Source organism: Alligator mississippiensis, chromosome 10 (genome assembly GCF_030867095.1).
Source record: "Alligator mississippiensis isolate rAllMis1 chromosome 10, rAllMis1, whole genome shotgun sequence".
NCBI classification, from domain to species: Eukaryota; Metazoa; Chordata; order Crocodylia; family Alligatoridae; genus Alligator; species Alligator mississippiensis.
The window spans coordinates 10,204,090-10,276,178 of NC_081833.1; positions in this window are offsets into that span (position 1 = coordinate 10,204,090).

A 72,089-nucleotide genomic window follows, 5' to 3' on the forward strand; every position below is an offset into this window, starting at 1 on the left:
TGGAGGGGGGAGGGGGCAAATCTTAGACCAGGTTCTGCCATTTTCAAAGCAGTCTATGTGTGCTAAACATCTGTTCTGTTACGGTTCTGATCATTTATACCAATAAAAGTGTAATGTCTATACATGTGTCAGCAAGCCAGCTAAATTGCCCCCAGCTAGCCCTACTTACCTGAGTAGGCCTGGCTGCTAGCAACATGACCACTTCCAGTTACTCACATGGGCATGGTTGCTGCTTATATGATCTTTCAGTGCCCCATGGGCTTTTTTAATGGGATGGAGGACTGGGCAGCTGATCTCTTGTTTGCAGTTTCCTTTTCCCTACGTCTTGCTTGTTGGCTCTCTGACTTCATCCTTGTTTCCGTTTCCTGCCTCCTGATTCATTGTTCCAGACCTCAGCCTAGACCCTTTTGCTCCAGAATGAATTTCTGGTTCCTGAACCCTTTGCTGAAGACACCTATCTTCTGACAGCCAACTCCTGGCATTCTGCTTTAGGTTGATGAGTGCCCATTTCCTGGCACTGTACAGCTGCAGCTGGGTGCCCTGGTTAACAACTGCAGGTTGAATCCTTGCCTCCTGTTCTTGCCTGCCTCCCTGACGCTCCCCTTCCCCCCCCCCCCGGGCTGGTGGTTCTCTACCTAGGGTGACTGCTTATTTCTTGGTCTCTTATGGACGCTGACCTCCTGACCTGCCTGCTCCTGATCCCCTAACTCTAGTCAGGGCCCTTATTCCCAATCTTATCTGTCCCTGATCTTTTGTGTTGCAACCCTCTAGGGGGAAGCTCTGACCAGTGCTTATGTCCTGGTCATACCCCTGGCAGCAGGTACATAAAAAAACCTTTTAGGGGGTGAGTGAGATTTACAAAAGTGATTTAAGTGAGGTGGGTGTCTAACTCTAACAGAAAAAGCAGTAAACAGCTGGATCTGAAGGTCAAAGGGTGAGCATCTGACCCAAAGATCCATTTCCTAACTATCGTCTCTAAGACTTTTCTCTATCATCTCTAAGCATTTTCCCTTTCTTAATAAATTTAGTTATGAACATCTGAGTTCTCTCTAAATGGCTGTAACTAATAGTTCTAACTAGTAACTGCTACTGCAGTGAGCTCTTCACCTCTTTATAACGCTACACAGAAACTAATTAAATATTCATAACTCTCATGATCAGGATATTATTATGATGCTAGATGAAAGGATAAATATCCATTTTATATCTAAATAGATAAATACACTTGAATGATATTTGAGTATGGCTCTAAACTTCCCCAAAAGCTGGAGGATTCATGAATCCAGGGTTTGACTTAAGCCTAATTCTAAATTTGATTGTGATTGTTACTTCTTGAACAGTGAGAAAAACAATTGCTTGCTCTATGTTCCTAAAACACCTATAAAAGCACTGTAGAGTTGGTCAGTAATGTAGTACCTACAATATTTTATTACTTAATCAGTTTTTCCTTAGAAACAGGAAGGGTCTTTAGCCATGGGTGAACTCCAGCCAACAGCCTCTATTGAAATGTCAGAGCTCCTGAAATGCTGGAGTCCTTGTAGAGATAGATTATCTGACAAATTGTAGGGTTTAACAAATGACTTTCAGTTAGAATCATGCTGAATTACTGGGACTTTCATGTAGCTGTCAAAGCAAAATATCTTCTGGTTGTTGGTGTACACACAACAAGCAAAAAATGTCAGGTGAAGAATAAAGGGGAGATGTCTCAAAACTACTTAAGTGATTTAGGAACACAGATTCCATTAACAGTCAAAGGGACTTTTGCTCCTATTTTTCTGGGGCATTTTCCCACCTAATTCCATCCAAGGTAATACAAAGATGGGTCTAAATTCAGGGAAGTTCTTGTGCAAATGCTTAATTTGAAGACAAAAGCTGGTTAAAGCACTTTTGACAGGACATCTTTCCATCACAAAATGCCATCCTGGCACAGGAGATGAGCAGATGTGTCATGGGAATCTGTGAGTTACAACAAAAACTTTTAAAGGGAAAAGGAGACATTTCATGCTGATGCTATAACATTGATTTACTTCAACTTTCATATTTAAATATGTCATTAGATTTTAATTCAATAAGTATTTTATACAGACACACACACACACACACACATATATATACATACATATATATATATATATATATAATACTAATACTTATTGAATATATATATGTAGATAGTATATCAGTCAAAACAAAATATTTTGATGGCTCAATTTAAAAAAACAAATTTTAATGTTGGCTTATGCATTTTTTTTTCATTCTGATTCAGAACAATTCCAGCCAGTCCTGCTTAAGAGCCTGATGTGTAAATGCTTTCTATATAAGGCCATATTGTCAATTATTATATTTATCAACAATGTAACTTCATTGAAACCAACAGTTACCGAAGTCCATAAGGCTGCAGTCTGAATCAATCTGGCCCTCTGGGCCTAATAGTTAAATGGTACTAAAGCATCCCTTTTGCTGTCAGTGAAATTAGAGAAAGCTGTAGCTACTTGGGCATTTTTCCAGTATTTAAGAAACTAAGGCAAAATGATAGAATGAGCAGAAATATTAACTGAGATACTACCTTTCACTCTGGCAATCAATTATTAAAGGCATGTAAAAATGGTTTTAATTAAAACATCTCACTCCATTTCTCTCATGGTCTGAAGCCATTCATAATAAACAATTCAAGAAGTCTTCAGGCTATCAATGAAATCCTAATTGCTTCATTTAGCCTTTCAGACTTTATTACACCAGTTTTACTATGGTTCTTCTCCCAGTTCTCACTAAAAAGACTGACCAGGAAGACTGAGATGGCTAAAGTATATAGCAAATGATTGTTTTTTCTCACAAAGTGCTGAAAAGAAAAAAAACATAAATGGCAACCCACAAGGCTTTGAATGATAGAGCAGATCCTCATCTGATGTTAAATGGCACATATTTCTATTGCCAGTAAAACTATGCTGATTTAGACTACCTGAGATCTGCCTAATTATTAGTTCAGGTGAGATGCAGTCACACACTTTGAAAACATCTTACAAAAAACAAAAAGGGTTTTCTTCCCAATATCTGAAGATCTAAGGAGAAACCTAAATGTCTCATTAAATTTATGGTGTGAACTACTCTTACACAGGTAATATATTTTTATTCTGATCTGCTGAATATTTAACAGTGTGGGGTTTTTTGTTCACAAAGTGCATGCTATCTTTTTCTCTTTTGGATAAGGGTCAATATCTGCTTGGCTCAGGTATGACCACAATAGCATGACAAGGTTATTTGGGTAAATATGATATCTCTTATTAGACCAAAAAATATTGGATTCACCCAAAGAACCTCGTCTGCCTATGTCCTCAGACCAACACAGCTACAACCTGCACCCCTGACCACTATAGCATAATATTCATAGATTTCATAGACATCAGGGGTGGAAGGGAACTCATGAGATTATTGGGTCCACCCCCTGCCCAAAAGGCAGTAAATCAGCTGAGGTCAGATGACCCCAGCAAAATAGAGCAGCCAGGCAGTTCTTGAAGATATCCAAAGTAGGTGCTTGCACCACTTCTGGGGTGAATCTATTCCAGAATCTGGAAACTCGGACGATAAGGAAATTTTTCCTTATGTCCAGCCTAAAATGGTCTTTCAGCAGTCTGTGACCATTAGACCTTGTCTTCCCATGAGGTGCCCTGGTGAACAGACTCCCTTCCCTGACAGATTATGATCTCTCAGGGCCTCGACAACCAACCTCCTGAGCTCAAGAAAGTCAGCTTTCCTAAAGTTGAGGATTTCTGCATTGCTGACTGATTTGCCAGCTTTGTGATAGAGAAAGTGATCAACTAATGATCACTGTCACCAAGCTTCCCTTCAATCCTCAGGTCACTCACTAGATCTTTCCCTTTGGCCAGAACCAGAGCCAGCAGTGCCTTACCTCTTGTCAGCCCTTAGACTTCTTGAGTCAAATAGAGCTCATCAATGCAAGTGAGAAAGCTTCACGACCAATCAGATTTGGCTGAATGCTCTTCCCATGAGATGTCAGGGTGGTTAAAGCCCCCCATGATGTCCATGAACCGAGAGTTTGCAGCCTCTGCCAGTTCCCAAGAGAATTCATGGTCAAGCTTATCCTCCTGGTTAGGAGGTCTCTAATAGACTCCTTACACCCTCACCCTTCCTTGAAACACAATCGCTCTTGTACAAAGTATAGCCATCTATACCTGTAGTCTGGGTCATACTCGTATTATATTTTAAGTTAATATTGGTTACCCAAAACTGTTGGCTTCAGGGGCCAAACTATCACTATCCTTGGGTGCAATATTGGTTGGCATAGGCTTGCCATAACCTTGGTGCAAATGTCCCTATTCCTCTAAGGTACATAAACTGAATTTGCAAAGTTTGTACTTTTATGGCTCTGAAATTTGTAAGCCAGGCGTTTCAAACTTGAACTACATCCAGATGGCAGGGCTCCTCACATACTGGATCCAGCCAGGTAATGCGGGCAGCTGCCATGGGTACTGTGACAGTGGTGGCAGCAGGTCTTGAAGTGGCAGGTCCAGTGGTGGCAGTGTATACGGATGTAGTGAAGAGTCTGGCAATACCAGTGGGTCAAGACATAGGGAGAGGCCCAAGGTCGGGGTCCACTGGTTGCAGGACGAATTCAGGATTGCTTGCAGCAGCGAGCCAAGCTTATCTCCAAAATACATAGCCAGTAGGGCTGGCCAAGGGGCCCCAACTTCTGGTGGCCTGCCTGTAGCCCAGTGGGCCAGATGGAGAGGCTCCATTGGCCATGTTTGACACCCCTTCCTTAAGCCAAGGCTGCTCATTATTACAAATTGAGCAGTGGTTTTGAGAAATGAACAAACTACTACTATATGTTACAGGCTATGGTGATATGTTATAAAGAACAGCTCATTCCACAAGTCTCAAAGTCTCTTACAAACTGGCATACAAACAACAGTTTATATTTAGAAGTCGTGCAATCCACTGAATTCATACACCTGTTGGAATCTGTAACACAGCAGCTGCGTACAACACTCAGCAACATTACAGAGCATCTAAGGTCAGGAAGGACACTGCATCTAGGTTGAAATTACAGGAACATCCATAGAAACAAATTTAATTAACTGAGCTGAAACTGAGCTAGGACTCTAGGGCTAATGCTTTCTCCTCTTACCTAAAGTGCCGTTGTTTGTTTAATATCCACCATCACTCAGCACTTTGGCCTCTCACCTATTCCAAAATACACTTCAAACATGCAGTGCTTCTTAATTTCATGAAAAAGTGTCCTTCAGAAAGGAAAGCATCACTTGTTAGTCAAACCTTGCTCAGCTGGTGTCTTGTGAGTGCAAACACATTTAAAGTCATCAATCTCCAAAGAATTAAAAAAAACAAAACTTTCAATATGGGCTTTCAAACCTTCCTATAGAATTTATGAGAAAATTGCCCCTTTTATAAAATTCTATATATGATTTAAAACTACACAATATCCAATGGATCTCGTTATTAAATTCTATATATCTTTAGAGTAATCCCTACAGAACGCTACTGAGTTTCCACATAACCCTACAGATTAAATTACTACCAAATTTTTAGCATTAAAGCATAAGGATAGACTGGAACCCAGGCCACTAGAGAAAATCATAACTATCTTACTATAAAGTGAATAGAAACATCTTTTCTGTCTTGATTCATCAACTCATACATCTGTGGCAGTTAGAAGTTATTTCCAGATACAGAGAACATCAAAGTTTTCTGGCAGAGGCTTAGGTATCCATTATTCCTAATTTTATGTACTGGTCAATTTCTCAGAAGAGATGCAGGTATTACACATTCAATTTCTTTTTGAACCTATATTAAGATTCATTCATTTTAAAATCCAACCATGACTGGCTTTACTTTCAGCAGGTTAATAACTTTAAATTAAAAAACTTTCATAACCACAGCAATGAAAATTGAGAGAGACGCAGTATTCATTCTCTTCTACAGATATGTAGCTTCTTAGGTTGTCATCAGGTTACATAAGAAGTACTGTTAGTAGCTGGCTCAAAAATAACATTGCAATTGTCAATATTTAAAATGAAAAAATTAAGTGAGAGAGAGAAGAATTATGAGCTCCCTGCTCAACATGGGAGCCGGAAGATTTTGATTTATCACTTATTTCCTGTAGTGTACATTGGATACTTGTAAGAGCTGAGGTATCTAAAAAGCAAATGGAAATAAACTGCATTCATCACAAAGCAAGTGTTATATTTATTATTATTTTCACAGCTACTTTCAATAACAGGCAATGCACATCTTACGGGCAATGTTTCACAAATCATAAATACTAGCGCTAGGCAACAGCATTAAAGAAAATTGCAGCAGATGTCCAAGAAGTAACACACTGCTGGATTTATAAATGACATAACTGTATTTAATAAAATGTAGCCTGAAAAGTAAATTAACTTCTCTAACATCTGCATAGCACTGATGTTAGGGGAAATGCAGGGGAAGCCATGCTTGCAACATGACTGGATAGTTTAATTAGTCACTGATGAACTGAAGGGGCAGGGGGGAAATAGACAAATCTACAACTGTGCATATAATACGGCTGTAGGGAAATCAGATCTGATCCAAACCAAATGAGGATAACCTGTTCCCACCGGTACTTTGTGACCAATGACCAATCCCAGCTCAACCGACTAAGCATACATCCACTTTTACTGCTTTTTAGTGGTCTGGGAGTTGTTCCTCCTCACTAGCAACACCCCAACAGTAATCAAGCCTGTGTGCACTTCCCTAACCCCCGTATGCTCCCTACCAACCCTGGGACAGCCCAGCAACAAACTCAGACCTTCACTCATAAACCAGCACCCCACACACAAACGTCACAAAAAAATCTCACTCTGTTTAGTGCACAAAGCAAGACATTTATTTTCACTATGGCAGTTCTATAATCTTTTTAAAGGATTATGGAAAATATTAATGCATGGGAAAACATCACAATGACTCCTTGAATTTTATGTAGCAAAAGCCTTAAATTTCTTGCCTTAAAATCTTACATTACGTTAGAGTCTAGACCCACAATAGCCATAGTATCTAATCTTTACTGTTTAAATCTTTAACTGTTAATCTTTACAACTCCTGTACAGGTAGGTGAAGTACTATTATTTCCATTTTACAGATAAGGAACTGAGTCGCAGGGGAAATGAGTTGCCTAATGTCATAGAATAAGTTTGCATTAGAGCAAGAACTCTCTCTCCTTGGTCACCGGTGGTTATCATCCAAATTACTGAAACAGAATCCTTCGTTTCTGTAGGGCCGTACTGTTAGCTGTTCACCATAAATACATTTGGGTTTCCAGTACTAAGGCTGGAATTTCTGCATTTCCTGGCTCTTTGTAATTTCTGCATTTCTGTCTTTTTGTAACGTTAATTTCTGCAATATGACATCAAAAGTTGCATTAGCACTTTTTTGTTCTTTTGCCATTTATACACACAAACTTCCTATTTATCATTTATAAAGTTTATTCTTTTCCATGTAGATACTGAAAAACACATCAGCCATAGGTATAGGCAGCTCTACTGAGTTACGACTAGATGAATTTTCTAAATAGACAAAACTAGAATTCACATAATATTACTTATAACGATCACGATAGTAAATAAATAAGCAATGCAATTTGCTAGCTTCCTCTCTATGCAGTATATGAAGCTATAACTGTTTTGCTAAACTAGCTGTGTCCTTTTAGCAAGCTTTCCAATACCAATTACAGTGCTGATTGCATTTCTTCTGAATAGATTTCCCTGTCACGTTTCCTTGATTATATGTAAATATTTCCTTTATTAGATACGTTTCAAGCTCTGTTTAAAGTGTAATACAGTTGGATACAGTTTTAAAATATTCAAGGAAAAAAAATGGCTACAGGGAATCTACTCAGCTATCAAAGATTTATACGTTTTAATCTGCAAGGAAAGAAAAGCATCCATTCTAGATAACGTCATTTAACAACATAGTATTAAGACAGTTTGTCTTTATACTGTGGAAAGTGCACCAGCTTTGCTTGGTCCCTAGCATAAAGATTACTTCATACAGGGTGCGTCTACATGAGACGATTACTGTGAATTAACCTAATAACACAATGCAGTAGCAGGGTGGTTAAAAAACATGCTAATAGCCTACTGCATGGTGTTATTAGGCTAATGCACAGTAAGCATGTGCCCGCCTCTGTTCTATCAGGCGTTCTCTTGCAGTCCTGGCCCGGACTATTGATCTTTTCTGTCCCAGGCCTGGGGGCGGACCCCAAAGGCTACCCTGGCTGACGTCCAGGGGTCCCCTGGTCCCCTTAACTCTCCTGCCACGACTTTGAATGGAACCTCAGTGGAGGGGTTTCCCCTTGAGGCAGCCTTCAGGGCCGTTACGCTACGTGGTGGACACTCATGGGGCTCCGACCTCCCCTATACCCCGGCCACTCACCACCTTCAATCACAGGTCTTCTGGTCCTCTAGCGCCCCTGGTTCTTCTCAAACTCTACCCTGGCCTCCCGTGGCTCTCTGGCCATGGGCCCCCAGTGACCCTGGGTCTTGGCTCAGGCGTGAAGGCAACGAGGCCCTTTTGTCCTAGCCTTGTCTATCCCTTGTCCCAGCTCCCTATTTCACCCACACCATGACTCACCGTGCAATCCCCACCACTGTGACTGCTAGAGAGATGGGACCAGCGGGCCTGGAGTCCCCACAGGAATATACAGTACTTCTTGGTCTAAGGGCCCTGTGTTATCCCAGTGCCCCTGTACCCCAAACCTGGTGGCTGGCCCCACTCGGGGCTGCTCCCTACGTTAGCTTCCCCGCCTATTTCTCTATCAGCTTCTCCACTGGCTTGCTGGTCAGCTCTTCTGTTGGCTAGCCAGTCGACTTCCCTGCCAACTTCTCTATAAGCTTCTCAGCTGGCTTGCTGGTTGGCTCTCCTGCTGGCTAGCCAGTTGGCTTCCCTGCCGGCTCCTCTGCTGGTTTGCCAATTGGCTCCCCTGTCGGCTTCTCTGCTGGTTCGCCCGTTGGTCCCGCTGCCGGCTTCCCTGACGGTGCCTCTGTCGGAGCCTTTGCCAGCTCTTCTGCCAGCTTCTCCACTGATGCCGGCTCTGCTGCTGGTTTCTCTGATGAAGCCTTCGCCAGCTCCTCTGCCGACTTCTTCACTGGTGCCGGCTCTGCTGCCGGCTTCACTCCTGGAGCCTTCGCCGGCTCCTCTGCCAGCTTCTTCACCGGTGCTGGCTCTGCTGCCGGCTTCTCTGCCAGTGCCGGCTCCGCCTCCTCCTTCTTGGACTGACAGATGCTGCGGCTGTGCCCTTCGGGCCACGGGCTTCCCTGTGGAGCCTCTGTTCCCCCGCCCTTCTCCTGCGCCCTCAGGGCAGCCTTTTGTCTCCACCGGGTGGCGTCTCCAGCTGACATCACCCGGCCCCAGCTGAATATGAGTGCAGCTGACGAATCGCGTGGGTGGTTTTGTCGCGCGCATTTTCCCACGCCTTTTGGCCCCTGCAGGAGGTAAGTGGGGACTTTCTTTTGCTTTGGTCTGGGGTCCTCCTGTAACCCCAGCTCCCCTGGGACAAAGCATTATGAAAAAAGCTATGTGCTGGCACTACTGCACAGTAACTCTAGTTACTGCGCACTTAGTACTTTATTAGCCAAGTACTAAACTAAATGCACAGTACCCAAGGTGCATTTTATGAACGTATAGACTTGCCCACAGTTGCCTGGAATCTTGGAGCCTGCCCTAACAACCTATTCAGGGTTTCACAGAGTTTTCAAGCATTTGACAACATTTAGCTGCAATGCTATTTTGATCTCAATCAGCATCAATTTTCCAATGGTACTGTAAATTAAGGCATTTAAGTACTGAGACTTCCAGATGTAAAATTACAACACATGAATGAGTATACTGCTAATACAACTCTTATATTTTTCCATTGTTCATTGCAAAAGTCCAAACTGTTTTTCAAAAAGCTGTAAAACGCTGACTTATTTGTCTCAATGTATTTTGTCTAATTTGTAGTGTTAGGTTGTATGCTTTCTGAGTTTGGGAAGTCCCCACAGAAACATTAGGATAGTATTAAAGAGTACTGGGTCAACAGTGAGCAGCTCAAACTTAACACAGTTTTGCCTTGGGCATAAAAGAATAAAAGTAAGAATTCTCTTTTATTTCACCGGTGTGAAAAACTAAATAATAGATAATATAGAGAGTGAAAACCTTTTCCATTTCAGGCAAGGATGGAAGGTATTGCACAGGCATAAAAAGGAATAGACTTACAGGTGCCAAATGTTTGGAGGGAAAATTGCAGAGAGCAGGCAGAATTTGGAACCAGCTCTATTTATTTATTATTTACTGGTACTTCGGTGCTTGGAACTGTACTTTCACAAATGATGCTGTCACACTACAAACAATGAATGACTAAAGCGACCAAGTCACTAGAGCAGCAAGCGGGGCGACTGTATCCTGCACCAAATATGCACCCACTTGTGGAATCACAGATTTTTGGACACCGGGAAGGTTCACAGCCTTTCCATTTTGTGTTCCAGTGGAGACTGAAATGCCACAGCATCTTGTGTATTTCTGGGTTTCACATGCTAGGTTAAGGGTCAGATTCTGTTATCCAGAGCTGTGTGTAATTATTTATAACAGTTCAAAATCAGTGGTCTAAACTGATGGTATTTTATATCTACTTTTTTCTACTCAGTTTGTCCTGGTGCAACTTGCGGAGGAAGATGTCAAAGATATTTGCATAATCCAGATAAAGATAGGAAAAGGCATCTGAAGTTTGAAAAGTATCCTTAATACGTATTGAATTTGAACCTGAATCCTGCCTAACCCTTTTTATTACCTTGTTACTTGATGATTCAAGTATTCCACTGAGATGTTGTTTTGATGCTTAGAAAGTATCTCATAACACTAATGTTCCAGTTCTGTGGTTGTTCTGAAGTCAATGGCAATTTAATTAAAGACTGCAGAATTTAGCCTGTATAACTATTAGAATAATAAAAGAAACAGAGGACGGAGGATAGTTGGCTTTTTTTACACTGATAAGACCAACCATTAGCACTCATGTGTGCGCGTGCATACACACACACACACACACACACACACACACACATGTTCTTGCTACACAGCTGATATACTTACAAATAAAAGGAGACTGCTAAGAGATCAGAGTATGAAATCTGCAATTTAGCACCATTCAAAAATTTTGGAAGACAATGGTGGTTATTTGTCAAATCAACTTAGCTGAATTGTCCTGTGATCTGTAGATTGTTTATGGGTAGTTTATTAACATTATTAACCAAAACCTGTTTAATTTTATTGGATACAGAAATCAAATTGTTTCCCAATGAAAGTTCAAATTTCCCTTTCTGCTTAAAATTGCTGCCATTAAACTCACTCAAGAGCAGAAAGAAAACACAACTAGGCCCAAACATAGCTATGGTAGAATTTTTTCTCCTTCATTCCTGTGAAAATGTATAGGCTTTCATGTTCCCTCACCTCTACTAGTAAATAAGAAATAATTTTATTTTATCTTGATTTTGTTCTGTCTTGTCAACTGTGATGAAAAGCTCCTATAGTATTGCCATTTTGGTTGTTTCTTTATTAGCTAAATAAGAAAATTAGGGAAACATTAATTTTCCTTTTTGCACCACTTTTCTCTATGGCCTACAAGAAAAAATGTGCAGTAAGAGGTTTACTTAAACTTCAGTAGCTTTATAAAAAAATTAGAGCTTGTTCTCTAAAGAATATGCATCAACGCTTTGAACTGAACACAAGGCCTCAAAGCCCAATATATGTATATGCAAATACACTGAATTAACAAAATTCAGTGCATTTGGCCACCTTAGGGGCAAAAAAGCTGACTTTAATAAAAATACTCATCACTACCCAACTTTAGAGAAATCTGGAAAAAAAGTACCAAACCAACAAATAATATGGATATTATTTCGAAGAATTAAGATTACTTTTAGCACATCCTTTAAAACAGAATGGGGCTGCTATCAAACAAAAGAAATATGATTAACCTCTTAGGCTTTGGCATTCAAGTGTTTGGATTTCTGGTTTCCAGGCTTCCATGTTAAAGAAGTCAGTGTTCTTGATCTACACAATTATCAAAGTGGTCCTCCTCCACTTTCAATCAGAGATAAGTGATCTTCTGGATAAAGTAAGTAGAAGCATGCCAAACATTTATTTGAAGTCTAAATTGAACCCAGCTCTCAATTTCTAGCAATTGTTTTAACTTGGGACAAGAAGTAATATATGTAGCGGTCTGAATGAAACCAGGAGATTTAGCATCACTTCACTGTCTAATTCTGAGACTAAAGATATCTGAAATGGCAAAACACATCCGAGAGCTCCTAAAATTTTCATTTTCACTCCCATCAGTGTTGTTTCCTGTGAAACAGCTTAACCAAGAGCAACTGAAGTCAAGCAGAATCTCTCACAATATAAGAACTAGGGGCTACAAAATGAAACTAGTAGGTTGTAAGTTTAAAAGTAACAAAAGGTGGGGGGGTTTTCACATAGCATGTAATTAAAGTGTGGCCCTTATTGCCACTAAATGTTGTGGAAGCTGACAGTTCAGCCAGATTCAAAAAAGGGATTGGACAAAATCTTGGAGTAAAGGGGCGTCAGGAGCTATTGAGCACAGATGTTAGGAACTACAACTTCCTCTAACTTAAATGCTGGAAAAAAAACCCTGGTCATACTCAGTTCATTCTCCCTTTCAGCATCCACCTCCTACCAGTGTTGTGTGACACAGGATACTGGGCAGGATGGACTTATGGTTTGATCCAGTAGATGGCAATTCTTATGTTCTTGTATTTCTTCAACATGCCTTGAATGAAAGTTTTATCAAACCAGATACATTGCCACAAAAAGGTTCAATTTCAACAAATGGGAATTTTACATCAAAAAAATTCCTGCCAGCTAATACAAAACAACTCCACTGAATATTTCCCTCTATAACCAATCTCCAAAATATGCTATTCAGCTTATGACAGGAAGTGAAGGTAGCTTACTGAAGGAACAAAGATTAGGGCACTGACACTAGCACCCCAAATCTTGAAAAGTGACATAGAAGTTAAGGGTAAAAAGTAGTCGGGGCTTTTCAGTGCTGTGAAAGCACTTCACATATTGTGTCCCACACAGGCTGCGGTTATGGGAATTTCTGGGTGGGATCTCCCCTCCCCTTTCTCTAATTTCAGAAATTTAACAGCATAGAAAATAGAGCTGGAAGGGACCATATATGGTCATCAAATCCAGCCCCCTGCTCAAGGTGGTATCATCCCTAACTAAACCATTCCACCCAAGTTTCTGTCCAACCTGCTTTGGAAAGTTTCCGAGGATGGAGAGTCCACAGCTTTTCCAGGTAGCTTGTTCCAATGCCTGACCACCCTCATACTCACAAAGTTCCTCCTAATATCCTGCTTAAATTTCCCTTGCTGCAACTTGAGGCCTTTGCTCCTAGTCCTGTCCCCTACAGCCACAGAGAAAAGTCCATCTCCATCCTCTCTATAATCATCTTCAGGTATTTGAAGACTGTCATCACATCCCCCCTCAGTCTTCTCTTCTCCAGACTAAATAACTTTAGATCTTCCAGACTTTCTTTATAAGTCTTGTCCCCCAGGTCTCATCTCCCAGGCATAGCAAACAATTTATGCAATGGCCACCATTTGCCCAATATACTAGAGCTTGAAACACTTCTGTCTTTTTAGCTCTGGACTGGTTGCCCAGGAGGAACGTGTCTGAAAATGCTGTCTCACCAACCTTAGCAAATTAGAATTTATAGCGATTAAATGTTGTCGCAGGGCACTAAGGTGCCTGCTACTTTAAGGGCAGAAACTGCCTAGAGAGAGGACCCTAGCAGTCAGGCAGGAACCCCACAGGTGCAACTTACTGTGGTAGCAAGCTAAAGAGGCAATTAGCCTGCACCTGCAGCCAGTCAGCTGACCAGAAGAGACAGGGCCCTGGGCACATATAAACCCCAGGGCTGGGACTAGCGGGTTAGTTCTCTGTCAGCAGCCAAGGGGAGAGGAGCTTTCATAGAGGAAGCTAACTGGAGAGGCCTGACTGCCTGTTCTGCTTCTGGTAGGATTAAGGGGCACCAGGAGCTCACCAGGTACCCTGGCCTACAAGGCACTTAGTGCTGGGGGCAAGTTTGACCCTTTTAAAAGGACAGAGCACACCCTGAACTGCTTGTATTATGTTATAGCCCAGAGGCTCATATTTTGATTACTGTTTATAAACTGGTGGATTGGGCTGAAGCTATTGGGGGAGGAGGAGGCCTCATTGGGGGGGTCCACTACAGTGCGGGGACCCCAGCACCAGGAGATGCGGTGACAAAGGGGGTGAGCAAACCCCGATGCCAGGGGGCGCAGTGACAAAGGGGCTGCGGGGAGCCCAGCACCAGTGTGGACATAGAAACAGGGCTGCGGAGAGCCCAGCGCCAGTGTGGGTGCAAAGACAGGGCTGCGGAGAGCCCAGCTGATGACAGGAGGCCGAGCTATAGCAAGGTCCCAGAGGAGCAACATTTAAATACCGTCTGCAAGGCTTGAGGGCATCGTAAAGGTGTGGTTTTGAAGCTGTGCATCTAGCCCATAAGGCTGAGGGTGTCCTGTAAGGCATCCATTTTGAGAAGGACCCAAAAAGGGGTCCAAGAACCCGCAGGGTTCAGCAGGGTCCATCAGGACTGTGTCCAAACACAAACTCAAGGGCAGCCTCCCTATATTATAATTACCACCAAGACATGGCAGACAAGGAAAAGGGTGCCTGTTGGGCAAGGTTGGCACAGTTATGGAGCCCTAGGGGCATCACGGCCATCTCTGGGGACCCCATCCCATGACAAATGTCTTTTCAGAACTACTGTAATTCCTAAATGTGCTTTTCCACAGATGTCTTTGTACTAAAAACCCACCTATTCTACCTAACAGTGCCAGATGCACCTAAATACTGTAGGATTTGAGCATAATTAAACTCTCAAGCCCCAGAACACTGCACCTCTTGCTGCTCCCCCTCCTGTTTCTTGCCTCCAGCTGCTGCTAGTTTTGCTGGTGCAAGAGATGTAGATGCTGATGGCACCAGAGCATGTTGGAAGAAAACTAAACTCCTTGCACAGAACAGTATCTTGAGGCTATAAGTAACAGTACAGAATTTCTAGCTGGAAAATACAAAAAAGGTTAACTCTCAGTGAAACTAAGGGAAGTGACCCTTGTTTCTCTATCAGAGTGTCACTCCCCAGAAAGTGAATATCAGATTGGAGATACTTGCAGAGTTAGATAATCTAAGATACCAGCCAATCCTCAGGCAAGCGCTGACAATACTGAAAGGTTACAGTGTCTCAAATGGGATAGGCTATCACAACATTTCTCTGCTCCAGGCTACAAGCTTGCAACTCTGAGTTTCATCTATCACTGTGATGTAATGATATGACTTTTCAATTTAAAGACCAATAAATGAAACCCTTATGGAATGTCAAAACATTATAAAACATTGTAAAACCAACCAGTCGCCTGTTATGTCCAACTGCTTCATCATTCTAGGCATTGACAACACTTGGCATACTTTTATTTTTAATTACAAATAAATGAATCAGTGCTTCGGAGGAAGTGGTTCTCAACCTTTTTAGGCTCAAGGCATGCCTTGGCAAATGCCAGCTCTTAGTTTTCACTCTTTTTTGGCTACCAAAAAATAACCGAGCAATTCTTGTATTGCAAAGAATGCAGAAAGACCACAACAGGTCGGAAGGTTTTTAATACTGTGAAGTCCTATTTGAAATCTCTGTGAATCATGTTTGTACATCTAACCATGCTAATTTTCTGTGGTACCCCCTGCCTCCCCTGAAGGGATCTCAAGGCACACCAAAGTGCTGTGGCACCCTGACGGAGAATCCCTGCTCTAGGGGAAACCGTCTTAAATTGTGGAATCTGAATGGATTTGCTTCTCTCTCTTCTAAGTTTCCTGATTTCTCCTTGAGCATGTCTGAGGGACCACTAGACTAAGTGGACTGCTCAATGTCAGACACTAAAGTGTGATGCAGCATTAGCTTCACTTGAGATAAAATGTGTTTGTAAGTAGCAGGAATTCATGTTTGTGCAGCACATGGAAGAATGCAGTCCTTCATGATACAGATACTTACTGAAACCACTTACAAATGTCATGCCAGAGTTACAAGTCTATTAAATAATCATTTCCAGAATTTGAGAGGGGGAGGGAGGTAAGAGGGCCTACTTAACCAAAAAACTAAGCCTACTATTATTTTCATGTCTGTTACCAACTCTCCTGATACTGATTAGTGTTTCCAGGGGCAGCAAGGAGATGTTAGGATTGTCTCATTTGTGCAAGGGGCAATCCATTCTCCTTTGTCTCCCTGAAATAATTTCTAAATTCCAGCTGCCACATACACTCACCACAGTTAATACATGTTGTACTCTTATATCCACCCCTTTTATACCAGATCTTTTGAGATAGGATGCCTGAGAGTACTGTAGAGACATGTACACTAGCTAATCTGCAAGCTTGAGCATGTACCTGGTGCAGAGCCATGCTTGACAGCAGCTAGGGGACTAGATGGTAAACCAATGGCACTGTAAGTAAATGTGAAGGAATGGAGTGTGTGGGAAGAGGAGTTAAATGCCCCACTTTACACTGGGGATGAGCACATGAGCTCAGTGTTTTTATGGATGGGAGAAACTTGTATGGGTGTTACATGATGTCTGAGGTTGTCTTTGGTGCCCTGGTGCCTGTTTGTTACTATTTTAATAGATCATCAATTCCTCAAGAAATGTACACTTAAGTATTGCATTATTTAATTTTATGCCTTTTTAAAATAAAGCTTATACAATTAAAACAGATTCATTTTATTAAAGATTCATTGCCTCACAGTCTATAATGTATTTATCCTCATGGCCTTCCATGGAGCTAGGGAAGTTCTATTATTTCCAGTTTACAGTTGAGGAACTGGGGAACTAAAGGTGCTTTTACATGTGTTCTCTGGGGCGCGTGGTGGTAGGAGGGGGAAGGTGGCACTTTAATTAGAGCAGCTCCAAGAGTCACTCTAATTAAAAGTACCACTGTGCTTCATATATCAGCATCCCCATACTGCAAAAATGGTGGTGGGGGCACTTGAACTAAAGCTCATTCGACAAGCTTTAGTTCAAGTACCCCCGCTGCCATTTTTCAGCGCGGGGATGCTGATACACAAGACACAGAAGGTTGCTGGAGTGCAGTAATTACCACAGTCCAGCAGGCTCAATTAATCAAGTCTGCTCCAACATGCTAAAATTTCAGCGCATCAGAGCAGCCTCTACACTTGTGTATAGGAGCCAAATTTTTTAATGTAAGTATGTAATAGGGCTGTGTGAAGCTTCGGGTGCTGGTTTGATTTGGAGGACATTCGGCCCGATTCAGTGGCTGAATCTCTGACACCGAATTAAATCAGGGGACCAATTAAAAGGTCTGAATCGATTCAAAGCTCTTCAAATAGATTTGGAAAAGATTCAGGAGCTTCGGCAATTCAGGCAGTCCCCGCCGGCTGCAGCAGGGAGCTGGACCCGGACTCCATGCTGGGAAATAGTGGGGGCTGGAGGAAGGGGGGAGGGGAACATGGCTGGACCCCTGCCAGGCCCCAGCCCCTGCCTGATCCCCCAGCCCCACCAAGTACCCTCCAAACCCTGCCCACTCTCCTCGCCCGCCCCAGCTCCCGGTTGTTTAAAAAAAAGCCCCGCTCACCGGGTGCTGCCAGGCAGGAGGCCGATCCCCGCTGAACCCTACTGCCCCATGCCACATGGGGGGCTCTGCCACAAGTCCCTGGCCCCTGCCCGCTCTCCCAGCCACCCGCCACCATGGCTGCCACACCCGCCCCAGCTCCCAGTCCTTTAAAAAATAAACCCCAAAAAAACTCTGGACTCACTGGCTGCTGCAGCAGCCTTGGGGCTTCTGGCAGCTTGTGGCAGACCCCCCACATGGTGTGGGACAGTGGGAGGCAGGAGCCGGTGTGTGGGGGATTTTCTTTTTCAAAGAGCAGGGAGCTGGGGTGGGTGGGGCAGCCATTGAGAGTGGGCGGGGGATGGGGCCTGTGTGATTTGGAGATTCGGCAGCAGCTGAATCTCCAAATCAAATTCGGCCGAATCGATTCGGGACAGCAATTTGAATCGCTGAATCGAATCACCATCCCCCGAATTGGCTGAATCTGAATCCGAAGCAAATACTAGCTGCTTCACACAGGCCTAGTATGTAAGTAGAGTGACCATATGGGAAAATGTGAAATCTGGGATACTGTCCCTTCACCCTGCCCTGCTGTAGGCAGAGGCAGGAGCAGGGCACTACCGGTATTACTATTCGAGCAGCTAAACAGTCAATGGCCTGTTCATGATTCATTGTTTTCTTCAAAGGTATTAACAGTCCCCTTTTTAATGGTCATTCCACTAATCAAGCTAATGTATTAGAGCAATTTTGCTGTCTGCTAGGGCTTCCTATTTCATTTCTCCTCCTGCTCCACCTCCCTGCCCCTGCCTGCCCTGGAAGTTCATTTTAATTTTCACCAGACAGCTGGGACCAGCCTTTGAAATCCAGGACTGTCCTGGCCAATCTGGGATGTATGGTCACCCTATATGTAAGTCACATTGATTTCAATGAGAAAGCCCTAAGTACGTTGCCCAAGATCACACCTGACACCTGTGGTAGAGCAGGAATTGAACCTGAATCTCCTAATGCCCAGGTTAGTTGTCTAGCTGCTGGACCATCTTTCCTCTCAAACTTTCCTCTACAAGAAGGGAACTAAAGGATTCCAGTGAGTGCCAGTGAGAATTAAACTTCTTGCCAGGGGTCACACTTCATGGGCTCAATTTTATGCTGGTGTGGTGAGGAAACCACTATAAAGATGCTCTCTCGGTTACAAAAATCCATCAAGGCAAGGGATTCAGAAGGATGTCTGCCCTGGCAGATGTTACATTTATTGTGTGGTTAGCATGTTCATTGTGCAATAAAAGTGTAACATGCTATGCATTCAGCCAATTTATAGCATGATATAATACCAATCCAGCTAGAAAGATGTTCTCATTAAATGTGAAGCATCTTTTTTGGTGGGTTGTATTGTGCCTTAAATTGGACGTGTAGCATTTTTCCAGACCAGGGGCTGCCCCATGCCCTATCCAAACAATCAGATGAGCACTGGGATCAGACAACATGGTGGAGCTAAAAGGAAAGTTGAAGAGTCTTGTAATAGGCTAGTCTGCCCTTTAAGTTAGGCACACAGCCCTAGTGTAGGAGCTGTGGGTGATAAGCCAGCAGTTAAAAGCTCAAGGTGAAGGAGGAAGCAGCTCAAGCTGAGAAAGAATAACTTGCAGCCTGGAGGCAGGCTGGAACCCAGGAGGAGCTGGGGACCCTCTCCTGCCACATGGAGAGCGGCTAAATGTTTTGTTTTGCACATTTGTATGTCTGGTTACCATTTGTGTTATGAGGGCTAACTAAAGGGCTCCCAGGGAAGCAAAGCCAGCCAGTGAGACAGCAAGCATTCAGGCTCACTTATGAACTATTATTTTGACTGCTGAGGGCTTCCTAAGGGAGACAAAATCTACCTGCATGAGAGCTGGCACACCAAGCTGTTTACAATTCCCTTATTTGGCCCCCAGAACAGATTATAATTTGTATTATTGGTAACTAAACAAGGGGTCTTGTATTACAGCAACTACTCATTTAAGACCAGATTTTTTTCCCCCTACAGGTGAGGCACTTCATAAACTTCATTAAAAGGACACCAAAGAAAGCAATTGCCTCTAATAACTCTGCATTTCCGAGATAGGTGCCAGCAAACATTTACTATGACAATAACTCACTGGAGGGCCTAGAAGCACAGATTTACTTTATGTTACTATATAAATGGAAAATGGAAAAAGGGAAACATGCTCTAAAGGGAAGCAAGTTCACAGAAGGTACAAACTGAACAGTGCCAGAAACACTTAAAGGACTCTTTTAGAAGAAGATGTGGTTCAACTTGTCACAGCAAGTGAGGGAGAATAGTGTGCCATATCCCTAAGAAAATACACAGCTGCTAGACCCACTAAGAACTGTTTCCTTGTGCCTCAAATTTGGTCAGCAATCTAGGCTCCAGGTAGTTTGCATACATTTTGTCATGGAGGCAAAGGTACTGCACAGGATTGTGGACAGAATCCTGGTTTTCTCTGATAAAAAAAAATCCCCAATTTTCAGGTTAGAAAAAGGAACCCAAAGTCCACATTCTTCCATGATTAAAATGAAGCATCACTAATATACATATATATATATATATATATATATATATATATATATATATATACAGGAGAACTCATGTAGAAAATTCCACAAAAAATTATGGATTTCATGTAGTTTTGACACTATGCTTTTTCCTCCTTTTTTTACACTACCCAGCCAGGTCTTTCACATCTGCTGACACTTCCAAAGTAAACAGTCTATCTGAATAAAAAAAGACATGAAAGAAGATAAAAGAGGAAGGGGGAGGAAAAAAGAAGATGCTAAAAGGAATGCTACCTTTGTTTCCTTTATTAATCTGAACATAGAATGACTGACTCTAAACTGATGTTTTCCACCTTATTTTTACTATGATATTTTTCCTGAATCTTGCTACTATTCTGAGCCAAAACTTGTGCTCATAACCATTAAACCCTACTGATATCAGTGAGACTGCACACATCTAATTAAAGGCAGAATTTGATCACTTCTATCCAGATTTTGTTTTATGCTGGTGAATTAGTCAACAAGAACTTCAGACCTCTTTTTTTAATTCAATTAAAACCATTCGGTTGCCTAAATTTCTTAATCACACGTTTTGTTCACAGTAAGTTCAGGTCCTTATGGCTTTTCTCTAATAGAGTAAATTGGGAAGGTACTTGGTGAATAAAAAAAATAGAAATTTAGGGAAACTATTAGGAATGTCTTCTGGAGAACATTTTATTTGCCGTACATATTTAGAAATTAGAAATTTATATAAAACATTAAGTCTGATATTAAACATTTATATATTGGAAGTGCATTCAGAGCTTCCTCTACAATCACAATACACATGGTAAACTACCATGTACTGTGTTTAAAGATACCTGGTGTACCACACAACAGCAGTGATGCTATCAGGTAGTAACAGTTCTGATCTACAAGGTTTTGAACATGCTAATGAATACCCCTGAATATACTGAAAGCATTTTAATACAAGCCACCTTTCATGGATGTTGGTCATATACTAGGTTTTGTAAAATTATTTTCCAAGTAGAAGGAAGTTGGTATAAAATGTATTTTGTGTTTTCATTACTTGACAGTTCATTTAACATTCTCTTGAGCTGCTTTCCTCTTTTAGAGGCAAGAAAAGTTAACATTAACTTAATGGCAGGAGATAATGCTTTTCTCAGTTCTGTCAGTCAGGAATACAAAAAGGAGGCTTTCTGTGCCAAAGTAAATGAATAAGAGATTAATTATCCAAGATGTTGAAAGACAAGGTTTTATCACAGCCCCAACATACATTCACATTCTGAACTCATACTCCTAATTATATCTATTGCTAATCTATCAAGTATACAGACTCAGAGAAAAGGATTATAAAATGAAGTCATTTAAATTTCTGGCCATGGCCTGATAAAACCATTGGTCTCATTAACTGAAAATCAAGGAAATAAGGATCTTAGATGGAGAAATAATTTTACTACCGAATTTTTTTTATGTTAATTGTTTGAAAGCTACACAGCAACATAGCAAGACCATTTAGACAACAATGCATGTGAGAGGAACATGTTAAGTACTCTGGGACACCACCAAAGTGATGAGCCAAATAATAGATATGTCTATCACGCTTAAAGCAACAGTTTTTCACAAACAGAACACAAAAACTAAAAAGCATGTGCAACACAATGAGCTGCAAGTACAAGAAAAATGTAACACGTTTTGCACATTCATATATATGCTTTCATCCAAAGAAGGGTCTCAGAGTGCTTTGTTAAAGATATTAGCTATACAATGAAATGAACTATGCAGAAGAATGGGATATGAAAGTGCTTATGATAGTGGGAGAGTATCATATATCCAGTTAAGAAAGAATGAAATTACCCCAAATGGAAATTCAGGACACTGGAAGTAACATAACCCGTAAAAAACTAGAAATGCCTACACAGTGCGGGTGTCTTCATGTGCACTTCAATGTGCAGTAGCCTATTTTACTGCAAATTAAAGCATCACATCAGAAACTGCTAATATACTAATGCGCAGTAAAAATAAGCTACTGTGCTTTAAACATCACTAAAAAAGCATGCTCTTTTGCTACAGCTCATCACATCACCCTAATGCACATTTATTTGGCACCTCACATTAGAGGTACTAACTTAATGCACAGTAGCAAAAGCACATTAATGAACACGTAGATGCACCCAGTCAGTCAGAACATCGGTTTATATCTGATCTAAAACATGGTGCTCCCAACAATGTTATTCAGTGCTCGGATTTAGTTCAGAATTAAATTAAGGGAGCAAATCCCTATCGATTGCACACTCAAAATAGGAACTTTTCAATAAAATGCTCAGTAAAAGCAGGTTTAGACTCTTGGAGAAAAGATAGCAACCAACTAAACGATAAATTCAACTTCCTGAAGAACCTTTGGTTCTCCTGCAAACCTTCTACTGACCAGGCTGTACTAGATGAAAGACGGAAATGACCCAGAAAGGCAAGAGAGGGGTAAGTTAAAAACACTTTAGATCCCTTTCATAACAGAGCCCCTTCTGTAAAGGGCTGCCATGAGTAAAATGTGTGTCCGCCTGTTTTCAGACACTTGAGAAGGCAACCTGGATACAGGGTAATCACACTTTTTTCCAGCATTTCTGCTCTTTATTCCCTCTCCCCTACCCCCTTCTTATTTGCCAGTAAGGTTACTTTAATTGGCAGTCATTTCCCATTTAACTATTCATTCTTCGAAAGCTGATTTTAAAAGGAAACTTGTCTCTCCCTACTAAAGAGAAGAGAATTAAAAATGGGAGATATTACTTTTCTATAATGAGCCACTCTAGAGTTATGCCAATCTAAAACAGTAGCTAGACTGGCTTCTTATGCCGAGTGCTTTAGTCAGGCTTCTGGAGAAGAGAGGAACTGGAGAGATAACATTGTTAGCTCTGAATTAATGGAAACCATTTTCTTTTTTCTATATGAAGTCATTCATCTCAGCAGTTTTGAAGGCTGATTCAGAAAGAACCACTGATAATACGAAACACTTTTCACCAGCAGAGCCCAGGACAATTTACAAGAGAAAGACGAATATGATCTCTACTACAGAGATGGGAAATCAAGGCCATAAAGAGCACGTACTTTTCCAGAAATCACAACAAATCAGTAGCCAGTCTAGAATAAAACCTTGAGGCTTACCAAGCTCAGTCCTACATATGGCACTACAGATCACTTGTGCAAGCTTTCTTTGAACTATTACAACCTCTTGCATCTATAAAACCAGGCTAGACAACCACTAAGTACCAGCTTTTTTGTGAGATTTCCACTAGCTGCTGTTCTAATGAGGAGACTGCTACAAGAATCATCACTTACTAGGTAATGCAGCACATCACCCTTAAGGAATTTGATTTGAGCTCAAATTAAAATGAAATAAAAATAAAATCTCAAAAAGGGCTGCATGCAATTTGTTTTTACCAAGTTACCAGGAGTGTGGTAGATGGCATTGCTTAAAGAGCTTCTAGCAAGTCTTGGTGATCAGTCCCATCACTTCATCACTGTGCAGGATGGAAGCAGGTTCCTTTTTGTTTGGAGAAGTAAATCCATGTAGACTAGGGTGTCTCTTCCCATCTGGCAGCAGTAGCAAATGGAATAGGGGAAGGCCCTGGGACTGACTGCTTGGCTATTTTGGAAACCGTGAGGCTTTGAATACCAGTCCGCATACTGCATGCCCTTTTTTCAAGCTCATTTGCTGCTTTATGTATGCCAGCAGCTTCTCAAAAATCATTGGTGACCTCTTTATTTGGCTATCACTTAGTCCAATATGGTTTGTACAGTTTGCCCCAACCTCTAAGTGAAGGCAGTTGGAATATATATGGAGGAGACTGGAGCCAACGTTTATACCTAATTATTAGGGATGTGTGAAGTGGGCCCTATTCGATTTGGATTCGGATCTGGCCCAAATCAGGGACAGTGATTCAATTCATTGATTCGGATCACTGTCCCTGATTTGATTCAGCCAAATCTGAATCTGAAGATTCGATGCTGATTTGGAAAATCAGCAATTCGGACACAGACACAGCTTTAAATGTAAGAGTGTGATGGCATTTGCGCCAGCGTTTGTGCCGGAGGGTGGGCAGGAAGGGCCAGGAGGGAGACTCCTGCAAGGGTAGGGCAAAGGCACCACACAAAACTCTCAGTAAACAGCAACTTATACAATGGTGTGGATGCAGAGTGCTGCTAGGGCCCCTGTCCGGGGGCATTGCCTGCCCGGGGCTTGTCTGAGGCCTCCACCCAGACAGAGCCCATGGGGGGGCTGGCGTCCACCTGCCCCTTGGCCTGCGGAGGATGCCCAGCAGGGCCGTGGGGGGCAGGGAATGGGGGCCCCCACACCTGTCCTGCAGGCGCCCATCTTAGCGCCCTGGAGGCGCAGGTGAGGGAGCTCCAGGAGGAGGTTAGTAGGCTGAGGGGAATCAGGGAGGTGGAGGATGAAATTGATGGTTATTTCCTTTCCCTGCAGGACCATGCACACAAGGAAGAAGTACCCCGGGAGATGCCCTCCACTGCTGAGTGGCAGACAGTCACAACCAGAACCAGGGCTGCTTGCAGCAAAGCAGTACCAGTTTCTCCAGTCTGGCTGGATAACAGGTACGAGGCTCTGGCAACACTGCAGGAAAAGGAGGGAGAGGAGGAAACCTCCAGTGAGGAGGCAACTCCACTCTCTTCATGCTCCGAACAAGCCGAAGGAGCCAAGCAGACCTGGAGGAGGAAGCGTTGAGTGATCATCATAGGCGACTCCATCCTGAGAGGTATGGAGAGCCCCATCTGTCGCCAGGACCCCTCAACACGCGAGGTGTACTGCCTCCCCGGAGCAAAGATTCAGGACGTGATGGGGATGATCCAGGCCATGATCCAGCCCACTGGTTACTACCCCATGGTCCTAATCCATGTGGGTACTAATGATGCGGCCAGGAGAAGCCCTGATCACCTGATGATGGACTACCATGCTCTGGGGGGTGTGCTGAGGGAGATAGGAGCACAGATGGTATTCTCCTCTGTCCTACCAGTGAGCGGTCGTGGAAGACGACATGAGACCTACATCAGAGAGACCAACTGGCGGCTTCTGGAATGGTGTCTCGAGGCAGGCTTCGGCTTCCTAGACAACGACCCTCACATCATGACAAGAGACATGCTCGGGTGGGATGGGTTTCACCTTTCCCCCAAAGGTAAGCGTGTGTTCTTCTAGGTTGGCGGATCTCCTCCGGCAGGCTTTAAACTAGGCTCATTGGGGACGGGGAAGATGAGGGCAAAGGAAGCCTTGAACCAAAAAACCAAGAGACACCCACAAGAACAGCCCAGCCTAGACCGACAACAAGCAGAACAAATATCCAGGTAAGCAACAGGGGCCCAGGTAGTACTAAGATTAGGGGGCCAGCGCACACATCTTCAGGAGGCCTCAAATACCTCTACACAAATGCTTGTAGTATGGGGAACAAGCAGGAGGAACTTGCCCTCCTGCTAGCTGACACTAAGCCAGAGATAGTGGGGCTCACAGAAACATGGTGGGACCCAATGCACAACTGGGTGGTGAATATCAAGGGCTATAGGCTGTATAGGAGGGACAGGACAGGGAGGAAAGATGTGGGAGTGGTGCTCTACATCAAGGAGGAATACACATCGTCATCTAGTAGCACAAGGTCACATGAGGAGCACACTGAAGTGCTCTGGGTTAGAATACAAGGAAGTCGAGGGAAAAGGGACTTAACAGTGGGGGTCTACTACAGGCCACCCAACCAAGGGGAAGAGCTAGACCGGGAATTCTTAAGTCAGCTCACGGAGGTAATTAGGTCAAAAGATGTGGTCATCATGGGGGACCTGAACTTTCCAGACATCTGCTAGGAAGAGCAGTCAGCCAGGTCTGACCGCTCACGTAGGTTCCTAGCCAAGATACAGGACCTCCATCTAACTCAGGAGATGCACAGTCCCACCAGGGGAGACGCCTTGTTGGATCTGGTGCTGGCCACAGGCGATGACCTCGTGTGGGGGCCTGCGGGTGCTTGACCACCTGGGCAACAGCGATCATCGCCTGCTGGAATTCACCATCCAGCACAAGGTGGCAAAAGCCAGCAGCAAGGCAGCAGCCCTGGACTTCAGCAGGGCAGATTTCAATGAGGTAAGAAGAATAGTTGGGGAAGTACTAAGGTCCCGGAGGGGAGGGGAGTCGGGTGTTCAAGAGGAGTGGTCGTTCCTTAATGAGACAATCCTCCATGCCCAAAGGGAGATAATCCCAGCAAAGGTCAAAGGGGGCAAGAGGGCGCAAAAGCCCCCATGGCTCACCAAAAGCATACGGGAATGTCTCCTAGGTAAAAGGGAGGCGTACACCCAATGGAAGGGAGGGGCCATCACCAGGGAAGACTATACCTCGGTTGCTCGGGGTTGCAGGGGGGCGGTCAGGAAGGCAAAGGCAGAGATGGAACTGGGACTAGCTACCCAGATTAAGGACAACAAGAAGTCCATTTTTAAATATATAGGGAGCAAAAAGAAGGTACCGGGTAACATGGGGCCTCTGCAAGACACGCTAGGAAATCTGGTTGTCGCACCAGATGACAAGGCTAACCTATTTAACGATTTCTTTGCCTCCATTTTCCTGAGCAGGGACCAGATCAGCCCATCTGCCGGGACCCCCTCAGGCCCCGGGAGAGGCACACCCAGGCCTAGGGTCACTGAGGATCTAGTCAGGGAACTTCTGGAGGGACTGGATGTATTTAAATCAGCTGGTCCTGACGGCCTCCACCCCAGAGTGCTGAGGGAATTAGTAGAGGTCATTGCAGGACCCCTAGCACAGCTTTACGAGCACTCGTGGTGCTCTGGTGTGGTGCCAGAGGACTGGAAAAGGGCCAATGTGGTTCCCATTTTCAAAAAAGGGAGGAAGGAGGACCCAGGGAACTATAGGCCAGTTAGTCTTACCTCGATCCTGGGTAAGCTTTTTGAGAGAATTATCCTGGCGCATGTCCATGAGGGGCCAGCAGGGGAGGTTATGCTTAGGGGCAACCAACATGGGTTCATTAGAGGCAGGTCCTGTGAGACCAACCTGGTGGCATTCTATGACCAGGTCACAAAAGCCTTAGACGCAGGGGTAGCAGTGGACGTAGTCTTTCTGGACTTTAGGAAGGCCTTCGACACTGTCTCTCACCCCATTCTCATTAAAAAACTAGGGGACTGTGGCATTGACACCTACATAGTCAAATGGGTCGCTAACTGGCTGGAGGGCCGCACCCAGAGAGTGGTGGTGGATAGGTCATTTTCGACCTGGAGGGATGTGAGCAGTGGGGTCCCCCAGGGCTCGGTCCTTGGACCCACACTGTTCAACATCTTCATCAGTGACTTGGACAAGGGGGTAAAAAGCACCCTGTTCAAATTTGCTGATGACACTTAGATGTGGGGGGAAGTGGGCATGCTAGAAGGGAGGAATAGGCTGCAATTGGACCTAGACAGGTTACAGGGGTGGGCAGATGAGAACAGGATGGGTTTCAACACTGACAAGTACAAGGTGCTGCACCTGGGGAGGAAGAACCAGCAGCAGACCTACAGGCTGGGGAACTCCCTTCTTGTCAGTGCAGAGGCAAAAAGGGATCTTGGAATCATTACTGATGCCAAAATGAACATGGGCTGACAGTGTGGGGACGCGGTCAGGAAGGCCAACCGCACCTTGTCATGCATCCACAGATGTATCTCAAGCAGGTCCAAGGAGGTGATCCTCCCCCTCTATGCAACACTGGTCAGGCCACAGTTGGAGTACTGCGTCCAGTTCTGGGCGCCGCGCTTCAGAAGAGATGTGGACAGCATTGAGAGGGTCCAGAGGAGGGCCACCCTCATGATCAGGGGGCAGCAGGGCAGGCCCTACAAGGAGAGGCTAAGGGACCTGAACCTGTTCAGCCTGCACAAGAGAAGGCTGAGGGGGGATCTAGTGGCCTGTTACAAACTAGTCAGGGGGGACCAGCAGGCACTGGGGGAGTCCCTGTTCCCCCGAGCACTACCAGGATTGACTAGAAATAACGGTCACAAGCTGGCAGAGGGTAGATTTAGGCTAGACATCAGGAGGTGCTACTTCACAGTCAGGGCGGCTAGGAGCTGGAACCAACTTCCAAGAGAAGTGGTGCTGGCTCCCACCCTGGGGGTCTTTAAGAGGAGGCTAGACGAACACCTTGCTGGGGTCGTTTGACCCCAGTGCTCTTTCCTGCCATGGCAGGGGGTTGGACTTGACGATCTGTCAAGGTCCCTTCCAACCCAACAAACTATGAAACTTTGTTTTTTCTACATACCTTGAGGTACCAGGCACAGCTCACGAACGCTGTGATGCTGGGGCAGATGGAGCATCCCACAGGAGTGTGGGGGGCCCTCCACATGATCAGCAGTGAACTCAGAAGTGGTACTTCTGCTCCACTTCTGGGTCCACTGGGTAGCACATGGCGATCAGCCACAGGGGGACCCTGGGTGCCCCCCCAAACCCAGGAGGCACCAGTCGACAAGCCATGGGAGTGTGGGCCCCGCCCCCCGTGTGCTCCCTGGTGAACTTGGAAGTGGACCAGAAGTGCTTCCAGTTCTACTTTCAGATCTGCTGCTGAGCATGCTGGGGAGCCCCCCACACTTCTATGGGACACTCCATGCACCCCAGCATCGCACTGTTCACGAACCGCCTGCTACCTAGAGATATGTAGAAAAAACATTTAAAGCCGTGTCCATGTCTGAATCACTGGATCAATTCAGAGGGTTCCGATTCAATTCAGAGAGACTAAAGAGTCCTCTGATTCGGTTTGGATTCAGAGATTCGGCCACCGAATTGGGCCGAATCTCCGCCAAATAGAATCAGGGACCAAAGCTTCGCACAGCCCTACTAATTATGTAGCTGTCGTAGTAGTTTTTATGTATAATACACCTGTTTGCTGGTTAGATGTAGATGCATAGCTCAGAGCAGGCTAATAATGGTAGAGTAGTTTTATTTATTGATTCTGGAGGTTCTTACAGGAAATAACAGTGCTGAATGATGTTCAAATATTGACAAAATGAAAGCTGCATGCTGGACTCCTCTCTGGCTCTTACTCATTATAATGTTTTCCTAGAACAAGTCTGTGCTTTCCTTGCCTAGCAAGCAGAGGATAACAAGGGGAACAGTAACAGAGAGGAGAACAAGCAAGACTTCTTTAGCTGTCCCTTTGTCTGCCTTTAACATCCAGCAGTCCCCCCTTTTCTTCTGAACCAAAAGGCAGAGTTAAGAAGCAGAAAATGTGCTCGTCAGAAATACCCTTCAGAAAACAAACCTCAGGCCCCCCACAACTCCTTCAGTGAAGCCTTCTTAAGTAACAAGATATTACCACCACTGTAACATTTTCTGTGTACCAGATGCCTAACCTGCCTTGACTAAGGCTGCTGACAAAGTAATTCAAGCTGTGCTCCTTCCAGCATTTGTTCACAACAGACAGCAGAGCTGGAAACAGCAGTGGCACCTTGGCGTTCCAGATGCATGGCGACCATGGAACGAATGACATTTTTAAGGATGTAAAACATAGGATGCTTTATCTTAGAAATGCAGCTGCTGCTTCTGATCCTACTGTCCCAATACTGATACAGCCTGACATTGCTGGTGATAAGTAGGGGGCAATGTCAGTTCAAAAAGGGAGGTATAGCACAAGGCAGAATCATCTTAAGAGGAATCCCATAGTACTTAACAGTCTAGACGGACTGCAGGATGACTCCCACAAAACAGGTAGGGCAGTAATTATAGTCACGCGAATGTGGTTAACATGATTTTTAGAAAAGGACTTATAGCTTTAATTCATCCTATCAAAACAAAACAAAAGTGGCTGAATTAACAGCATGAAGCAAATGAGTACACAGGATCAGAGCACAGAAATTTCTATAGCACTTCAGTGATCCATGTTGTGCCAAACACCCAACAGCTAGTAACTAATGCTTCGTATAGATATAGGGTATCTTGTAGTAGACAATTAGGAAACTGCTTGCCCCTAAGGCATTTCTTCCTAATCCCAGACAGTTAATGGATGATTTGAACTCTTTAAGGAGTTTGTATTCTGTATAAATTACTGACCCAACCTAATATAACTGTGACTCATCTTACAAACATCTGCTGAAGGAGCAATGGAACCATTTCTCTTGCCAGCAATATTAAATAAAATGACCAGGCATAGCATTATGCTTTGCTATTCCAAAGCAAAATTAGATTATACTTCCTCATGGTAATTTATGTGCTGCACAATCACTGATGACAGGTGAATCTCAAACTATTAGTTAGGCAAACTATTCTAATGAAAATAAGAAAACCTTTAAAAAAAAAAAAAGCACTTTATTCCATATTTACAGAGTCCAAATTAGTTAAAACCACATAAAATAATTTTATTCTTTTTATTGAAAAATATAAGAAAATGTACATTCTATTTAACTATGCAACATCTCCAGTTTTACATTCCCTAAATTGGGAAGGAATAAAAGTCTCTTGTTTCCCCAGTTTCTTTCAACTAGATAAAGCCTGAGTCCAAAGCCTAAGCCTGACCAGCCACAAACTTTAGGAAAATGTCTGGCTGTATTTCAAGCTCTAACACATCTTTAACAGAGGATGGCAACACTTTTTGGCATGTAGAAAATCCATTGAAAACTGGAGTTTCGGTTGTCTCAAAATTATGCGCAAATTTGATCAAAATCTGCTGAATAGTTTCAACTGGGAAGGAAGGAAGGGAGGGAGGAAGAGAATAAAACAAAACGAAAATGCAAGTCTAGAATCACAAAACTGCCAGTGAAAGAGGTGCTGAGGTTGGTGTCATTGTTCCCTTTCTATCCAACAGCCTACCGTGAAAGGCAGTCAGTCAAAATGCGTGGACATGGATTCAATTCTCTTATCTATATGTGGGGCTTTGAGTGCACATCTCCTACCTTTTAGGAGACTGCCCCAAAACCATCACTCTGTAGACCACCCTGGAGTGTGCATGCAAGGGGGCACATTATCCCTCTTCTTGATACTGCTTTACTTTGCATAATTAATTAAACATTTGCTGGGGCATGGACTGGAACCAGGTTTCTCAGGTTAACCACTGGGGTGGAAAGTCACTCTCTGTTCCAGCAGTGGGGATTGAGGATCATCCTGAGTCAAGATAAGAGGGTCACGCTGCCTCTTCCTTCCCCTCCCATAATCTAATTCCTTCATTTCCTGTTTCTTTTCTTCCAAGTGTTTGAGAATAAAATACTTGTTTGACACAAAATTAAATATTTGTTTTGTTTCGTTTTTTTATTTTGGCAGGTAAAATTGGGGGAAAATATTATAGTCAAAATGGATTTTCTCACTTGGAAGCTAAATTGAAAAAAACAGGGGGAACAAACTATTTATTCACATAGTTCTCATCTTAATCTCAGTTGTGATACTAGACAAGCAGAATCACAACCCTTGGTTCTGTGCTGAAAAACTAAGTGCCGTATCCGTGGGGTTGATTACAAAATCTACAGCAGGGAGTAAATCGGCATGGTGTCACAGAAAGTCACTGGAGGTACATTGGTTTAAACCAGCTGAGGACATGGCCTCTATATTTTACATTATTTTACATTACCTCACTTTTTCATGTTGAAATCCTCTGCTGATTTTAATTAATTTGCCACCCCAAGGCCCTTGAGCTTATAGCTCTTGAAATAAAGCACAGAAATAGGCAATTGCACACAAGGCAGTCTTTCCCAAGCTCAAACAGCTTGAACAATTCCAGCTGAAGGGGAGTTTCGGGACACTGAGTGCTCTCAACATTGTTGTATGTTCAGTTTTCTTCTTATCGGTGCCATGTAATGGATTATGCTTCATCTGAGTATTGATAACTTATCTCGAGCCTGCTGTAGATTGACCCAATCTGCAGTCTCTTTTCAGTAAGCATGCTTTAATAAACTCAAGGCGCAGGGACAAGCACTGCACAAAACTCCATTTGAATTTATATGGAAAAAATGGATTGCATAAGTGTAGTGTACTGTACGGCCATACACGTTTTTATGCTCTGCTCTGTATGCTGTGTATTCATTGCAGAGGTAACCCAGGTTATTACTCAGACGTTATTACTACCACCCCTCCCACTGCCACACAAAACTGAACTGACCCAAGTTCTGTGGAGTTTTTAGCTGGGTTAGCTGGCTTGTCTGTGGCTCTAGCTAAAGTCTGGGTGCTGCTTCTCTTTGGGCCATGACCCACGTATTTTGCAGCAAGGGCCATTTATGTACTGACTTTCCACAATTCCCTTCACTGTGCTCTAAAGTACAAACAACTTCACCTGCAATTCCCTAGAAAAGAATCAGAGTGGCTCATCATACCTCAACATGCTTGAAGTCCTAGATCTGATACAGACATTGCATAAACAGGTTTGAGCCAAATCAGTTAAGTCTGATACTATATTCAACCAGATTGATCTCAAACTGGTTTCAGCCATTTTCAAACTGGGTTATGTGCACTGAACATCTGTTCTGTTACAGATTTAAACCAGTTTCTGATCACTTAAACTGGTATGTGTAATGTCTGTCCCTAGCCCTAGAGACACGTCCAGATGAGCTCAGCCTCAGTTAGGACAGCTGCTGGTGTATAGGCACCAATAGCTCAAGCTTAACTTTTCAGTGTGGCTGAAAAGTTTTCAGTAGTTGTTCATCACCTGCAGCAAAGGCCTGTCTGATACACCTACAAAATCCTGCCACCAAAAGGAATTGTTAAATACTAATTACAAGCATGACAAACGAGGTCATGAGAACCTCACTGTACTTACTGTTTTATCAAGCATCTATAATACCGAAAAAAAAACAGGTTCAAAAGTTAAAATGTGCAACAGAAAAGACCAAGGCGTACCAAGGCACCACCACTATCTGTTAAATTACACAAGGCCCCTGTGCTCCCACACGCTTGGTATTTTTTTGGTGAATTTAATCTCAGATCTCTCTGTTATTAGAAAAGCACAAGCTTCGATTTTCCACATATATATTTTTTTATTTCCATGAGTGGTTGTTGATCATGGGATTGGACCAGCAAATGCAGCCTAGCAAATCCAAGTTTATTCTATACTTGGTGATTATAGCCCATGTTGTTTGAGTTTTCCTACAGAGAAAGTTTTCATAGTAGCTGATGCCACAAGTAAGATTTGTATTTATCACATGTTGCCTGCCTGGGAATTTGGGTTTAGGAAGGCAAAACTACTGTTGTTGTTTTTACAGCTGCAGTCAAATCCCTGGACACAGACCAGGGCAACACTGGGCTGGCGTTATTTGAATAGAATAGGATTGGCTTGAACAGAATGATGGTCCCTGCTCCAAGAAGTTTTGACCCCTGTCTAGCTATTTAGCAAAGGTCTTTCTTTCATTGTGCAAACACAGAGATTTCACAGATCGTTCTTTTTGCAGTAAGGAGTTTAACAATATTAACTCCCCAACCATTCTCACATGTTTCAGGCACTGCCAACAGAAAAGTAGACGGCAAATAGTAAAGGAAAGCCTGTCTTCTTCAGGACAGCTCCAGCTAACTCTACGGTGTTTGTACTGGCCTGTTTTGTTTTGGCTATTGGAGAAAAGCGATGTAAATGTATTCCCTAACATGGTAAATTTGACTCAGATTTCTAATGGTGCGGATTCCCATCAATATTAACAAGGAACAAATAAGCATGGATCCCAATAGGTATTTTGGGCAAAAAGTGCCTAACCAGGAAGTTATTTGAGCAAAAGCAGAGAGTTTTATGAATGATGGCAGTCACTGGAAGTACCAGTAGATGAAAAGAGGTTCACAGAGTTTTACAGCAGTTTATTTCAAAAGTCTGTTTCCAGATCATTCAAAATAATTTCCCTCCATAGTTCTCAGTTTGCCAAATATCCTCTAGCAGAACTTTGTAGCCATGCAGCAGACACTAGACCGTGACAATCAAGAAAAATAGAAGTAATAATTCAGAACTATACATCACATTCAATTAGATTGGATGTTTTTATACACTAATAATAGAGTTAAAGTACTCAGAGGCAATAGCATCTTTAACTATAATACATCTTTAACCTTATTGCAATAGCATCTTTAACTATATTTCCATCAGGAAAGTGTAATATGAAACAAGATGCCTCTTTTATCTTTCTGGACTTATAACATTAGATGAAGCCACTAAGCACCTTCCCCCAAAAAACAACTCCTCCATACCCCTATCCCTCCCCCCTCCCCAACTATGGATTAACTTTGAACTGGACAACAATGAATACCAATGCAGTAAAATTAAGGAAGAGAACAAACCCCCCAATATAATTTTGATGGGGAACTTCTTTTTATATTAGGACAACGTAATACTGCAATAGATGGTTTCCTGTAATACAAGCATTATAACAGCATGTCACAAAGCCTGGGGTTTAAATTAGAAGCTTTATTGTTCATTCAATAGATTTTAAACTGAAGCCCAATTTGGATTATCTTTGTCAGATCTCCCTTTTAACAGCTGTGTGGCAATCTACATTAAAGCCAACACATTAGACTAACTGAAATCTTTTTCCTTTTTTTGGTTGCTGCCGACTCAGCAGCCATCAGAGCATTTAAATGAACAAAATCAAGAAAGCTACATTAACTAGACCAGTTCCAGGCAGTACCTGAACTTGGCAGAGGTTATAAGTGGTGACACTGAAATTTAAACACATGCAGGTTCTTGAGCCTTGATTTTCGAAAGCTGACAGAGCAAGACCACGGGTTCTTCACCAAACAGCTCCCCTGCAAAGTAGTTATCTAATTATCACAGAAAGCATGAACAAATCCTCATGACTTCTGAACTGACTTTAGCCTGCTGTAGAGCAGGAACTGACTGTTTTTGGCTGCCCGTGACACTATGCCACTTTGTAAGATCCATTGGGCCCAGGATGTCAAACTAACCCAGCTAGTTGGCCTGGATTTGGACCATGGGGCTTCTTGGAGACTGGTCTCAGGTGCAGCAGTGGTGCCAACAGCATACAAGGCAATAGCAGCCACCAGTGTCAATGCAGCCATTGCTCACTGCCCCATCGCAGACATGAATCCTCAATGGGGCTCCATGCTCTGGATTTTGGCTGCACCCCCACCCTCAAATTCCCAACCCCTCTGAGATCTTTATGGGCCAGGTAACAGCCACACAGGCCAGGTCAGACCTGCAGGCCATATACTTGACACCCTTGCCTTAGGCCAATAAGCTACCTTATCAGCAAAGAGTCAAGAAGAGATGAACTGGAAAAGTTCCACAGGATTCTGATTTTCACCTGCTTATGGCCTCACCATGGTTTTCCTCACAATTACCCAAGCAAATAGCAGAAGAGAAGTCTACAAGGCTGATTATTAGGGGCAGGGGTCATTAACTTGTCCTTGATGAATAAGGGAATATAGATAAATGCTTCAAGCACAGCTTATGTCAAAGACAGTGTGGGACACACAGCAAGGGCAATCCAACTTGCTGATCTCACGGGGCCTGGCTGACTCCCAACCCAGAAAGTTTGGGTCTTTGTTTATTTGAACTTTGGCTACGTTTAGACCACCAACTTACCATGCCCAGCAGCCGTGCCTTTAGAAACGCCATGCGGGATCATATACCTTATGTCTAGGGACCTACCCAAATTGAGGCAGCAGGCAGGTGATTTTGCAGGCCGATTGAATCACTGGCCACTATTTTCATGGGTTTAACATGGCAGGCCCCCCGCCCTCATGCCTCTGATTGGCCAAGGGGCCCCAGTGGCCCCACGCCTCATCACTGATTGGCCAAGATGGCTGTCTGTCACGTGGCCCTGCTCCTCGCCCTGGCAAGGGGCAGGGAGTGCCATCTTGGCTGCTCCCCTTTGTGCCAGGGGCTCCCTCCCTTCCCCCCAGTGGGATGCGAGGCTGGCCACAGAGGCCATGAGGACAGCTGGTTCCGAGGAGCCATAATTTTATTTTTAGTAAGTTTTTCTTTCTGCAGATATCTCAGACAATGCCGATTTCATAGTTTCCATGAAATTGCAAATTGAGTAGGTCCCTACTTACATCCCTCACTGGAAGCAGAGAAACTAATTAACCAAGGGCTGGCTAATTAGCACTGGCAAGACTCAATGCCAGTGAACCCATTCTTGGTACTGCAGATATGCTGCTAAACTGATCTGGCCCAAGAAGTAGCATGCATGAATTCATGAAACATGTTTGAGAACACCAAACACAGTCCTTTTGTATCTACACGTGGCCTTTGTTTTCTTGTTCTAAACAGTCTTAAAAAGAAAAGACCCAGCTGATTTCAACTGATTTCTGTTCTTTCTGTGAAGTCATTCTACCATATTACATGCCCCATGATTCCTTTACAGAAAGAATTTTATTCCTGTCTCAACCACTCTCAATCTTTCTTGATTAGCATCCTTCACTAGGAGTAATTATGTTAGAGTAAATTGAAGTTTCATGCAGTTTTGTTTTGCAGACAAACTGAAGACTGCATATGGTAACAGTTTTTCCTTTACAACCCATACGATATAAAACCTTTGAAAGGCATTTAGTTACTACCTGAAAACCCTGCACAATCTCAGCTGATGTAGGAGCAATTAATAATATGTCAACCAAGTTCAAGGCCTATCTCTTCGATCACATTGTCTGTGCAACAAGCATTTTTCTGCTCTGATATTGCTCACACATAATTAGTTCCTCAGTCACTGTCTCCCATCATTAGTTTGGGAAATCTGTTTTCTGTCTGCTTCAACCCATTGTCTGCTTTAATCATGCATATTATAAGTGAAGTGTAATGTAATATGATAAATTACCAGGGTACAACAGCAAATCCCTATTACAATAAATCTTTAATGTCACATTAGGAACGCTTAGGCCATGTCCAAACAAGCACAGACGTTTGTTTCCCTGGGGGCCGAGAAGCAGAGGTACACCTTGTGTCACTGCTACTTGTCCCCTGAGAATGCCTTTTCCACATGCCCTCTGGCATATAGCAGGTTACCCCAGGTGGGATAGGGGAGGCTGGGGCCAGTATCAGGCTGGTCCAAGCAGCCCTGCCTGGAGTCCTAAGGGCCTCCTGGGGCTGCAGCACCAGCCATCCTGTCTCTCAGAGCCTGGCCTGCAGCTGGAGTGTGGATCTGGCAGGTCAGGCTCTGGTTTTGGGTGGCGCATGCTGCCACCACGTGCACCACCCTGGCTGTTTTTTCATGGATTTTTTTGACCCCAGGATCACCAGGGGTCAAAAAACCCTTTGCCCTACTACCTTGCAGTGCAAAGAACTGCTGAACATGTGGTATGTGGCAACACAGATATGTCTGCGGCACCACATACTGCATGGCCATGCTCACCTGGACATGGCCTTAGAGATTAAATATTATCCTGCTATCAAAATACCAGCAAGAAGTGGGGGAAGGGGTGGGGGAAAGATAGCACTTGAGTTGTTCTGTTTTGGAATGAGAGAGATTAACTGATGCATGGATTTAAAGGGTTGGACCAGATAACATTGGTTCATATTGAAAACTCCTAAATTAGAGAGAGAGACCAATACAATCATCTAAAGAGATGTAACTAAAGAAAACAGAGGAGGAAAATGTACCAAAAAATAGGCCCAGGGTGCAATAAGAGATTTGTTACTTAAGTATCTTTGGATCAGCTTGTTATTCTGGTGGCATGATAATAAATTAATAATGTTTTTTGCAATGGCCCTCAGAAACATATGCAAGGTGCTTTACACTTCAAACATAGCTAAGAGCAGTAGCAAACACTGACACCTTTTCCATGTTCACACACACACCTGCACACATGTTCTACCACAAATCCAGCTGCAATTAAAAAAAAGAATGAAAGAAAGACAGCAATTCCATCATCACCGAGGGTAACAAACAGCACACTCTTTAGTCCCACCCACCTTCAATTTAAATTTTGTACAGACCAGTAAAGTGACTGTGTGAAGTGAAGTGTCCAAGTTTGCAGATGACACAAAGCTATGGGGAGAAGTGGACATGCCGGAGGGCAGGGAACAGCTGCAAGCAGACCTGGACAGGTTGGACAAGTGGGCAGAAAACAACAGAATGCAATTCAACAAGGAGAAATGCAAAGTGCTGCACCTAGGGAGGAAAAATGTCCAGCATACCTACTGCCTGGGAAATGACCTGCTTGGTGGCACGGAAGCGGGAAGGGATCTTGGAGTCCTAGTGGACTCCAAGATGAACATGAGTCGTCAGTGTGACTAAGTCATCAAAAAAGCTAATGGCACTTTATCGTGCATCAGCAGATGCATGACGAACAGAACCAAGGAGGTGATACTTCCCCTCTATCGGGCACTGGTCAGACCGCAGTTGGAGTACTGCGTGCAATTCTGGGCGCCGCACTTCAAGAGGGATGCGGATAACCTGGAGAGGGTCCAGAGAAAGGCCACTCATATGGTTAAGGGCTTGCAGGCCAAGCTCTATGAGAGCCTAGGGCACCTGGACCTCTTCAGCCTCTGCAAGAGAAGGTTGAGAGGTGACCTTGTGGCTGCCTATAAGTTCATCACGGGGGCACAGAAGGGAATTGGTGAGGTTTTACTCACCAAGGCGCCCCTGGGGGTTACAAGAAATAATGGCCATAAACTAGCAGAAAGCAGATTTAGACTAGACATTAGGAGGAACTTCTTCACAGTTCGAGTGGCCAAGGTCTGGAACGGGCTCCCAAGGGAGGTGGTGCTCTCCCCTACCCTGGGGGTCTTCAAGAGAAGGTTATATAGGCACCTGGCTGGGGTCATCTGAACCCAGCACTCTTTCCTGCCTATGCAGGGGGGTCAGACTCGATGACCTATTGAGGTCCCTTCTGACCCTAACATCTATGAATCTATGAATCTATGACTGAGTCTGGAAGTTGTTATATTAAGCTAGTTTAAGTCCAACCCAGGTTGGAAATTACCAAAAGCCATACCAGATGAGTATTTGTGTTCCTATATGTGAAACCATAATAGACAGATTAAATAGAACATACATCCATGCTTCAGGTGCCATGCAGGGATTGAATGCAAAATCTTTTATCTGTATCAAATGTGAACATGACGACTCAGCTAGGGAAACCTGTACTATAGACCACGTAACAGCATGAAACACTCCAGTGTAATAAGCCCAGCTGTCACCAGCACATAACTCTTACAAAACATGCCTAAGAGCAGCTTCTTTACTTTCTGGCATCCTGGCTCAATTCAAGCTGGTGTACTGACATCTTACTCAGTCTTGCTCTCCACATTCTCAGCTGTCATTAAAATAATGAACAACGATCTACATTTATAAAGGTTTTATTCACACACCCATATCAGCAAAGCCCCCTACTGGTGACATATCTTATATTAACAAAGTTTTTTTGCCCATAATTAAAGCACTCATACTAAAAAAATATACTGGCAAAAAATAACTTTTGCTAACATAGGTTGCCTATATAATGGCCAATGGAGCCATCTACATGGCTGTGATTCTTTCCACTCAACTGATACAGCTGTATCAGCAACATTTTCTAGCAGTAAACCAGGCTCAAGCCTGAAGTCATCTAATAGATGGTGTGAATCTGCAGAGAGCCTGGGACAAGCACTTATTTATAACCATGTGCTCTTAAGATGCAAGCCTGGGGTAGGAGTGTTGAGTGGGAAATCGGGGGCTGTCAGAGATGTCTTAGAGTTGTGAAGGGTTTGGGACTCATGGTAGAATGGGAAAGTCTTACAGTTTGTCTATTTTTTTCGTATTTTATTTTACTACCTTTGACTCCTGTTTTGGTTTTAATTTTTTACCTTACCAATGAAGAACCAATTATATAAAAAAGGAAACAAATGTAAGTAACAGAGGTCAGGACACTGAAATATAATGATTTTCAATAAATCAAGCCATAACAGAGGCATTACCTAGCATATCTCATTCCCAAGGATCCACTTAGTGAAAGAGGTCAAGAAAAACAGTCATGGAAGTATAAATATTAACGATTACTATTTTAGACCTTATTCAGTTAACCTGTTTATTTTGCAGTATGTTATTTTCCTCCAAATTTGCCTTTTATTCTCAGGTATCCACTGACAGGTTAGAATGAATAATTCTATGAGCTGCTTGCTAAATGTTCTCTTGAGCTGTGTGCTACATGCATTAACTCAACTGTGTGGTCAATGACACAAGTCACAGTGCTATTTCTGTTTTATTGTATAGTTGATACCTCTGTAGTTAGGAGTAACAAATAGCCAACACTTTTTGATGGAAAGAACATTCATTGCTCATATCAATGACACCACTATCCAAACATTTTGATGAATAAACTGTGGTCACAAATACCATGTAGACACATCACAGCAAGCTGGACTCTGCATTTTTATTTGCAAAGGTTATCCATATGGTTATATATTGTTGTTATTCAGACCCATCTACAAAGAAACAGAAGTGTAAAATTCATCTCTTCACCAAGGGGTTAGCACAAGACCTCCCAAGGCACGAGTGAGACTTGAGTGGTGAATGGATTTGTATCAAATCATGGGAAATTAATATTGTTCATAGGTCATTGTTACCTTGTGCTGCACTGTGGCATTACTTCAAGGGCAGTAATTCTAGTGATTGAAACTAGAGAACATAAGATAGCTCCAAGGAGGAAAGTTCTGATCAAAGTTGATTGGCTCCTAAAGTTTCAGAACAGTTTGCTGTAGGCAATATTTCAGCCCACATTTTTTAAGCTGCACTGATCCAATCCGTCACCAAACATCCCAACATTTTCCAGCACCCTTGAGTCAGAGAGTTTCAGGTCATGGTCATGAGATAGCCCCCTTACTCTGAAGTCATTAATGGCAGTTCTGAATCATTCCTCTCAAAGCAAATTACATACACCCATACAAAAATAGCTGCTTGTCTTTAACCATAGCAACCTTGGAGATGTGCTTTTTGGTTGCAGATAGGCTAGAACCCGTGTTGTAGTACTTTAGCAGGACTTTCAATTTCATCTAGTTGCCTATAAATGTAATGTTTGAAGGTTGGCATTCTTCCAGTCCTAGTCCATTATCATATGTATGTGACCCGTAAAGAGTCAAAATAGCCCATGGGTTGCTTTGATGCCTATGCAGTTGCTAATGCTGGGGTGGTGCAGAACTGATCAGTTGGATTCTACGCAGGATTGTTTCTAGTCCACATATTTTGTTCAGGTGGTATTCAAGATATCAGTAGCATGGGGGAAGACTGGAAAGGGTCCTCTACTCTGGTTACTCCAGCTGCATTTCTCTTTGCATTGGGGTAAGGTACACTGGATCTTCAGCCAGAATCTCCCTGTAGGCCAGCATAGAGCAGCTGACACACTGGAAGATATGACCTGCTATTTTTCCTATGGGTTGGTCAACAGTGCTTTATAACAAGAAAACACTCCCCGAGTTGGAGTTCAGTCGTGAAAACATTTATTTAGACTTTGCCAGGAACACTAGGTGGTGCTGTCCTCTGCTTTTTGCTTCACCGCTCCCTCTCAATTTGCTAAGTGCTATCCTGGTGCCATCAAATTCATACATTGTTTCCTCCAGTTTCTGTCTGCTCTTTCACAAACCCCCCGTTATTAAATATTCATGCTTTCCTTCCCAACAACATGGCCACTGTTATGTAACTGGACAACTGTGTTACTTTTGGAAGGGGTAAGGGTTTTTTAGGGCAGTATCTTTTATATGGACCAACATAGTTGGGATAGAGTTAGACAAGACTTCAAATGCAAGACATTCTTCATCAGGTCTGACTGGGTTATTTTGGAAATCATGTCTGCATACCTAAAAACAGCTTTCCTGCCTGGCATTTGGAATGGAAGGGAGGATTCGGCATTATTGACCACCTGCCTTTGCATCAAAAAAGGGGCAGAGAACAGGTCTCATGTGACAATGGTAAAGAATGACAGAACGTCACCTCCTTCTAACATTGAACAAGGAGCATAATTATCCCAAAAGCTACACCTTTACTCTCTTATACCCACCACAGGTTTCTCCTTTCTTGTCTATCATTATGCGTATGACAGTAGCATCAACAAGACACTACCACTGAAGTCACTGCCACTCCACTATGCTACACACTGAACATGTATGAATTTACTTGCTCAGAAGAGCTTTCAGTCTCTGTCGAAAAGACAAACTAAATGCAAGAAGGCTAACAGAAGCACAGAGAAATGAAGCAACTTGCCCAAAGTAGCAAATTAATCAAATTGGAATTGGTTACTAGACTACTGCTTTGTTCACTCAACCAGTTACAAAATGTAAGGCAACAGGACAGTTTTTCACAACATTGCATGGTGATCATTCTGGGCTTCTCTTACATGTGGTCATGTGTCCAACTCCAGAAAAATACATGTCTCAAGAAAAACTCTAGAAAAATATCAAGTCCAGATATAATATGGTCATTTTCAAACTTTTACAATTTACGGTGGCTTTTAGGAATCTTATATGTGACTTTTCAACTCTCAGCATTTTTTTCATAATTGGACTGCACTGGACAACTTATGATTAAAGATCACGTAAATGAAATGTGTTGTGTCAATGTCTACAGTTGTGCTTATGTCAACAGCAAGGCTTATATGTTCATAGCTGTTAAATAACTAAATAAATAATTATGTCAAGCTGAGAAGGACATTCATAGTGCTTAGATCTTCATAGCAACAGATGCAGTTAAACTTTAGGTTTGCAGTTAATGGTGATTGCTTTTGTGAGGCCCATTTAACTATTACAGTAGTGTATATTTGCTGCAAATGAAAGATAAGAGGAACATGATTCAAAGTGTGTAGAGGGGGATGGTTTTTAGAACAAGGGTTGTTTCTAAAATTGAGATGGTCAGAAAATAACTGGACAATTCATGCAACACAAAGGGCCCTGATTAGGTTAAAAGGGAATTTTATGCAAGGTATGTATGTACATGAAAGCTAGAGCGGGTAACTGGAAAAAAGCCACAGGGTCCCCTAAAAAATCATGAACCTGATGATAATCAGAACAGCCTCCTTGTGCCCCAAACCCGGTAATTGATTATTAGTTTTTTTCCGTTCTATTTGCTGACTAGTGAAACTTTAGAACGAAAGAGTGATAATACGTCGATATAAATTCTATTTAATATAACTGTTTCAATTAAGCAAGTATGTAAATAAGACTTGAAACATACCCTTCAGTTTAAAGAAATATGGAAGAATAGGTATCTGAGGAACACCACATATTTAGCATGAAAGTGCACAAGATGAAAGCAATTTTATTCAAGCTTAGTGAGTTTATTGTTTTTGTTTGCCATGTGGGGGGCGGATGGGGACGACAACAGTTGGGAGGTCAGAATAAAATATTAAAAAGAAACAATATATAAAAAAAATACTGAATTTCAAGGCCAGAGGATTTTTGTTTAATCCCTTTGTGCTTACAGATTCTGGACAAAGAATCAGCTATATTTCTAATGATTCTAGGAATTAATAGGGACTCCTGGATATTTGGCACTTTGGAAATATCAGGCCATCTGCTGAGGTATTAAACATGAACTGGAGAATAATTTTAGGCACCCTTTTAGGAAAATCTTGGCTCTCAACTTCCTCTGTTAACAATACAGCTAACAAATTCACTAACTTTCTACTCTCCTATAAGATCTTTTTGGCACTCCTTCCTCTTGTATGAATTATTCTTAATTAATTAAAATGAAATTTTTAAGATGTGCAAGTTCATTAACTCCTTTAATTAGAAAGAACATTCTGGACCTTATTCTCAGACCATCATCAGTATCTGTTAGACAGTTGCATTAATAAAATGATTTTATTCAAATAATTCAGGCATTTGCATTTTATTTTTAAACATCAGACATCTATTCAGCTTTCTGTAGGACTGAGAAAATGTCATTGGCTGCATAAATGCAGAGTCTCTGTGATGATAATTTAATACTGAGTTTTCGTCATAGACATGACACATGGTCCTATGTGTCAGAGTGAACGTGACTGTCAGAAATCTTTCTGTCCCAAACCTTGATAAAAAGGCAAAAATCTCAAATTGTCACAGCACTGACATCCTGCAGTATTTCATTCTGGAGTGAAAAAACTTGGCCTTACCCAAATGGGATATGTTCCCCAGGGTCCTTAGTAGCTGCTGAGGCAACTGCCAGCTTCACTACTATCACTGAAAAGAAATATGAAACTCGGTGGTCTTGGCCATGATAGCTTTTGCAAGGCCCCCTGCTCTGGGACAGCGTTGCTATGCAGACTAACCCAGGCCTGGGACCCCATGGCTTCAGACTCCAGCAGTGTGCCCCATGTAATCTGCTGCCACTGCTGCATGCAAGTCCTGAGTCCCTGTGATAAACCCAGTCCACAAGAACCTTGGCTTGGAGTTGTGGTTCTTGAGGGCTATGGGTACTAGTACACATGATGGGGATTTAGTCCTCAGAGTTTTATTCTATCACCCCTAAATTTAAACAGCGGGTTTTAATTGAAACACACCATTTCAATTTTCCCGTCACATTATAGCGAGGGGTCTGATCCTTTTTTTTTTTTTTTTTTTTTGCCAAAGCTTGACCACTGAGGGCTGAGTGGCACCGGAGTTGCAGGGAGCCCTGGTCCTTCCCTCCACAGTGGTGGTGCTCCCTAGGTGGGCAGCTAGGGGGCCAGGTGCTGCCCCAGCTCAAAGACAGCACCCAGTCTGATCCAACTGTTCCCCAAGCCGGCTGGGGGAGCAGCAGCAGTGGGCTTCCAGACGGCTGGCTCAGGGAACAGTTGGATCAGGCTGTTGGAGCCTGCTCACCTCTCCTGCAGCTGGGGGTGAGCTGACAGCTGCATCGTTGCAATTTGCAACATTGAAAACTAACCTACATACAACTCATCTAAAATCCCCCAGACTGGCGCACGTGTAATGTGTGATTACATTAAGCCACACAAGTGACACTGTTGTCACGCATACATTGTGATGTCCATCATGTATACAAACGCTCCATCAGTCTCCCTGATGTGATTCAGGAGTTGAGTGTCACAGCTACACTTATTCTGGAAAGTTTTGCAACAAGTAGTCTGTAAGTGTGTTGTCTCGGGTCAATTCACATAGCAGAGTTACCCTGAAGCTATAATTCTTCTGAGAGTCAGTTTGACAGGTGAGCTGGCAGGAAACTAGCCTGCATTTCATTAGAAGTTCCTCAAAACAGATGTTTTCATGAAACATTCTGGTTTCCATAAGTTGTCATTGTGCAGCCATCATGTGTGATAAGTTACCCCACTAGACAAGTATCTAGCTTTTATCCAGCTAAGATGAGCTGATGTTCTGACAATGGCTTTCAAATGACAATCTTTAACATGATCAGCGCTATTCCTGCGATCATTAAGGCCTCAATAATGGTCTCTCAGAAATCTGTTCCTAAGGATTTTCCATTGGTTGCCTTGAACATAATGGCAAACTGCATCTAACTAGAAATGACACCACTACCTTATGGGCATTTGTTTTTGAGGTAGCGCATTCATTAGATATGGTCATCCAAATGTGTGTGCTATGCACTAATAACATCTGTCCCCTCCAATCGAAACTGGCCATTAGAAATGTTCGAGTTTGATCAATCATCAGCCAATATCTTATTTCTCTAAGCACGGGTATTCTTTATCCCTTACAGATACATTGCCAATAAATGGACACCAAAGAGTTTTAATTGACTTAGTAATAGGGCCATGCGAAACAGCACCATTTCGTTTCAACTTCTGTCTCACCGTTTCAAAGGGACAGCGTTTTGTTTCATCATTCTGTTTAATTTCAAAGCACTGTTCTGTTTTGTTTTGTCGAAACTGTTTCGCTGTTTCAACGTTTTGACGTTTCACCCATAGGCTATAATGGGGAATCATGAAAATCCCTATAACTTTGTCATTTCTTGCATGATTCAAATGAAAATGGCAGGGATGGTAGCCCCTTCTGATGGCATGAAGCTTGCCAAGTTTAAGGAGATAGGTGTAGGGTTTCTGGGAAACTGCACCTCAAACACCTAAAAGCAAAACTCATGTCACCTGCTGGCAGCAGCAACCCCCTGTCATCCCGTGCATAAATTTGGCATCCCACACCCCCAGGAGGGCTGTGGAGTTGTGCTGGACTCCTTGCAGGGGTATGGGTCCCCAGATCCATGTGCAGGATGACAGGAGGCTGCTGCTGCTGCTGCCTGGGACCAGCACTGGGCGCAGCCCACACCCAGCACCGGGAAAACTGCTGCTGCCGCTGGCCCCAGGCAGCGGCAGCAGCAGCCTCCTGTCATTCCACGCACAGATCTGGGGGCCTGCACCCCCAGGAGGGCTGTCTTGAAACTTTTGAAACATTTCAAGTCCCCTCATTTTGTTTCAAAGCTGTTTCAAAGCCTTTTTGTTTCATTTCAACATTGCTGTTTCGAATTTGAAACACATTGAAACAGCTTCGAAACAAAATATCCGTTGAAATTTCACACAGACTTACTTAGTATGTATCCTTCCCCACTTCCTATCCCTACAAATCATTCCTGTAATCTAAAGGCCTTGTTACACCTTATGCTGTGAGCTGCACAAATGCTGATTGGTGTTAGTGCTAGGTTGGAGTTAGCAGTCACACTCTTAAATCTAGAAACCTCTTCTGACTACACAGTTGTGACTTGTGACTAGAGGCCTTGTGACCAGGGGGAGGACTAGGAGTTACCTAGTTCACTAGCTGTGAGTTACCACTAGAAAGCTGGTGAGCCAAGACAGGCTTCTATCCCTGCTCTACAGGCAGGGGGTGAGAGATTCTGGGATACTGGAGGACTTCTCAACTTGGGTGGCACATTTTGGGAGTGGCCGCACCTTAATGGAACAGCAGCTGGATACGGATCAGAAATAATCCTGCTCTGGAGTGGCCTTGAACTGCATAATAAGTGCCTAAAGCCGCTTTAAGACATTAATGTGCAGACAGTCCAGGGGTTAGCAACTCCAGAAACAACCCAAACTTACTGTGTAACAAGGCCCCAACTTAGAAAATTACTTCTGTTAAATGTGCCCTTCATAAGCACTGGAAAATGACTGGACAAACAAAAAGCTACATGGAATGGAATCACTGCAAACAGACTGAAAGGAATCATTTCCTTTAAATTCCTGATGTAGATGTCTTTGGACTTGACCCTACATGATGCTGAGATCTCTCTCAGGGTTGCTGTGCTGAGGGCTCTGCCACAATGAATCTTTTACATTTCTCTGAGAAGTTGAACATGAAATAAGTTCAGTAACTTTCACTGTTAAAATAAAAGGGTTTAGTCCTATTCCTTGCAAAGCGAGATAGGAAAATGGGAAGAAAGGAAAAGGAAAACTGACAGTTAAAATGTGTCCTAAGCTGTAAGATATGAGCAGGAGATGGCAACAGTCATGGTAAGATACAAAGAAGAATCCTGTATCCAATGGAAAAGCCATGAAAAAGATGGACATAAACTAAACCAAGAATGAAGTAGTCGATTTAATGTTCCCTATTCTTGTGAAGAGGGTCAGAGGCTTCTTTAACAGCCAAGTGCTCTGAGGCTTAGGAAGGACATAGACCTCTTTCCAGAAATGCCTCCAGCAGCACACTACCTCCTACCCATCTCTCCAGGACACATGCTCAGTTAAAGCCACAGCAAGAAGTGTGGCACCTACTGTTTCTCTGACACAAGTTCCTACAACACTTGGTTCAAGTGGAAAAATTGCTAGCATTTGAAAACATCAAACTCCTTTTTAATTGGACAGACCAACAAATTGACTCTGGTTACAGTACCAGTTTAGAAATGGCTCTAGTCCCAAAATCTGGATCTGGAGACTGATGTAGATTTCTACTTATGCCCAAAGGACAGAACTGGGCTTTTTATTCCAGTTTATCCCTGGAGAATATGTAAAGGATTTTTCTCTTCCTCAGATCAAATTTGACATAAGAAATGTAAGCTGGTTTCCATCTCTCACACTTTAAACTCTATAGCAATCAATAACATTATGAGAAAAACAAAAATGGCAGAGCCAGTCCAGCTACTGCATGAATTAAATTACTTTTTTAATTTTATGATCTTTAAAGTAAACCAAGATAAACTGTTACTTCTTAAAAGGGTTTTAGATTTACTGTAGCCACAAAGAAAGAAATTAAATTATTGAGATTTGTTGCTCAACAGACAAGTGCAAAAAGGAATGGGGATGAGTTTTTTCCAATTTAATTAAGAAATGGTTTTATGTCTCAGGCACCACTGAAATGTAGACAACTGTAGCTCATGAAGAATTTAAAGCACAGAATACTCAACTAAACCTACTGCTCTCTTACAAAACTGAGACAATTTACAGAGAAAGAAATTTAAATGAAAAGTGGTGAAACACCTGCATGGTTGTTCAAATATTTACATTGCAGCTTAACGCTTTTCTTTTTTTTCCTAAAGAGTTCACTTAACTACATAATTAAATACCACAGCAGATCTCGTAAGACTCTGTCACTTACAAAGATAAGGACCAAAAGCCTCAGTGTTGTCATTAGCTTTGGAGGTATAGGACAAAACTCTGGCTTGGAACAACACATGGACACATGTCCAACAGATGTGGGAGCACTCGTGCTGGAATGGTAGAATTCAGTATTTTTAGAGGAATATCCCACAGATACCTCCCCTGAAGGTCCAACTTTCATTTGAAGCTGCTTTTGAACAGCTGAGGTACCATCTGTTCCACTGACTCAGCTAAACATTACAAAAGTCACTGGTGACATGGATTGCAAGTTGTCAGTCTTGAAACGGTATTGTTGTGGGACTGGTGCAAGAGACAAGGACCATCTGCAAGCATCATGTTAAACAGGTCACTCAGGAATAAGCCTAAAACTCAGAAATACTTACAGATGTCTCCTGAACCTAGATCTTCCTCTAATCATCCTGCATTCAGTTGGGTAATCTCAGATATGGTTGCAGATATGAAAAACACCCCAAACATATAGTGGTCTAGGATCCCAATGGAAGACTGAAGGGGCATCATGCTGGGTGACTGATCAGGTTTTTATAACAAAGTTTGATTTATATACAGGCTGTCCAACTGGTGGCCCATGAGCTGTTAATATGTGGCCTGCCACTCCCATGAGCCTATGCGGTAGGAGAGTTGCTTGCCACTAGCATAGGCCACATAGCAGGAAGCAAAGGGGTTGTATGCCGCTTTTAAAGTCTGTGGGGAAGTAGGGACACCATGCGGGGACTTTTCCCATGCTGTGGGTCCCGTGTGGCATGTGGCCCCTGGCCATGCCAAAGTTGGGAAGCCATGATTTATACCATTTATCCTTACAACACTTCTGTGAGGTAAGGTAGTGGCATTATATCTATTTTAGTAATCGGGAGCTAAAGAATAGAGCTACAATTTTAAAAGCATTTGCATGACATAGGAGCTTATGTCCCATGCAGACTCAATAGAAGTCAGGCTGTTAAATCATTTTTGAAAATTTTACTTGGACCTGTTCAAAGTCCTATTGGAGAAGTGTAGGTAAGGAGGGAAGTCAGTCCCCATGAACTGAAAAGATAGTGCTGTAAGCACAAGACGCAATTTCTTTTCAAAAGGACATCAATAGGGTACAATCATGTATAAGTTCTTTGATGAATCATGGACTGCTGAATTACAGCCTATATCTAGATGGTAAGAAAATGGGGTCAGGTTCCTAAGTTTCAGCTTTCTATACTATAGAGCAAGAAAACTCCTGTTGTGTCAAAGACATGCTTTCTGCCACCAGGAGACAAACAGAAAGGTGAGACTGCCAAAGAAGCAGTTAATTTCCCTTTCTCATGAGCATCCCATAGCATTATGGCACTGGCCCTTTGCCACATCATGCCATTTTACCAAGTCCCTGAACAAGAAGTCAGGGGTCAATGGAAACATCATAAATCGTTGTATGATTAAATAGGACATTAAAGAGACATTTAAAGAAATAGGTTATTCAGATTATTCAAGAGAGAGAGAAGCTTACTAGAATCAACATTTTGGCAGATACTCTAGCAAAACTGATATTGCCCAAAATGAGTATTAGTAGTTACTTCAACTAGCATAAGGCTAGCCTTTCACCATCATCACACAAATGTATTTGCTGAAATATTTCACTTTTTCCTCTTTTAATCATCCAAGAAAGTATTTAATCACTGAGATCTATGCCTGTTTCTTGTATTGTCTAATCCTTCCTGGACATCTGAATGTTTCTTGCATTTCCCACACAGGAAATCATTCAAACATAAATGATGTGCAAAGACTGCCACCACGGCAGCTTTTAAAGCAATGCTGTGCTATTTGTATACACTGGGGCTAGCAGCATGTGACTTGTAGGCCAGATCTGCCCCATGGAGTTGGAGGGCTTTGCCTACTCCTATGCCTATGCCCATGTTGGGACTCAGCAGGAAGGAGTTGCATTAGGGCCAGGCAGCTGAAATCTGCATCCACTCTGCTGATGCTTCTCCCTGTCCCCATGCCACCAACACCCACCTACAGCACAGGTGCAGACGGAAGCTGCCCAGCCCCAGCACAGCTCCCTGTGAGCTGGAAGCTACGTCTGTGCTATCACGTCTCCCCTCCCCAAGGCCACAGCATGGGTACAACTTCCAGCTAGTAGGGAGCTGCACTGGGGCTTCCAGCTGTACCCATGGCACAGGTGGGTTATAGGAGGTGGGGCTGAGGGAAGAAGCCGCAGCACAGATGCAGCTCCCAGGTACCCAGCCCCAGTGTGGGCACAGGGAAAGTCTTTGGCCACTGATGCGCCGCTAAAGCCACCCATTCCACATTGGACTGGAGTTGCACTGTTCCAGTCCATGGCTTGAAAAGGTTGCTGGCCTCTGGCATATTTTGTATCAGTTGTATCTAACTATGGAATATAAGAAGAAAAACAATAACTGCTGCATGATTAAATAAAGACTGTTCTGATGATTCCTAATTTGCCATCAACATTCTTAATTAACTCTAAGCAAAGTATTCTAGTCTACAAACCAACACTGAAACTAATGTGAGGAGGCACATGACACAAATATGAAACAAAATTCCAAGCTTGTGAGCATGTGCTACCACTGCCAAAGTTGCTGTGCAAGCGCCTGCCGGGAAAAGGGAATAAAAGTTGCATGTATATGCAACCTTTTTTTTTCCAAATGTGTGTGGGTGTGTGTGAGCACACACACCCACACACATGTGGAAAAAAAACCACATAGGGTGTCAAGAAATGTCTCCCAACCATGTATGTTTGAGGCTGAAGAAACTGGCTCTACACAGGTGGTGAGATTTTAGTTACACACAATGAGAAAGGTGCTCCCATGCAAGAAAACACTATCTTTCATAGGATTTATACTCCTGTTTGTCAGTGTATATGCATCTTCCATGTAGGAACAGCAATAACAGTGAAGTCCTTGGCTGGCTTCATGGCATTTCTAGCCTGCTTCCCTTTTCAGAATAAAGTATCTGCTTGGGGTATTTTGAACATGTTTGATTTGTTTCTCAAGTGATCTTCCTTCCCTGCCCCCTTAGTGGGATTGTAATGCACCTATATTCACTCCTATTAATAGCCCCTAATCAAAGAAAAAAGTCACCTCTTTAGGAGAAAAAAACAGAGCAACCTTCCAACCATTCAAACACTTTTAGGAGAAAAGGGAGTGACTAGGTCCCAGGTAACACACACATGTATTATTCACTTACTGCCATAAAGACCATCAGGAGAATTCCACATTATTTAATATATGTAGTATGCGCTGCCACCTCAAGGGACTGGATTGCTGCTGTGTAACTATCCACAGACCTACCACTGCTTTCTGAAGTCCTTATTCTCAGAGAATCAGTCCTGGAAGATAAAAGTTCAAAGGTACAGACTTACATGCTGTAGACAAGGAAAGAACTGATGTGGGTAGCAGGAAACTGAGCAGTATTTCATCTGTACTGCAATCTCCTTGGGGACTGCTGTTTCTCTCTCCCATGACTTGAGATGGTTCAGGAAGCTTGGCTATTTCTCAACAATTGTTCTTTCCTTGCAAAATGACAGCCATGGCTTAGACACTAGAAGGCACCTACATATTAAAGCCTCGTGGATTAAATCTCATTAACCAGTAGCAGATGGAAATTTCACTTCAGTATTCATCTCATTTCTAATCCACTAAAATAGCATGTTTCATGCTTGCTTTTACTTTGAGAGTTCATTTTCAAATACATTTCTGGGGTGTGCTAGTCTTTATTTCATAGCATCCTTCAGTCTTTCATTATCACATTCAGACAGACGTTTCCCACACCTAATGCCAATGTCTCCCTATCGGTGCAGGATCGCACTGGTAAAAATGAGGAGAGACCAGTCTACAGATTAAGAGTGTAAGTCCCCCTTAATTGAAGTGGACTTCAAAGTAATTATCTGGAAAAAAAAGGTTTAGCATTATTTTTAAATGTGGATTTCAGCAGTGGAGATTTAACACCGAATGAAGTTATGTGCAAAGCATCACTTCTATGATAGCAAAGGAATGAAGCCAGCTAGTGCCGCAAGGGTGGGGGGGAGTGAGTGGGGTGACCACCCTGGGCACCAAAGCGAAGGGGAGCTGGGAAGGGGTGCGGGATGGAGCCGCAAGTGGCTCATTGGGAGGGGGGAACACGAGGATGGAGAAGAGTGGCTCCTTGCCCCTGGGCAAGGATGGGGTGGGGGGGTGCCCCCTGGATCTCTGCATGGGGGGAGGGCAGGCTACCGCTGCAGTCTTTGCCCCGGGTGCCAAACTTCCTTGCCACGGCACTGAAGCCACCACTTCAGAAGCTGAACTGTGCTTCACAGATACATGGCAAATTGTTTAACAACAGGAAATGGAAGGTAACTGATGTTAATTGTTTTGCATAGTATGAGACATGAGACTGCCAAAACAAAACCCCACACAAAACAAATTGTATATGCTTATTAGAAGCCATTAACTGGAGGGAGGTCTTGAAGGTTCAAGAAGATGCTAATGGAACAGCTGCTAGGTAAAATGATGAGTGTAGAGATGTATTTTGTGATGTTGATCATTCTGATGTCTGTGTGCATCTGTTTTTTGTTACTAAAGACCTGATCTAAAGACCATTAAAGCTTATGAGAGGCCTTCTAATAATTTCATAACTTGCCATAACTTGCACCTGGCCAATTGTTTTAACTATATTCTGCCATTCCATTCAGTATGAAGTCATAAATAAGGTGTTTCTCTATGTATCATTATGCCATAATAGATTACTAAAAACATGTTATAGCTGTAGGTCAGCAATATGCATTATGGCTCACAGCTTGTGTGTAATTATTATCGGTTTACAGAAGATCTCTTGTTTGCCTTTACTTTTTTTAAGCCTGCTTCTTTCAACAAAGCACTAATAGCTGCAATAAATATAGCAACCTAATGTTTAAGTGGCAATTAATTTGCTTCATTGTGAATATACGCTGCTGATGTGAAGGTGACGGTTACTAAAGATTACAGTGAAACTCAAACAGAAGATTCTGGCCTTCACAGCACAGACATTTACAAGCTGATCCCAAAGCTCATACTCCATATTAACTGACAGCATTCTGCATCCTAGCCAGCGATGCTGCACATGGCAGCAGCTGCAGCTGTGGCAAGCACAATTTTTGCCCCCTCCACCTGTTCAAGTTGGTGCCAGGGGTTGGTGCCCTGGTTGCTCTCCCTTAGTTTTGTTACTGGGTGCAGACAGACGTGCAGCTCCCAGCTGTAACTCAGAACAATTTTTGCAAAGTGTTCTGAGTTACAACGTTACCCCAAACCAAACAAAAGTTAACTGTTGGTTCCAGGGCGGAGGGGAATCTAGCTCCGGGCTGGCAGCCTGCAGCCAGGTTCCCATAGCTAGTGCCGTAGCAAGCGTGGGGAGCGAATGGGCCAACTGCCCCGGGCGCCAAAGCAAAGGGGCACCAACAGGTGCTGCCCAGCTGGAGTCAGGCCCAGGATGCAGCCATGAGCAGCATATTGGGGGGGGCTCCCATCACTACATGCAACCCTGGGCAAGCATGGTGGATGGGGCGTGTGCCCCCTGGATCTGTGTGTGGGGCGAAGGTGCGCTTCCACTGCAGGCTTTCCCCAGGTGCCAAACCTTGTTGCTACAGCCCTGCTCATAGCAATGGCCACAGCTCTCTACTGGCGCTCACTGTTTTCAGAATGGGAGGAGGGAAAGCTGCAGAGGTAGCTCATTCTTGGGGCTCCCCAGCTGCTGCTGAAGGGTGGGGTGGGTGAATTGGAGCCCTGCCCCCCACCTCTGGGGAGGCTGCAAAACACCTGCCCCACCCCAGGGGGAGGGCTGAAAACCCCCCAGACTGAACTCCCTCTGCTCCCTTTCCCCCCACCCATTCTGCAAATAGTGAAAGGCTGAGAACTGGGCAGACACAAGTTACAAAAGATACTCCATTTTGTAACACCTTTATTTGATACTTCAAGCAATGAGGAATCAGATTTTCACCCAATCAGTCATTTTTAAGCTGTTTGCAGCCGCGTACGTGTGTTTAGTCACAGCTATAAGCTACTTTCTGTGTCCAGATCAGGCAAAAATTGTCACTTCTGTTTGTACCTACAATATTCACAGAAGTACACTCATGCTATTATTTGCATGGTAAAGTAAAATAAGTTATTGATAAAAGATCTGCCTTCCTAGCCCCAGATAAGTAGGTCTGATAGTCACCAGGAGAGGGCAATGGAGCATGTACACATCCTCCTATAGATGCAAAACTTACTAGTTGAACAGGTTTTACCTTGTTTGGATTCTAGCAGAATTGTTTTAACAATACAAGTTTATTTAAAAAAAACAACAAAAAACCCTGACTAAAGACAAGCCTCACCCTGAACTCTTGAAACATTTATGAACAGAGAACAGCTGGCCTTTCTGAGGATTTTGGTTGCTCCTTGGGGTGAGATTTGGAAGCTACAAAAAAAGCAGCTGGATTATAGGAACTTGCAAGACATCAAATAAGCCTAGGATTTACAGGTGAAACATGGGCTTTTCAAGGGTCATTAACTGTGGGGGATCTATGAGCCCTCACTTACTGAAACAGAGGAGAGAAATGTTGAGGCTGAAAACACGTGGAAAAAAAAATAACTAGATAATTAAGCAAGGACTAGATAATGGTCACCAAAATTCACTATATATTGCCTTGCAGATACAGCTATTAAAGTGCAATGTGAAAACATTATAATTACAAGTATGACTTCAAAAAGAATAATTTGGTTTAAACCATTGTCTTGCATGGTATTTCTTTGGGGCAGGGGGGGTAGAGGGGGAGGAGTCTTTTGATTCATTTTTTTAGCAAATTCTGATAGGGTCTCAGACAGTTCTATTCACACCCTGAAAAAGTAGAGCTACATTAGAGTCTATGTAAGATCAAGGCAACTTTCCATTATATAACACATTGAACTGAACTGATGTAGCTTCATTATCTCAGGAAAAGAACATGACAGTAAAAACCTTTAAACAGTAAAAAACTTTATCTGACATGGCATTTGGGAATCAGATTGCAAGATTTTTTTGTCACATGCTTGAAAAATTAAAGCAAGCCAGTTCAAGATAGAATATGAAACAGGGGAGTGGCGGGGAAAGGGAGTTAAATATCTAACATTATGTAGAGCACTGACATCCTGCCACACTTTTAGCTTCCCTCATTCTTTGGAGTCTCAGACCAACAGAGACTCCTCATGCCTGAAAAAGGGTGACTGTGCCCAAAAGCTTGCAAAGAACTTTTTTCCAACTATTCAGTTGGTGTAATAAAAGATATCACGTCTACTCAAAGAACCTTATCTGCCTAGCATTATGAAAGACCACGAATGATGCATGTCCCCAGAGACTGGGGGGGCCATGGCGACTGCTCACAGGTGGTGGTGACAGTAGCAGCAGTGGCAGTAGCGGCGGCATGGCGGCAGCGAGTGGGAAGCTCCCGCAGAAAGCCGCAGCGATGTCAGCAGCGGGGTTGGGGGAGGTGGCAAGCTCCAGCTGCTGGCTGGCAACCACCCACAGATGCCACCGGCAGTGTCGGTGGCAAGTAGGTAGGTGGTGAGTGGGAACTGCCCGCAGGTGCCACCAGCAGTGCCAGCAGCAGCTAATTGCAGGGGGTGCATGTGCACCCACATGCACCCCACTATGCATCACCAATGTGTAGGACATCTGAATACTATTTTTTTTACTGAACTGTCTGAAGAATGAGAATAGGTAACAAAATACACCCCTCTTTCTTTCATATTTTAAATGCACTCCAATATTTTGCAGTCACTCTGTTGTTTATTTCTTCACAAAGAGCTGGTAGTGGTCAGATAAACTAATTAGGTCTAAGCCCTGACTAACATGGCTATGTTTTATGTTTAATAAATGTTTTACAAACCAGGAAACTTATGTGGGGAAGTTAAGTAACTTGCCTCATTTATACGACAAACCATTTAGGGCTCAGCAGGGCAGCACACTTCACAGCATCCCTCTGACCAGCAAGTTTACATGACTAGAAAGGCCTTGTTTTCAAATTAAACAGACCAGTTTTTCCCAAGTTTCCATGTGCTGGATCCTGTATGAAACTACACATTCATTCACCATCATTTAGTGAAGAGACCGGAGTAAAGGAAAGAGGCTGGACTTACGAGTGAAGAATGTATGTTGCTTTTTTTTTTTTTTGTAAGACAGACTTCCTTCAAGAACAAATTTAACAATTTTTTTTTTCCCAAAAAAAAAGAATAGAGCATCATAGTACTTACTATTTCTACTTCTGGCATTTAAATTCCTTTTCTTTCAGATACTTAAGATAATTACATCCAATAAAAATGTAAGCAAACGTATTCCTTTAACATTTTTGACCCTTATTAAACACCATTTTCTTTCTGCATCACTTTCTCTGTTTATTATTTATATCCTTTCAAGTTGGTATATGCTGCAGATGGGGAGGAGGGTATAAAACATGCCCAATTTTACTTCTTCTTGCACTTCCACCCACACAACAGGAGCTACACAGGATGATACAATGTAACGTAATAGATTTCTTGTACCATAATACTGCATTCAAGATCTAATATCTGTTCTCTATTAATGTTGCATATCCTCCACTTAAACAGATGAATAATCTGGTGCCCTTCAGCAATGTACAAAGACAGATCCTTTTTCCTTACTTCCAGAAGATCGCTATAGGGAACAGTAATTTTTGAAAACACGTATGGGGAGCTGTAAAACAAGGCAAATAAGGATTCATAGCAGAAACTTTCTATGCAGGACCTAGTGGATTAAGCATGCAGTGGCTCAGAAAGGAAGTGAAGAAGAGCCAGGGAGATGCTAATGACAAACCCATCTATTATTAAACTAATATTCAGTTTAAAATGAGACCCAGACTAAACTTTCTTATGCACGAATGTTTTCAGTAATGTATTGGTTATAAAACTGTCTTTCATTTGTATAATTTCCCAATATTTGCTAATCTATCCAAGTCATTTTTTGCCTTTAGAAATTTTGTCTCCTTTCCAAAACAAAATATTTCCCCACGTTGACTTCCTTTGTGAAACTTCCAGCAAAGCTTCCTTGGCTCTGTAGTATCCTTGTTGCAAACAACAACTGCGCACCAGAATGAACGCACACCAGAAATCTATCAAAGACAAGAATACCCAATTACCGGTGGGGGCACTTTTCTCACAAGAAAACCACTCTGTCTCAGAGATCTCTCAGTTCTAATCCTCAAAGGGAATTTACAAAACACCTTTCTCAGACAAGCCTATGAGCTTCACTTCATCATCCTACTGGATAAAAAAGTCATGGATATAGACATTGGATTTATGACACATTATAACCTGCCTGACATTTGACTCCCAGGTACCTCTCCACTACTTACCAGCTACATTCATTCCCCCTCTCCCCCCGCCTCCCAGCCTGTCTCTCACCCTTTGACACCTCAATTTACATTTTCACTGACTGGCTTTCTTGCATGCATACCAGCCTCTGGCTTCTTTACTATTCATTCCATCCAGGAAGAGCACACACCAGCTGCAGATGCTTCCTCAGCCTGATGAAGGGTATTTGTACCCAAAAGCTTGCAAAGAAGAATTTTTCCAACTATTTGTGTTGGTCTAATAAAAGATACAGATTTACTCAAAGAGCGTTCCCTGTCTATGTCCTTTGACAAACATGGCTACAACCTGTCCCCCTAATTCTAATCAGGCTTTTCTTAAACTGCTTTCCCTAGCTAACTTCCTACCCCTGGGGCAGGGGGCTGGACTTGATGATCTTTCAAGGTCCCTTCCAGCCCCAATGCCTATGAAATCTATGAAAGTCTATGAAATATTATATGTATTTTCTTTGTATCAGCAATGGAGCCCTTCAGCATTAACAGAAACTTTCACCTGCTTCTTTCCTTGAAGATAGGTTTAAATTTAGATCATAATACATTTGATTTGCAAGTTATTGTTAATATAATCATGATATCAATGCTTAGTGTGTAACATTCATATGCTTATTCAAAAGTACATATTTACATCTATATATCTATCCTCCACTTAAGAATCAGACTGGTTTGTATGTATACACACACACACATACACACACACACCATTTAAATTCTGTTAAATCACACTCAGTGAGGAACAGCTTCTAATCTTATGGAATTCTGTAATAGGGATACAGCTGTTTGCTAAATCCTAAAGGATAGTTCATAAAATTGAGAACAATATTTTCCGTTCAATTGTATAAAATTTTCTACAAAGGCAGTTGAGTGTACAAACTAAACTTTCTAGGAATTCAGCATTGATTGTAATAGGCAGACATCCCAGGGACCCGCTCCTATTTATATGACTAAAAGATAGCCAGTCTTTCAAAAGAACCTGACACCCATAAATGAGATCCTTTTGCATGTATTACCCCATAATCTGGGACTGCCTAAGTACAGTCTGTCAGGTGTGTGTGTGTGTGTGTGTGTGTGTGTGTGTGTGTAGATAGATAGATAGATAGATACACGCACACACACACACACACACACACAGATATAGAATATAGGATTTCTTTACATATTAGAAATATTTTTATTCATTAACAAATTAGATCACAGCTACTGACTTCTAAAACATAAAAGATTAAATTTATATTATATAAACAATAGATTAAGAGTAATAGATAAACCTAGTGGTTTCATCTCATTAACTTTGTCAGAATTTTTATTTGCTTAGCATCCCTGTATTGAAGTGTTTTCTTCAGTAAAAGGACAACATTTTTTTTAGGCCTCCCCAAGAGATTCTAAATGCTTTGGCAGTAGAGAAATGAATTTGAAAAAAGATCTGTAGTTCCCCAACAGAGAAAAATGCCAGCACATTGTTCAAATGTGCAGTACTATACAGCAATCTCTGCTGCCCAGAAACAAAATAAATTTTAAAAACATGGTTGCAATTTGCCTCTAAGAAAGGGCCCGATTGTGGAGGGGATACAGAAAAACAGCAAGGTATCAGAAAGAACAAAGAAGGACATTTGTAAAGGGAGACTGAAACAATGGAAGTTCTGCATTTACCAGAAAAGAAATTGCTCTGAGCAAGGAAAAATCTTGTTGGTATAGTGGAGATTCCCACTGACTTCAATGGACTTTGCATTGTGCCTTTGTACTTTATTATTGGCCTATTTTTACTTGACTCCTTACCTAACACCATGTTCATTTTCCAGAATTTATCTCTAATCTCAGTCTGTCCCACCCTCTTCAGCCATAATTTACAACCTCTACTTTACTGCTGGACTGAGATATAACTTTGCCTTGCCACTATCATTTATAGATGCTTTTGTCTGACCTGAGTGGTCCTGGAGTCATCCCAGCATCTAGTTGAAACAATACCCTCCAACCTCATCAACATCCTGTGCCAACAGCCTAGTTCTACTTAATTATTCTAGAGCCTCCTCTTATTCATACAGCCTCTCCCTTGCCCAAATAACTATTTAGAGCTGAATAGATTTAAACCCTGTTTATGATACAACCTTATCCATGAAACAAAACACTAAAGTTCATCCTAATCCTGCATATTGAAATAGTTTCAGTAAAAAAATTGAATGTAGAGGCCCGAGATTTAAGCTTTCTTCTTAATTATATAATTTAATTTCCATGACCACCCCGCTTCCCCCTGCACATTCATATTTCATGAGCTCCAAGATCACGGTCTCTAAGGTTTTTTATGTTTTACTATTCTCTGCTCAGAGGTGGCAACTTTTATAGCTGTCTGCTGCAATACATAGGCATTTGCCTATCCATTATGCAAACTGACCTCTGACCCCAACCTCCTCGGGGTTGACCACCCCACAGTTTGACCCCCTCAGAATCTATATTTTTGTCATGAAAAATATACTGACTTCTTTTCCTGAGGCTCGCCTGACCTCTCTACATTAGCACTGGCCAAATTATAGATTTGTGCACCTTTAAATTTTATTGGTGACTTTTTTAATTTCAGAAAAGTATTGTCAGCTTCCACTGTGAGCACCAAACAAGTGATATAATAGACATCCATCAATCCAAAGTATTTGACCGTGACCATGGTTTCCCCCAAGACTTCACTAGGATTTTAGATATTTCATGAATCTTCTACCTTCACTTTTGGTAGCCAAATCACTCAGTGCTTTGCATAGTTACCACAGCTATCAGAAAACTTGTTAGCTGAGTATCTCAGATATGTGGCTAGATTTGGCTGCTAATACAGTCCAGCGCATTTGGGTTATAAAATTGTTATTCATTTAAACAGTAAGACTACATTGGTATAAAATAAGTAGCTACACTCTCAAAACAAATTTTCCATTATATTTTTAGTCTGTCTTCTAAGTCTATTTGAAACGCATTAAAAAAAGATCTGAATGCCAATAGACATGGAAGATCAAGTCTAGAATAGCAAATCCTTGGATTCAAATGTATAGCCAATCTGAGTGCTGTGGCTAATATAGACCACTGTGCTTGCAAGTTCCAAATCAAAAGGTTACTAAATACTAACAGCATGCCCTGAAATGGTATATTGTAATAGATCCAAGTGCCTTCATGCCTGGATTCTTACATTCAAACCAACAACTCCTGGTACAGCCACAAAAAGTTAATACCTTAAAAGTAGTCATCAATATTAAGAATGGCTGAGATTAAAAGGGTGACTTATAACAATGGATTAAATTCTTAAACGCTTCCACTGAGACCATTTGCTTTCTATATATCAAAATCCTATTATAAAATACACTAAATGCCAAAAAAAATCAGTATTAAAAGCACTGGATCTGACAAACTGTGCCATTACTAAACCAGCATGATGTTAACAGGCACTGTGCTACAGGAGAGGCAATCTTTAAGAGGAAATGAAAAGTAGGAGTCTGTCCACTTTCATGACCGCAAATCCAATGGCAATTTTAGTATAATTGTCCCAGGTCTTTGCCAAATTCCACTCTAAGCCTAAATTATGCAGTCTAATTCTGACAAAATACCATTCACAAACAAATTCTATGCATGTTAAGAATTCAATATTTGAGCTTCACTATTTACACTCTGCTTATCTAAACCGTCCCTGCAGTTTGAGTTTGGATGGGATACAGGTTACATATTCTAGCCTGACTTCATAACTAATGAGGCCTATATTAATGTTTGCACAATGTATTAAAGATGTAAATTAGTATCCACAGTCTTCTAGTTGCTGCCATCTTCCATCATAAAAGTTCCACTGCTTCCTCCTGTTGAACCAAATCTTTATCTGTCATGTACAAGTAAACGGGCAAGCTCTGGCTCTGATTGGTACATTACCATTTGTACAGTGCACTAGGACCTTCTTTTAGCTTTACACCAGTATCATTAGCCCCATTTGATATGTGGGATAAGCGAGGTTGCAAAGGAATGGACTTGCCCAACGTCACCTAGCAAACCAACATGATCAGAAACCATATCTTCAGTGTTCTATCCACGAGGTTAATATGCCATTTTCAAGAAGAGTCAATATATTTAGGTATTGAAATTCAGACTACATACAAGTGCAGCATGCTCACAGCTCCTTATTATATCCAGCTTTACTGCCCTGATGCATTTAAATAAGACCTTTAAAAATAAATCAAGAAAAATGTTTGTGCTATTTCTAAAAAACAAGTTACTTCTTATTGTCAAAGCACCAAACATGTCACTAGACTACATCTTACCATGGCTTAGTTCATTTCTGTTGAGACTGAGGTATAGTAGGCTGACAACTGGCATTCAGAAACTGAAAGACCAGTTGGGAGCTGAGCCAGGGATTAGGAACTGGTAGGTTCAAAGTAGCAACCAAGCTGGAGACTGAGATCTACAAGTCAGAGTCAAGACAGTGCCAGATAACAGGAGCTGTGGAATTCAAGATACTGGGGCAGGTAGGCATGAAAAGAAATTGGGAGCAGGGAATGGGGCGGAAGCAAAGTACAGGTCAGTAATGGGGAATCAGGGCTGGAAATGTGTAGGGTCAAATGGCAAATTCACAAGTGAAGTACATAATGCAGCTAGTTAGGCGGTCCTGAAATCTAGAGCTAAAGTCAAACAGGCAGTCAGGATATCTGATTGCTGCTTGATTTGATGGAAGCTGATTAAGAACTGCACCAACTGGGGAGACTTAACCTTTAAGGAAGAAAGGGAGGAACAAACCCTTTGGCTTTGTATCAGAGAGGCTTTTCCCTCCATGATAATTAAAGTTGATAAAAGTTATAAACAGCTTGAGAAAGGTAAATATGAACTAGTGAAGGCAAGACAGTTGAAAATGTATTTTGGCAGGTCCCCTTTCACCCATCACTTTGGGAAATCTAAGTGTCAGCTAGATCTGGATACTAGACTGCTTCTTGGAGTATCTTGCACCTGGTTCCTGACCCTAGATACAACACTTTCTGTTCAGATTATATCCCAATTACTGCTTTTACAGAAGGACATTTTAAAACCATAATACATGCACACTCTTCAAATTCTGAGATTTCCAACAATACTGACAAAAGCCAGCTCTTCAAGGTACTTGCACCAGTGACAATAAGTGATCTACATGTACACAAGAGAATGCTGCTTCAGCTCAATTTGAAGTGGTTATTTACTGCAGTCTTAAAAGGTGACTAACTAGAATTTACTTGGAAAGAAATGGAAATTTGAATAGGATATTAAATTCATTATATAAGCTCTTAAGTCAGGACACCTGTAAATAAGGTTTGGACAACATGACAGATATCGTAGTTCAAAACCTGCAGAAGCTTTAGCTGGGAGTGCAGGGGATTCCCTTTTTTGACTGGCTTTCCTTCATAAATTGTAGGGCTGTGTGAAGCTTTGGTCCCTGATTCAATTCAGCGGAGATTCAGCCCCATTTGGTGGCCAAATCTCCAAATCCAAATTGAATCAGGAGACCCTTTAATCTCTCCAAATCGATTTGGAGAGATTTGGAAAGATTTGGCGATTCAGACATAGACACAGCTTTACATGTTTTTTCTACATACCTTAAAGTACCAGGTGGCTTATGAATGCTGTGATGCTGGGGCAGATGGAGCATCCCACAGGAGCACGGGGGGGTCCCCAGTGCATTTGGCAGCAGACCCAGAAGTGGACCAGAAGCAGTTCCAATACACTTCCAGGTCCACCAGGGAGCACACGGGGAGGGGGCCCCCATACTCCCCCAGCTCAGCAACTGGTGGCTCCTGGATTTGATGGGGCACTCCAGGTCCCCTCATGGCTGATCACCTAGCTAGGGGACTGCAGGGCCCCCCCACAGCGTGCTCCCCAGTGGACCCAGAAGTGAACTGGAAGTACTTCTGGTCCACTTTCAGGTTCACTGCCGAGCACATGGAGGGCCCCCCTGTGCTCCTGTGGGATGCTCCATCCACCCCACCATCGCAACATTCACAAACCATGCCTGGTACCTCGAGGCATGTAGAAAAAACATTTAAAGCTGTGTCTTTGGCCAAATCGCTGATTCGCTGAATCAACATCGAATCTTCAGATTTGGATTCATCCGAATCGAATCAGGGACAGTGATCCAAATCAACTAACCGAATCACTGTCCCTGATTTGAGTCAAATCCAAATCCAAATTGAATATGGCCTGTTTTGCACACCCCTAATAAATGGTACAAGACTATGCTGCCTGTACGTTTTACATACAGAAGTCTCAAAAGTCTTTGGAACGTGCATCATAGAAAACAGACTTTGGGATAAATATAAGATTTATTAGAAAGAAGAGAGGTTTCCATACAACAAGCAAGTTTTACGCATTTCTTCTGCTCTCCATTGAAATCTTCATAGTTCAGCATTTAAATACTGTCTGCATTCACCAGCAGGCAAAATTCCAGTGAGGTAATGAAAGGGCTGCAAGTTTTGGTTCATTATAACCCTCATGCATGGGATAGAGGCTCCTTGTTCTAGGATATACACTGCATACATGGATGTGGGCATAACTAAGGGTGAGTGGAGGAGGGATGACAGGGCACCAGCACTGGGCACTGACTGTAGGGGAGGGGAAGGTGCAGAACTCTGACTCTGCATGTATGTACCAAGGGCCCCCTCTATACATTATATCTACTGCACCATTACCTTGCTAATTTTGCAATAAATTTAGATTGGCTACATATGCAACTTAACTATTGCTCCTTAAAAAGGTCCAACCAGCTATAAAGTTATTGCTTATAAACTTGCAATAAGTTTATAGCTGGTTTCTATCCAGCTTTAATTTGCATGTATAGGCAATCCTGCCATGGAAGACCACAGCTGCTGTGATCTCCTACCACTGGGGAGCACAACGCATCCCCCAGGTCTGGGAGAACGCAGCCAATGTGGCCTTCCAGCTGCAGGGGTGCAAGGGCACACAAGGCAGCAGTTGGGACATCACAGGTGTCGCCATCTCCAAGTCATAGCAATCTCCCAGCTGCAGGGCACTCTATGCACCCTCACAGATGGGAGACTACAGCAGCATCCCATGACTCCAAAGGCTGAGTCCCACAGCTGGTGGGGCTCTTGATCCTGGCTGCATCCCACATGCAGCTGGGACCAAGCTCATCCCCACAGCTGGGATTCCCACCAGTAAAGCGGGCTCCCAGCCATGGGTGCCTCCTTCTTGCTGACGTAAGCAATAAGGCACGATTGGATCTACGCGTGATCCTACAGTTGCACTTCCTGCCATGCATGTGTGACATGGCATGGCAAGAGGTGTGGACTGTGTGTTTCACGCGTTAGATCCCATAGCACCCTTACGCCCAAGGTTTGTTTTGCTATATGCTGTAGCTGCAGGTCAGCCTATATATACATAAATCTGTGGGTTTGAAGGCTGAGGAAAAAGAGGAATAAAAGCAAAAGATTCTTCAGTCAGGCCATGGTGCAAACAAGCATTTCTAAGCAAACATGGTGCAAGCAAGCATTCACAAATGCTAGTTCCACTGGTAAAAGAAGTAGGCACTTCTTGTTCAAGTTTCTCTAGGACACACTGTTAACCCCCTACATATTTACCTAGCACTAGCCCTTTTCTTCCAACAGTGAAGAGTATCTCTAGGTAAAAACTGTAGAACTGTCAGCTCCCTCTAGCACAGTTTCAGAGATTGAACAAAACTTTGTTCCAGCCTTTCATTTTCTTTCACCTGCCACTTCGGGCTCTCCTCCTTATCTGATGCAATGGACATTTTCTTTGAGGCAAACACAGTTCCTTTTTATTTCTGCAAATCATGCAAAGCTTGAGCATTTTAACTAATTACTTAAATGCCGGCACTGTCTAATAAAAACTGTTACTTTCTTCCTTCTTGATGGCTTTTTCACTTGCTTCTATTCCTCAGATCTAACTTCCAGAAAAAGATTTTAAAATCCCCAAATAAGTTTTTTAGCCACTTAAACCAATGATGGACTGAGAAGGTGTCCTGATAAGGTATATGGCAGAATTCAAATCAGAGCCCAGTTCATACCTCAGAGACCTTTCTGTGATTTAGGCCTCAAACAGCAGAAGCCATGTTCTTGTTAGATTTTGAAACAAAAACCCCTTACATCCTACCTAGAAACCAAACTGAGGAGCCAGGGACAGGTCAGGGGCTTCTAACTCAATCTTCCTATTTGATGTTTTAAGGCACTCAGATTCCCACTTGTACTTTTTTCTTTTAAATAAAGATCACTTGAGGGGAATCAGTTCATCTAAGAAGCAAATCAAACTGTACATTAGGCCTGTGCGAAGTGGCTAGTATTTGCTTTGGATTCGGCCAATCTGGGGGACAGTGATTCGATTCAGTGATTCGAATCACTGTCCCGAATCGATTCGGCTGAATCTGATTCGGAGATTCAGCTGCTGCTGAATCTCCGAATTAGCCAGGCCCATCCCCCACAGCCTGGCAATGGCTGCCCCGCCCGCCCCAGCTCCAGGCACTTGAGGGAAAAAAAGCCCCAACTCCCCAGGTGCTGCCATGCAGGGGAGCGATCTCCGCTACACCCCACTGCCCCACACTGTGTGGGGGGCTCTGCACAAGCCCCCTGACCCCCACCTGCTGTCCCAGCCCTCCCATGGCTGTCCCACCCACCATGGCTCCGGCCCTTTAAGAAAAAAAAAGGAGAAAAATCCTGGACTCGATCCTGCCGGCAGGGAGCGATCCCTGCTGCCTCCCACTGCCCCACACCATGTGGGGGGCTCTGCACAAGCCTCACCAATGCCCCGAGGCTGCTGCAGGAGTGGTGAGTCCCAGGGCTTTTCTGTTTTTTTCCTTAAAGAGTCGGAGCTGCAGCGGGCGGGGCAGCCATGAGGAGGTGGGGGAGTGGGAGGGCATCAGGGGGCTCATGCAGAGTTCCCCATGCAGCATGGGGCATTGTGGGGCAGCAGGGATCACCCCGTGCCTGGCAGCACCTGGTGAGCACTGGGGCTTTTCTTTCAAGGGCTGGGAGCTGGGGTAGGCAAGGCAGATATGGGGGGGCTGGTGGAGGGCTGGGGGAACAGGCAGGGGATGGGACCTGGCAGGGGTCCCCCCATGGTCCCTTCCCCCCTCCTCCAGTCCCCCCTCCCTCACCTCCTACTTACCAGCTTGGAGTCCGGCTGCAGCTCCCTGCTGCAGCAGGCAGGGACTGTCCAAATCATCAACGCTCTCTGAATCTTTTCCAAAGATTCAGAGGTCTTAGAATCGATTTGGACCTTTTCATTGGTCCCCTGGTTCGATTCGGATTTGGAGATTCGGCCACCAAATCAGGCCAAATCTCCTCCAAATCAAATCACCACCTGAAACTTTGCACAGCCCTACTGTACATCAGTTAAGTATATTGGCAGCTCATCTGATGCATTTCTTAAATTAGCTCTGCAAACAACATGGGTTCACTCCTATTCTTTTACTATTTTATTTTATTTCTTTTATTTTATTTTATGTTACCTTTCCCCAAAAAAGGCTTGGGGAAACATACAAGAAAGAGAACAATATAAAAAAAGAGAATAATGCAGTGATTCTCAACCAGGGTTCTGCCACAACCTAGGGGGTCTTGAGAGCCTTTCAAGGATGCTCCTCGGGTTACTATGCAATAGCACTGTTAGAGGTACAAACACGATTCACAAGAAAAACACAAACATTTCAAATAGGAATCCATTTTGTTAAAAACATTCTGACCTGTTATGGTCTTTCTGAGTTCTTTGCAACAGAAAAACAGCTCTATAATTTTTCTGTAATCAAAAAATGAGTAAAAACTAAAACCTGGCATTTCCCAAGGGGTACCTCAAATCTAAAGAGGGCATGTCTCAAACCTAACGAAGAATGCCTTGAATCTGAAAAGGCTGAGAACTACTGGAATAACAAAAAACAATGAGATTGTAAAGCATGCCTTCAAGGCACAGTGAAATCTCCTAGTTCAAGGGTCCCCAACAGCAGGCTCATGGGCCAGAACCAGAGTCAACCCATGGCCCACAAGGTTCCCCAAGGCTAAATCCAGACAGTCAAAAAGCCTGAGGCTGAATTGATTCAATCTTCACAGGTTAATCTAAACTGGGTAGATTGTACCAATAAGCAAGTGAACAGACATTCACTTTTGACTCCAGAAATGCAGCCACATGCTTGCAGTGGCCCAGGCCAGAAACCAGGGAGTGCTAGGGCATGCCGCCCTGCTCAGGTGGAGCAAACAGCTTGGGCCAAGTCTAGCCTGCCCACTCTGCAAGGGGGAGTTTGTGAGGGAGGTGCAAAGCATTGTGGGATGCTGGGGGACTTGAATCTTGAATCTCGAATGGGGTCCAGAAATTTGGGGCTTGGGGAACAGTGGAAATTCTCTCACTGAAGTTGAGAAACCAACTGTGAATAGAAAAAAGCAGGAAAGCTTCCTTTCCAGTTCTAACCTATGAATACGGAATAGGTGCAAGAGGATGAAATCTATTTTTTCTAAGAACACAGTAACCACAGTCATTTTAAGAACATTAATTACAGCACATATTTCCTTTCCTTAATAAATAAATTCATTTTAAATACAAACCTATTTTGATAAGCTTATTTTTTTCTGATATATTTGGTACATTGAAGGTAGGCTTATTTAATAACAATTTTAAAATCATGTTTTTGTATAGTTAATTGGATTCAAATTTCCATACAAATGAAGTTTGATACAAATTGCAAGTAAAATTAATCATTATCTAGTAAATAAGAAATGTGCAGTGCACGATCTCCTAACGTAGCGAAACATGTAATCATTAAGAATTTGATAAAATGAATACTAAGTTACATACCTGATTGAATAAATGTGCATGGATATATTGTATGTGTCTGCTTAGCAAAAAGTACCCAAGTACATCAACTAATGAGAATGAACCTTTCTTTACAGAAAATAGCTAAAATGTATAAATGCAAGACAAGTTTAATATTTTTTTAATAATAAAAAAAAAAATTCCTGTTTTTAATAGTAACATCAAATCAAACCGACTTGGCCTCCATAAGAAAAAATCTGAGAACCAATAACAGGGTCTTAAGTCTCTAAGGACCAGGTTGCAAGAGGTACCTAGAAAACACTGATCTGCTTTAGTTACCATTATGGGCCTTTAACTCCAGACTTTGGAGGCTATTTAGGTCCCTTAACACATATAGAAAGTCCAAGTTCATAGATAACCTAAGATGCACAGACAAGGTTCTTTGGGTAAATCCATTATCTTTTATTAAACCAAGTCAAATTGCTGTAAGATGCACAGAGGCACTGAGTTATTTTTTTCAAAATGCCTGTGCATGTCAAGTGTCTAAACTGCTTAATTTCAACAGGACTAGATACCTGACTGGATAGTTTCGAAAAATTCCTCTAGTCTCCTATCTCTCTGTTTAGGTGCCTAAAAACCTTTGAAATCTTGCTCTCTCAATCTTTTCTCACTTCATCAGGTGGGTGGTCACGCCACATATTCTGCTCCCTGCTTAAGAATTCTGTCTGTGCCCTTCCTTTCACATCTGTTTTAAAACAGAAGCAAAACTGCCACCCTGATTTTACAAAACTGTTCACATCTCTCAAAAAGGATCTAAGAGCTGTTAGAGGTATCAGACACGTTTCTGAATAATGATTTTACCCAGGGGGTTGTGCCTTTCATTTCCCAATTAAAACACTTCTATAAGAAAACAGAGGGGCAATTTTATATAACACATCACACTAATCAGTTGTAGGGACATCTGAATTTAATATGATCAAATGGCCCTAACCCTACATCCATTCGAATACTAGAACTATACAGGAAAAGGGGGAAAAAAGAGAGAAACACAGAAAATATATTTCATAACTCTAAAGGCAAGCTGCATGGCATTTACCTTTTTAACGTGCCGAATAGAGACATACAGAGGTACAAAAACACAAGAACCAAAGGAAAACTTGAGTTCATGAGAGGATTGGTATTTTAAAAGTGACACTGATTTCTGCAAAACTTTCATTTTTAAATGTTCTGCTTCTGAAGTTTGCAATTTACTGGGAAAAAAACAGCAAGATAACAGCAGGTTTGTGTGGGAGGGAGATAAATTTAAGGTCTAAAGTGAGTGATGTACCTCCTAATGAGATACAGCTGAGAGGTAAGATCATGAATCAGCACTCCTGCTGAGGACTATGGCTCAAAGATTATAGCTCTGAGGTGCACACACATATGTGATAGGATAGCACTACCTGTGTTTCTTCAGTTGGAAACATCTAATGGGCTTGTCTGCACATCAGCTAATTAATCAGAAAAGCTATTGCAGAGAAAAAGTCCCATTATTCTGGAATTATCAGAAGATTTCCAAATCAAAGTAATTATTCTGGAATAAAATAAATCTTTATTTTGAAATAGTGTATGCAGACTAAGCTATTATGAAACAGTTTTGTGTTTTTTTCTGGTCAACTTCCCTGTGTACAAAAGCTCTAACTGCAAATGCGAGAATCCGGTGAATCCAGTACTGCAGACAGCATCCTCTCTCAACATGCCTAAGGCTGGGAAGTCTCAGTTCATTAGCAGACTATCAAATAACTATTATGGGAGAAGGAATCTGCATAGGATGACTAGCGCACAATTCCTAATAGTATCAGCACTATCAGTGACTTGGACCAAGTGAAGCAATTTCATATGACAAGGGAGAATAAAACAATGAAAAAGAAACAAAGACTGGACAGGCTGTCACCAGACAACTTTAAATAGGCCTAATCCACTTCATGTTTCAATTGCATCTGACATTATTGTCCCTACCATTCTTACAAACCAACACTTGAAATTCATGTAACTTAGACTAGAGATGAGAAAAAACGTTTTTCTAATTTGTTTACGTTGTGCATTCAGTTGCACCTTTTTTTTGGCTTTAGTATGATCAGGGAAGCCAGCAGCCTGCAAAAACAGGGACGCATACAAATCTCCTTATAGATCAGAATCTAAAAATAATCATTGCTCCTTTCTGGTGCACTTAGCCCCACAGGAGCAAGAGAGAGAAATGCGTGAGAAATAGCATAAGGCAACTGTGAAATCACATACATTGGTTGGGAAACTCAAACAGGTGGAACACCTCTAATGATACATTTACCAGTAGCATCACGCAGCTAATACTTGTCTCTGTATATTTTATATGGAGTTCAAGACCAGATGTAGTCTCTAGTAAATAAAGTAGACAGAAGAGGAACTTGCGCTGTTTGCATTTATATTTTGGGATTATATTCTTTAATTAATTGCCTCCTGTTTAAAGGCAAGCTATGATTCCATGTATTATGGCAATACCCAATGCTTTATTTTTTTTAACTCATTTTTGGCTTCTGACTAGATTTGAGAGGATCCTCTTAAGCTTCTGCACATATAATAATTTATTTTTTAAATTGATGCATCTGAGTGGAGTTCTGCTGATCAATTCTCAGGCAGGGGGAGGTTGGGAGAATCTAATTTTCTGCTCAGATGCATCACAATTACCACTGCTCTGTGCCATCCAACAAATAAAAGCCGCCCAAGTATTTAGGAGAGACAGACTGTTCTGATGTGAATACAGTTTTCAAGTGACAATCTTATTTGTCTCTATGGATAAATACTTCATAGAGATTTTGTCCACGGTCTAATTTTCAGTTGTGTGTTTCACATTGTTTAAATATTATTTTGAATTAAAAGCAAATAGTTTCTTGCAAGGTGTGCAGAAGAGTCCAGGAAAGTGAGAGAGAGAAAGTGGATTCTTGACAACCTATTTTCAGTCCTTTGCTTTGCCAATTACTAAATAACCCATATAAACCAGCCATATATTTTAGAAGCAAGGATATTGTGGGGGGGTGGAGAGGGGAGGTAATATTTTTATTGTACCAATTGTCTGGTTGGAAGAGACTTCAGACAAGCTTTCAAAATCAGCGGAGAAGATGGGGATATGGGTAAGAAGGGTAGGGTAAGAAGGGTCTTACAGCAATGGAAGTAAGACTCTCATGCTATAATATGTCTGCAAGTTAAAATTAGTCCTTTACAGAAACTTAAATGCAATACTGATTAAAACTGGGACAAATATTAACTCTCTCAGTTTTACATTTTCAGAATTGTCTTATAATAATTTTCCCTGATTCATTGCAATTTTAATCAATCTATCCAAAACTTGCTCAGAAATGTTGCAAGGACAATGAAACAAGCAAGGGTTCCACATGTATGCTGCTTATTCTTGCTGAA